General features: G+C 39.4%; 5 protein-coding genes across 6 annotated transcripts in view; 2 read left to right on the forward strand and 3 right to left on the reverse strand.

Moving 5' to 3' along the window:
- Positions 1 to 411: 411 nt before the first annotated feature.
- On the reverse strand, positions 412 to 7,303 carry LOC308395275 (serine/threonine-protein kinase pim-2-like). Its single transcript, XM_080880065.1, has 10 exons — positions 7,121 to 7,303; positions 6,247 to 6,489; positions 3,259 to 3,501; positions 2,990 to 3,124; positions 2,778 to 2,872; positions 2,589 to 2,636; positions 2,267 to 2,485; positions 1,983 to 2,163; positions 1,726 to 1,896; positions 412 to 1,636 (listed from the first exon to the last, which is right to left on the reverse strand). Exons 1-10 carry the CDS (start codon positions 7,179 to 7,181, stop codon positions 1,545 to 1,547), a joined length of 1,488 nt encoding a protein of 495 aa, XP_080736191.1. The 5' UTR covers positions 7,182 to 7,303; the 3' UTR covers positions 412 to 1,544.
- An 11,200-nt stretch (positions 7,304 to 18,503) lies between these two features.
- Positions 18,504 to 24,610, reverse strand: LOC308395307 (serine/threonine-protein kinase pim-2-like). The gene is made up of 9 exons (XM_080880099.1): positions 24,412 to 24,610; positions 21,392 to 21,634; positions 21,123 to 21,257; positions 20,911 to 21,005; positions 20,722 to 20,769; positions 20,400 to 20,618; positions 20,116 to 20,296; positions 19,859 to 20,029; positions 18,504 to 19,769 (listed from the first exon to the last, which is right to left on the reverse strand). The coding sequence occupies exons 2-9, from the start codon at positions 21,618 to 21,620 to the stop codon at positions 19,678 to 19,680; spliced, it is 1,170 nt and encodes a 389-aa protein (XP_080736225.1). The 5' UTR covers positions 21,621 to 21,634; positions 24,412 to 24,610; the 3' UTR covers positions 18,504 to 19,677.
- Positions 24,611 to 47,001: 22,391 nt separating this feature from the next.
- On the forward strand, positions 47,002 to 48,480 carry LOC308396020 (general transcription factor II-I repeat domain-containing protein 2B-like; the record flags this gene model as incomplete). Its single annotated transcript, XM_080881078.1, has 1 exon — positions 47,002 to 48,480. One exon carries the CDS (start codon positions 47,002 to 47,004, stop codon positions 48,478 to 48,480), a length of 1,479 nt encoding a protein of 492 aa, XP_080737204.1.
- Positions 48,481 to 63,328: 14,848 nt separating this feature from the next.
- On the forward strand, positions 63,329 to 69,345 carry cdk2ap2 (cyclin dependent kinase 2 associated protein 2). The gene is made up of 5 exons (XM_080879564.1): positions 63,329 to 63,407; positions 64,701 to 64,856; positions 65,136 to 65,227; positions 67,524 to 67,644; positions 69,107 to 69,345. Exons 2-5 carry the CDS (start codon positions 64,802 to 64,804, stop codon positions 69,172 to 69,174), a joined length of 336 nt encoding a protein of 111 aa, XP_080735690.1. The 5' UTR covers positions 63,329 to 63,407; positions 64,701 to 64,801; the 3' UTR covers positions 69,175 to 69,345.
- A 799-nt stretch (positions 69,346 to 70,144) lies between these two features.
- The window catches only part of aip (aryl hydrocarbon receptor interacting protein), a gene marked incomplete at its 3' end in the record, with an annotated part of 5,599 nt that continues 4,140 nt past the window's right edge, over positions 70,145 to 71,603 (reverse strand). Inside the window, exons 6-7 of one of the 2 annotated variants that reach the window (XM_080879562.1) lie at positions 71,123 to 71,352; positions 70,145 to 70,995 (exon numbers count right to left, since the gene is read on the reverse strand). In XM_080879562.1, the coding sequence (XP_080735688.1) occupies positions 70,990 to 70,995; positions 71,123 to 71,352 (236 nt within the window). Of the gene's footprint in view, positions 70,996 to 71,107; positions 71,353 to 71,603 lie in introns of those variants that run through there. The other variant, XM_080879561.1, reaches the window with a different exon arrangement.

Consider the following 71,603-nt stretch of genomic DNA (forward strand, 5'->3'; position numbering starts at 1 on the left):
CAGGAAGGAGGTTCTGCAGCATCCGGTCCCGAACCAGCAGACTGAGAGACAGCTTCTTCCACCAGGCCATCAGACTGCTGAACACGTCATAGACACCTCAGCTTCACTACTGGAACTTCAACATTATGCACTCCACACTGTATATAAATGCCACTTGTTTTGCACATATTCAACTCTGTATATTTTATTTTATATATTTTATTATTATTATTATTATTATTATTTTATTTTTTTTTACTATTTAATTTGTAAAAATGTGTACACACACACACACACACACACACACACACACACACACACACACACGTAGGAAAATATTTAGTATACACATCCAGAAATGCATACACTATTATATATTGTACATATATTTATTAGTTTCAGGTTGGCCATTCTTATATTTTGCTCGTTTGTGTTGTTGTGTTTGCACATCTCTGTTGCTTGTGGGGCTCGCACACAAGAATTTCACTCGCATGTGCTGTACCAGTGTGCCTGCACATGTGATGTGACAATAAAAGTGATTTGATTTGATTTGATTTTGACCTGCTCTCATTTACTGTTTTAGCGGTTTGGTGGTTGTAGAAATTTTGTGAGGTTTAACCTGAGATTCTGGCGTTTCGGGCAAAATAAATTTCTATTTAAAAATCGATTCAGGTTTTAATGAATCGATATCACGTTATCCAAGCCAGAATCGATTTTAATCGATAAATCGATCATCAAAACCCACCCCTATTAAGAAATATAAAATTTTCACTACTGAATGGACATTAATGATTCAATTCAACCTTAACTATAGCAACAAGTCACATCTGTTGTCTAGAGGCACTTTACATTGGAAGGCAGAGACCCTATACTATTAGAAAATGAATCCCACCAATCAGAGAGCCCACTATGAGCAAACAATCAGCAACAGTGGGAAGGAAAAACTGTTGCAACCTCTGTTAGATCCAGGAAATCTGTTGAGACGCATTAGAGGTTAGGGCAACAGATGCAAGTCTTCAGAGCAGTGACAGTGTGACTTTCGTTGTGCATACTTTAACCTGATTGAGTTTTCAGTTTTCTTACTTGTCAAAATGCATCATGAGTAAAAAACAATCCTTGACATGGTAATGAAAGAGTATTCTCAGCAAAGTTGAGTTAAACAAGTTTTAATGGAAGTTTAAGTTAAATCTTTTGATTTTTACTAATTTTGATTACATCAACGTATTTTATTACATTAACCTAATCAAATAAGGCCAATTTTGATGAAGCTCCTGACCCAGCCCAAGCTCTCTATGAAGACGAGGAAAAACTCCCCGGGGGGCCAGAATGATGGGAAGAAACCTCGGGAAAGCCAATTCAAAGAGAGATCCCCTTTCCTGGGATGGCTGGGGGGGTTACAGGAATTTCAGGATAGCAAAATTTAGAATTGGCCAAAAAAAAAACAAAAAACAACCTTTTCCTGTTAAAAAAAACCAAAAAAATGAAAGAAAGACAAAAATAGAAAGTTAGGTCACGTATCACACTTATATGATAATATATGAAATGTGTGTGTGTGAGAGATGGGTTTATCTGAGCCAGGGGTGACGCTGGAGGTCCCCCAGCGTTGGGCGCTTCTCCGGGACATCGGTTAAACACGCATCCAGGAAATTCCGGCAGTCTGGAAAGAAAGAAAGGAGAGAAAAGATGAAGATGATAGTTCCAGTGATCCAAGCCATCAGTGAATCTTGAAGTGTGATGTTTTCTTACGTGGGGACAGATGCTCGTTGAATTTCAGTTCGTTTTCAATGAACGTCATGATATTAAAGTCCCCCACATGAAGCGCTTCGTACAGCACCACTCCCATTTGCCACACCGTGGTGGGTCCAGGCCTGTATTTTTTGCCCCAGTAACATTCGGGAGGGCTGTGGATAGGTGTACCTAATAAACAGACACAATTACAATTTCTTCTAAAACAAAAGGCACAAATTGCTACATCTGTGAAGAGCAGGAGCTGAATATGTTACCATAGAAGAAGCAGAACTGCGATTGCTCCGTAGCAAAGCAGCTCAGGCCAAAGTCAATGATACGAACTCGAGGCACATCTGAGCCGGTCTCAATCAGAATGTTCTCACTCTTGATGTCCCGGTGAAAGATGTCTTTCTCTTCCAGGTCCTTTGCTGCATCAACCAGTTGCTTCAGAATGACCTGGAAAAGATGAAAAAGACAGTAATGAGTCAACAGGTTGATGCTTCTTTGATACTCTGTGCTTTGAGTGCTGTACAGTCTAAGGCTCTTCCAGTCAACTTACCTTGGCCTTTCCTTCTGGTAAACATCCTCCATTTTCTCTTATGTATTCAAACAGGTCCACCGCGGGGACAGGTCTCTCCTGCACCAGGATCAGCTCTGTGCCAAAGTCAAACCAGTCCAACAGAGACACAGGAGCCGACGTTCCCACTGATCCATCTGCTTCAGCTGCAAGCTTCAGCAAAATGGCCACTTCCACTGAGACTTCCTTCCCGTTTTCATCCTGATATATTACAACAAAGTGGATGATGAGGAACAGATGTTTCACAGGTGAACGCTGCACTCAGTCCAGGAATGTAAAAACAGTTCAAGTGTTGCACACTTACCGTCACTTTGATGGGGATTCTGTTCTTGGGAACGTGTTTGATGGCTACCTAAAAGACACAGAGCATTGGTGAGCATTTCCTCAGTATGACATCATTAAAGGTGTAAAACGGCACCTTTAATGCTCAGCTGACGATATTATCCGTTATCTGCATTACTGCCTGTCTTACTCCCACCATCTGAACACTTACTGGGAAATGATCTGTTATCCTGTAGCCAGCAAACACTGCTCCACAGCCGCCATTTCCTAGATGGTGCTCCTGCACATATCTGGCTTGGTATTCCCCTGAAAAGACCCAAATGTTGTTTTACTACAGCTGTGACACAAATTACTCTCTGCTGTACCCTAAATGTTCATTTTGCTCTTCACCTGAGTATAAAAGCCAAGCTGCTTGCTACTTACGTTGCTGGTCGGCTGCTGGATTTTGGACGACGTTTTTGGTTTTGTCCTTTTTCTTTTTCTTGGGTGACTCTTTGCTGTCTCCCGCAGACTTGTTTCTGCCATTTTTTGTGCACCCCTTTGTGTTTTGACTGCAGTCTGCAGATGTGGAAAACAGCAAAAGCACATCAGCGTATTAGATCATACACACAAATATCTCCCAAACACTAATATCTTAAACCGAGCAACCAGCTGTGCACTTAATCTACCCCTCACTCAACTAATTAGCCTACCTTTACCAGTGTCCACGGAGGAAGACGCTTGCTCCCTGTCTTCACTCGTAGGCTCAGCAAGTTTAATCTTCTTCGGTGCACTGGTTGTGGCCGCTCCATCTTGCTGGGCCTTACGCTTCACTGCTTTGACCTGGTGTGTATCTGAGCTGGTGGAAGGAGCAGCCTGCTCAGTGACCCTCCCTCTTTTTACGGGGGTCTTCTTTTCAGGACTGGCCTTTCTTTTAGCCATCCTGCTCTTAGAGTCTATAAACAACAACAACAACAACACAGTAGTGAAAAAGAGTGCTCGACATTTTAGGAAGTATTGGTTAAATTATAATAACAAGTTTATCCTTTTGATAAAAAACAGAGCAACACGACTCCATACTAGGTCTACTAAGACTTAGATCTTCATGACACTTGTTGATCTGTTTTTACTGCTGAGTCCAAGAATAAACTTGTCACATTATTTTACCAAAAGACAAAGTGCCCCATTAACCTTTCTTTGATTAGACGTGTTGTAATTATGTTGTTTTCAGTCAAACATACCCATATGGAAAAGAAATAGTACAAATTTATAAAAGACTTGCATAAGATGTGGCCTACTTCATGCAGTGAATCATATCAGGCTTATATGATTTACTCATGAAAGTGGCCACTTTCTCATTACTTTCATATATTGTTTTAGTAAGTATCCAAAACATACAAGTTTCACACAAGACAGATACAAACTTTATAAGATTTATATATATCTTTTCCATATGGGTAGGATTCAAATGTTTCATTTTATACACAGACTGTCAACATTTTTAGAAAAGTAGATTCTGTTATTTGAGGGATTTTACCCAGATTTGATGTATTTGTTTACTTACTTTGATCTCCTGGATCTTTCTTATCTCCTGAATTTGTATTTTTTCTCGTTTCCTTTTTCATGTTAATTTTTGAGACCTTGTAAAATGGAAAATGTCACCGTGATGAGGGAATACTTCTTCAAATGTGTGCGCTTGTCTTTCCTAAGCTGTTTAAGCGAGTTCCGTAAGTGAGCTTTCAAAATAAACTCAGGAGTAGGGATGGGTATCGTTTCGGTTTTATCCGATACCGGTGCCAAACCGGTACTTTTGAAACGGTGCCGGTGCTCAAACCGGTGCTTAAAGAATGGAGAGCACAAAATTGGTCCAAAAACCTCTCATGTTCAGCTGTTTTTTGTAAAAAGATAACAATGTTAGCCTTTTCTGCAGCTATGGGGCATATATGGCATCACTCTTGGCTGGAAGCAGTGCTTAATCAATGGAAAAAACACAAACTTTGTCCTAAACCTCTCATGTTTAACTGTTTTCCACTTTTTCTTTGGTCTTTTTAGCCTTTTTGGCCAGGGTGAAGCGAGTATCTGCCATCAAACAAGAGGACAGCTGCATGTAGCTATGATGATGTTTGCTAGTTCACCTTACCTGCATTAATGTAATAACGTGGTTAGCCTACTCAACGTAAATTACACACGAACAACATTAAGCTACTCACGCAGAGAAGAACGGCTGCTGCTGCATCATCATCCGTCATCATTTCTGCTACACTGGCAGGGCTAGGGGCCAGGACTCTCCTCTTCGTGTTTTTGGGGGATGTTGCATAACAGGCAACCCACCCGCAGTAGATGTGCTCGGTGTGAGGTCTCGCAGCAAGCTATCAAATACGGCGCATTTCTCGGCTTTAAAAAAACGCTATGCGTCGCTAGGTGTTTCGTCGGATTCGAGGTGTTACCTCCTTTGACAGTATCACAGTATCAGCTTAAAGCACTTGTTGCAGGCTGCTGAGTTTGCATATATTGCTGTGAAGTACAGCCAGACTTTTGACCGCTTCGCCTTGGACATTTTTAATCTGTAGCTCTGCTCTAAAAGAACGCACGTACCTGGACCCGCCTACTATCCTCGGAAACGTAAAATGATTGGCTAGACGTGTATCACAGCTCAGGAAAAAAAAGCACCGAAATAAAGCACCGAAATGTGCGCTGCTTTTCGGTCTGGTTACTACCGTTTATGTCAGAACCGGTGCCATCATGGCACCGGACACCGGTACCCATCCCTACTCAGGAGACTATGGCATCAGAACCTTGCCTTTCAGTGACATCACCGACTGCCAGTAAAAGTGCTCCTAAGTAGTTTAAAGAAAAACACTATGGCAGACAAAGCCATAATAATTCATATAATTTAATGAGAAGTCGATATACCTACCTATAAATTTTGTTTTTTAAATTGTGCATTTATTTTTTATATAGTGTAACTACTGGACCTTATTTCTCTTTTTAAATCTAGAGACAACCACGTTTTTGAGGTTGTATCACCTTTCCCATAGCTATTCATTTGTGTGAATAGCTATGGGTTAACTAGCTATTGGTGTTAATTTACTGATTAACTTATAAAACACATGCTCAACTTACTGAAAAAGTCCCACAGTGGCTTCCATCCTTATGTTGGTTTGTCCAGTTTACGGCAGAACACATCAAACCTGGGGCCCATGTCAGCCCTACTTGCGGCCGTATATTTAAGTGAAGAAATATAAAGCAATTTGGCACTTGAAGAGCCTTTTTTGTTAGCGGGGGATTTATTTATTTTTGAGTCCAATGTTAAAATGCGTTCTTAAAAAAGTTTAAAAAAAAAATTAATATGAAGGTCTAACCCAGGAGTCAGCAACCTTTCTGATGATAAGTGCCATCTAAAATTTCCTTAGAAGTCAACGTGCCATATGATTGCATTAGCAATAAATTTAATAACGCTCTATATCAACAGTTACACACTATATAGACCAACTTTATAGAATTATATTTGTTCGCAGATGTTGGCATAGAGCAGATCAGCTATTTTGAAACAAAAAATACACTTTTTTTTTCATCAGTAACAAGAACTCCATAACAGCAAATAAACTGTACAACAGAAAAATATCTCCCAAACACTAATATCTTAAACCGAGCAACCAGCTGTGCACTTAATCGACCCCTCACTCAACTAATTAGCCTACCTTTACCAGTGTCCACGGAGGAAGACGCTTGCTCCCTGTCTTCACTCGTAGGCTCAGCAAGTTTAATCTTCTTCGGTGCACTGGTTGTGCCCGCTCCATCTTGCTGGGCCTTACGCTTCACTGCTTTGACCTGGTGTGTATCTGAGCTGGTGGAAGGAGCAGCCTGCTCAGTGACCCTCCTTCTTTTTACGGGGGTCTTCTTTTCTGGACTGGCCTTTCTTTTAGCCATCCTGCTCTTAGAGTCTATAAACAACAACAACAACACAGTAGTGAAAAAGAGTGCTCGACATCAGGACCGGAAGGATTTTGATGCCATTTTAGGAAGTATTGGTTAAATTATAATAACAAGTTTATCCTTTTGATAAAAAACAGAGCAACACGACTCCATACTAGGTCTACTAAGACTTAGATCTTCATGACACTTGTTGATCTGTTTTTACTGCTGAGTCCAAGAATAAACTTGTCACATTATTTTACCAAAAGACAAAGTGCCCCATTAACCTTTCTTTGATTAGACGTGTTGTAATTATGTTGTTTTCAGTCAAACATACCCATATGGAAAAGAAATAGTACAAATTTATAAAAGACTTGCATAAGATGTGGCCTACTTCATGCAGTGAATCATATCAGGCTTATATGATTTACTCATGAAAGTGGCCACTTTCTCATTACTTTCATATATTGTTTTAGTAAGTATCCAAAACATACAAGTTTCACACAAGACAGATACAAACTTTATAAGATTTATATATATCTTTTCCATATGGGTAGGATTCAAATGTTTCATTTTATACACAGACTGTCAACATTTTTAGAAAAGTAGATTCTGTTATTTGAGGGATTTTACCCAGATTTGATGTATTTGTTTACTTACTTTGATCTCCTGGATCTTTCTTATCTCCTGAATTTGTATTTTTTCTCGTTTCCTTTTTCATGTTAATTTTTGAGACCGTTTAAAAGTGAAAATGTCACCGTGATGAGGGAATACTTCTTCAAATGTGTGCGCTTGTCTTTCCTAAGCTGTTTAAGCGAGTTCCGTAAGTGAGCTTTCAAAATAAACTCAGGAGACTATGGCAACAGAACCTTGCCTTTCAGTGACATCACCGACTGCCAGTAAAAGTGTTCCTAAGTAGTTTAAAGAAAAACACTATGGCAGACAAAGCCATAATAATTCATATAATTTAATGAGAAGTCGATATACCTACCTATAAATTTTGTTTTTTAAATTGTGCATTTATTTTTTTATATAGTGTAACTACTGGACCTTATTTCTCTTTTTAAATCTAGAGGCAACCACGTTTTTGAGGTTGTATCACCTTTCCATTTTCTATTAAAGTACATTAATTCATGTGTACTTTGTTTTCTAAAATAAAAACATCATAGTTACCCAATACCCCGTTGTTGTGTGAATAGCTATGGGTTAACTAGCTATTGGTGTTAATTTACTGATTAACTTATAAAACACATGCTCAACTTACTGAAAAAGTCCCACAGTGGCTTCCATCCCTATGTTGGTTTGTCCAGTTTACGGCAGAACACATCAAACCTGGGGCCCATGTCAGCCCTACTTGCAGCCGTATATTTAGTGAAGAAATATAAAGCAATTTGGCACTTGAAGAGCCTTTTTTGTTAGGGGGGGGATTTATTTATTTTTGAGTCCAATGTTAAAATGCGTTCTTAAAAAAGTTTTAAAAAAAAATTAATATGAAGGTCTAACCCAGGAGTCAGCAACCTTTCTGATGATAAGTGCCATCTAAAATTTCCTTAGAAGTCAACGTGCCATATGATTGCATTAGCAATAAATTTAATAACGCTCTATATCAACAGTTACACACTATATAGACCAACTTTATAGAATTATATTTGTTCGCAGATGTTGGCATAGAGTAGATCAGCTATTTTGAAACAAAAAATACACTTTTTTTTCATCAGTAACAAGAACTCCATAACAGCAAATAAACTGTACAACAGAAAATGTAAATGCTATTTATGGTCTCCTCAAAACAATGATAAGAAAAATAAACTGGGCCAATATGGCATGTTTGTTAGTACAGGGATGGACATAGAGCTGGGCGATATATCGAGTTTTTTTAAAAATATCGATATATTTTTATATTAGATATAAGATGTGACCATATCCTTTATATCGATATATACGTTATAATTATAGTTGTGGAGCCAGAAGTTTGCCTCTCTTTCGTCCACTTTTGTCTCTACGCAACGTTACTCGGCCTCGCCTCTCCTTCACTGAACACAACTCCCCCTCCTCCCCCATAGCTTCACCTGCAGGCAGCGACAAGATGAACACGGCAAATCTCCGTTAACGAGTTACTGCGCATCGCTCCGTGCGTGGGGCTGGACGGCGTCAACGTGCTAACGAGCTAACCACGCTAACGCCATGCAGCCCACAGGGGCTGCACAGCCTAAAATCCTTTCATTTTCTCAAAAGTTGACAGCGCGCCTTATGTATGAATTCTGGTTGTGCTTGATGACCGCGAACCGATTTTATGTGGAACACGGCGCTCAGCAATCTGTCAAAAAAAGTTTTAGTACGACTTTGGTAAGCTACGGAGCTGCACCGCTTGATGGATTGTCGGAGCATTACGGCTACCGAGGAGCCTCGCGTAGTAATATGCACTGTGCTTCAACGTAATATTACCGTATTGTGTGTGTATAAGGACCATAAATGGCACCTGAAGCGGATTTCAAACTCCAGGCTGTCAGTCACGCAGTAGAAGTTGGGAACAGAGCAGCTGTGAAATCTGCCCTTGTTATTATGCTCAGCGTCTTTTAGTTTACATTTTGACTGCACAATTGTGAGCTTTTTGTTATGGACAAAAACAACATACTTTTCTTTTATTTATGGAGCATTATTTTTAATAAATGCTCATAATTTATTTTTGAGTAGTTTTTTTCATGTACATCTATGCTTTATTTTAATAAAAGTGCCTGTGTGACATCTGAGACACAGCTTTGACTAAGAACTCTCTTTTTGTTCTTACTTTATGGCTTTAAAAAAATATCGAGATATAGATCTTATATCGCCATCCAGCTAAAAAATATCGAGATATGAATTTTGGGTCATATCGCCCAGCCCTAGATGGACATGTTAATGTGACCTTTGGTCTCCCACTCAGAGACACAGGTCTCCGAGTGTCCAGCATGCAGACGGCTACCTGAGGACACTCTTCGTGTGAGAGAAAATCTGCTCACACAGATATGTAGAGCCAAATACTGTCAATAAGGCCTCTGCAATGTTCTGAAGACAGTTAAACTTGTCAGGTAGTGATGTCCAGCAGGTGAAAATGCAAGCTCCATGAACAGGCACACCTATGGATTCCAGCTGTGTTCGTAGTTCTGCAAACTTTGACCCCCACAGAGTCAACCTTTTCAGTTCAGTCAGCTGCATTTCAATGTCATCTGTGTCCAGCCAGATTCCATACCCAAATCCACTTGCTCATTAAAGCTTTCTGGTTTGATCATAAAAGAAAACATTGGTCCATACACCTAAAAGCCCCGAAAACGCATTGTGAATTCTGCTCGAGTCTACGGATGTATCCGTGTATTTCCGCGGTGCTGATGCTGCGCTGAGCGGAGAGCTCCTGAAGCCTTTGAAGTGTCGGAATGTGGAAATTTCAACATCGCTTGAAAAAACTACCAGCTAGCAAAGTCCCTCTCACTGGTAGGCTACGTTATTTTTAGCCAACTACAAGTTGAATCTGGTACATGGGGTTGTTAGTTTAGATACCGTCATTAAGAAGCAGTACAACTAATGTGTCTACGCGAGTTAATTTGCGATGTGCTCCGCTGGCACGGCCATTAATTTTTTAATACACCTTCTCAGATTAATTCACTGGGTGTCGTGCCATCAGTTAACCCTTCGCGTGCCAGCTGCGTGGCAGGAGTGCCCAGGATTGCCGACCCCTGGTCTAACCCATGCGAAATACAGGGCTGCAAATTCCCCTCGTCATCTAAAACGATTGCCTATTATTGTCACAAGGGGGCGCTTTGATGCAGTCTTGCTGCGTTACGACCTTGCGTCTTGTGCTCAGGAAGCATTGGCTGTCTCTTCCTATGAGAGCTTCGCAATAATGGCGGTCAAGTGTTTTTTCAACAAAGTATGCAGTGCTGCAAACTAGATAATGAGACCAAATTGTTTTTTTTTTTTACATATCAATGCTAATAAGCTACTCTTTTATTAGGCCCCGAACTCTGACCACAAAGGGAATAACGTGTGTCGAGTTATTTGTGTTGGAGTTATTTGTCCCGGTGAGTCACTCGCTTTCGTTAGCTACCTGTTAAGTTTAGACAATGTATTTTTCCCGCCGATTAAGCTCAGAAACATTTGAAAAAAACTAAACAAAACACCAATACAATCGGGAACTGTGAGAATGTATTGTGTTGTTTTACTTATCTTGTTGTTCCTTACAGTAAGTACTAGGGGTGCAACGATACACAAAATTCACGGTTCGGTTCGGTTCGATACTTTGGTGTCACGGTTCGATATTTTTTCGATACAAAAAAAATGTTCATGCCTTTTTAATTTGTCATTTATTAAAATTATAAATATATATTTTAACTCAAAAGTACAGTTTTTAAATTTAACCCTAACCCTTGTGCGCGTTTTTTATTTTGACAGCGAATGCGCACCTGCGGACCACTTATGTGCAGCCCTGGTTATTTAGCTCGTCATATTGCAGCCACAGAAATTCTTTTGTCCATGAAACCATGAAGCTGCACTTTCTTTTTGCCTTGTAGTCTGATTTGTCATAACTTCTCTGTTTTGTGGTAAGCTTTTCTTTGGCTGTCACTTCTTCACCCTGACCTGTCTTATTTGGCTCAGAAGAAATGAAATATATATCCTCCTGCTTTTACACACGCACTCACATAAGCTCAGCGATTCTCTGCGCGATCAACCTCTCACATGTTTAAGCTTGCTGCGGGAGATTTCACTTGTCATGTTTGCATAGTGAGCTAACGATTAATAAGACGATGTCAGAGGAATTGGTGCACAAATTTTCATCACTCACAGATCAGTGCTGTCGCTCTCTATACACAGTTCGCGCGATTGCAAAGTGAAAGCAAAAAAACAAGCGCAAATTCAAACGCGATTTCAATATGTCACATATTGACAGTGGCTCACCGATGCCAATGACATAATTACCCAGCTACATTTCTGAAAGAATGCAAAAGCATTGACATATATTTTTCTTCCTACAATAGCCCGACGGGCAGGGAAGAGATAGATTTTGGTAGCCCGACTGAAAAGAATCGCTAGCCCCAGGACGTCAGGCTAGCGATATTGCAAGCCCTGTATCTGATTGAGGAATCACTCATCTTTGGAAAAGAGAGTTTATTACAGAGAAATGTCTCTTTCCAAAATAAAAGCTATACTATCCGCTTCTTCCGGGCTATATTCTCAGCAGCATAAGGAGAATCATGTGCTAACAGCTGTCTAAATGACTCGGCTAAAGTTAGTAGCATGCTTGTTGTTTTTGTCTTTGCACTAGGATGATGTCGGCGTAAATGTGCAGTCATATTCGTTGTGTTCCCACTAGTGATTTCAGGTTAATCTCGTTGAAATGACCTTAACGCCACAACACGGCAAATCTCCGTTAACGAGCTACCGCCGATCGCCCCGTGCATGGGGCTAGACGGCCAACACGTTAACGAGCTAACTGCGCTAACACACTAGCTCCCACCCATGTAATTGAGCATTGCACGGCACATCCAACATACTGTTTTACTTTAGTCCATGACTCGCTTACCTTCAGAGTCATACGTCACATGAAAACCAAAATAATTCCAAACGCCAGATCTGGAGAGCTTAACTTCTGTCTTGCTAGCTTGCCCTGCGCTCTTCCTTCTGACTATGCTGTCTGTGTTGAGCACTCAGTGGATCTGCGCTCGACAGTGCAGCCTAGGCGGAGTAGTCGAACGCAGATTCACTGAGCGCTCAACACAGACAGCATTGTCAGAAGGAAAGTTGATAAAATAAATTACAAATGTTGTATTGTTCGATACATATGCGTATCGAACGGTTCAATATCGATATGAATATCGTTGCACCCCTAGTAAGTACAATAAGTGTTTAATGTTCTAAGCTACAGATGGTACTGCCGATGCTAGGTGTGATGCTATAGCTGCTATGTGCGGTTACTCAGGACTCAGGGAGGGGCGGCCCTCTGCTGCTACCGGTTGGTGTGAGAGAAGGAAAACGGGATAAAGACATGCTGTGGAAGAGAGACAGAGATTAATAACAGGTACGATTCAATGCAGAGAGGTCTATTAACTAGGGTTTTGCGATAGAAACGATATACGATAGAGATTTTGACTATACCGCTCTATCACGATAGCGAATGTTGATGATGTCATCAAGCTGCGCCTGTTTTGGTCGAAAGCATCGCAGTGGCTACAACCATTATCATCTGCAAATTATGCTCACAGTCATAGCAAAGAGATGAAGCACTTTTGAAATATGGGGAAAGCCAAAAACTGCGCTTCCTCCACTTCCGTAACATTGATACATTAATGTTGAATTCTCTCGCAGCTGCTCTATTCCCATGTTGTTGCAGTATATTAATAACTAACCTCGTATTGTGGATGAATAATCTCAGTTGTTCTCCTGACTGAAGTTTGCCCCGTGTATAGCATCCTGCTATGCGATTGCATTTGTCCCTGACCACCAGAATCCCTCACGTTAACCTTTATTAACACTTAAGTTGGCTTTATTAAACATTAGATCTCTAGCTGGGAAAACATTTTTAATTAATGATTTAATCACTGAGCACAGCCTTGATTTTATGTTTTTAACTGAAACTTGGTTGGACCAAAGTAACAGTGGAGCTGTTCTCATCGAGACGACCCCTCCTAACTACAGTTTTATCAGTGAGGTCAGGGCGAGCAGGAGAGGAGGAGGGGTTGCTGTCTTATTTAATGAATCATTTCAATGTAAGCAGCTATCTCCTGGAAGTTTTCAGTCTTTTGAATATGTGGCTTTACAGCTGAAGGCCCCATCCAAAGTTGTGTTTCTTAATGTTTACAGGCCTCCCAAATACTGCACAGACTTTTTTAATGACCTCAGTGAACTGCTGTCTGTGATCTGTGTTGATTTTGACTGTGTAATTATTGCTGGGGATTTTAACATTCATGTGGACAACCCTCAGGACAAAGGGACTAAAGACCTGAGTAACACTCTGGGCAACTTTGGGCTGACTCAGCATGTAACAGAGGCCACACATAATAGAGGACACACTCTTGACCTACTGATCTCCAAAGGCCTGAGCATTTCAAAGGTTACTGTGTCTGATGTGGGCCTGTCTGATCATTACTGTGTTTTCTTTGAAAGTAAAATCTCAGCCCACACAAATATATCAACAACAGTGATCACAAAACGGTGTATAACTGAACACAGTAGTGCAATTTTTAACCAGGTCTTCCCATTAACACCTGACCTGTCCAGAGGGTCAGTCAATGAGCTCGTCAATAGCTTCAATGCTAACATGTTAAATGTAATGGACACTATTGCTCCCATTAAGGTGAAGGTTATCTCTGGAAGGAAAAAGTCTCCATGGAGAAACTCCACACTGGTGAAAAAAGAAAAAAGAGAGTGTAGGAAAGCTGAGCGCAGATGGAGAAAAACAAACCTCCAGGTTCATTATGACATTTATAAAGAGAAACTTCACAATTATAATTTACAACTGAGGAATGCAAGGAGGTCCTACTTCTCTGACATCATCACTAAAAACAGCCATAATGCTCGGGTCTTATTTTCTACAGTTGACAGGCTAACAAACCCCCCTGTGTCAGTGGCAGCTGAACTTCATTCGACCATGGCCTGCAATGACTTTGCCAAATTCTTCACTGAAAAAATCCAAAAAATTAGACAAGCAATTGGTACATCAACAGCAGATCCAGGATATGTACTGTGTCCACCAAAAAACTGTTTAAACACCATGAAACAGTTTCAACCTATTAACAGCAAAGACCTGGAGGACATCTTAGGTCAACTGAACTCCTCCTCCTGCTGTTTAGATGTCCTGCCAACAAGTTTTTTCAAAAAGGTCTCAAAGACTTTAGAGTCAGACCTGTTACAGATCGTCAACTTTTCTTTATTATCAGGTGTGTTTCCAGAATCACTAAAAACTGCTGTAATCAAACCTATACTGAAAAAGGACAATCTTGACAAGACACAAATGAACAACTACAGGCCGATCTCAAATCTCCCGTTTTTAAGTAAGATCATTGAAAAAGCAGTTTCTCAACAGCTCAGTTACTTCTTAAAACAGAATAATTGCTACGATGCCTTCCAGTCAGGTTTTAGACAGAACCACAGCACTGAAACCGCTCTGACCAAAGTGTTTAATGACATATGTCTGAATACAGACAGTGGAAAAATGTCAGTCCTAGTTTTACTGGATCTCAGTGCAGCATTTGATACAGTTGACCACAACATATTACTCAAACGACTGGAGAACTGGACAGGTCTTTCAGGAACTGTACTAAACTGGTTCAAAACATACGTAGAAAACAGGAAATACTTTGTATCAATAGGTAACTTCACATCTGAGCAGACAAGTATCACATGTGGAGTTCCCCAAGGTTCCATCTTGGGACCCCTTCTGTTTAACATCTACATGCTCCCACTGGCACAGATTATAAACAACAACAAAATAAACTATCACAGCTATGCAGATGACACACAAATATATATCACAATGTCACCAGGAGACCGAGGCCCTGTACAGGCTCTTGGTAAATGCATTGAGGAAATCAATGACTGGTTGTGCCACAATTTTCTCCAGCTAAACAAAAACAAAACTGAGGTAATAGTCTTTGGCGCCAAAGAAAAACGATTACAGGTCACCAGAGAACTTCAATCTATACATCTAAAAACCACAAACCAGGCGAGAAATTTGGGTGTAGTGATGGATGCAGACCTAAACTTAGAAAAACACATTAAGACAATAACAAAGTCAGCTTACTATCACCTCAAGAATATATCAAGGATAAAAGATCTGATGTCTCAACAGGACCTGGAAAAACTAGTCCATGCATTCATCTTTAGTAGGCTTGATTACTGTAACAGCATCTTTACAGGTCTACCTAAAAAATCAGTCAGACAACTACAGCTCATTCAGAACTCTGCTGCTCGAGTCCTCACTAAGACCAAAAAAGTGGACCACATCAGTCCAGCTCTGAGGTCCTTACACTGGCTGCCTGTCCGTCAGAGGATAGACTTTAAAGTTCTGATGCTGGCCTATAAAGCTCTGAATGGTTTAGGACCAAAATACATCAATGACCTCCTGACCCAGTATGAACCATCCAGATCCCTCAGGTCATCTGGATCCGGTCTTTTATCAGTTCCCAGAGTCAGAACCAGACACGGAGAAGCTGCATTCAGCTTTTATGCTCCTTATATCTGGAACAAACTCCCAGAAAGCCTCAGATCAGCTGAAACACTCAGTTTATTTAAATCCAGGTTGAAGACTCACCTGTTCTCAGCTGCATTTGAATAAAGCACCAAATCCACACTTTAAGCTTAAATTTCAAAACTTACATTTAACTACTGATTTTATCTACTGTTCTGATTTTATCTGTTTTGATTTTATATACTGTTGTTTGTTTGTTTGTTAATTAGTTAGTTAGTTTATTTGCTTGTTTTAATCAATTTTAAATCATGCTTTTTATTTGTTCTTGTTTCTAATGTCTCTGTAAAGCACTTTGAATCACCTTGTTGTTGAATTGTGCTATACAAATAAACTTGCCTTGCCTTGCCTTGCCTTTATCGAGTGGGGAAAAAAAGTTGGCGTTCATCCTCCAGCTTCACTGTGCTAATGTTATGCTAACATAGCTGTGTCGCTAGCAATCGCGTAGCACAACATTATATTCCAGGTAGTCCAACTTCAGTAACCATACAAACGCCACTGCTGTTTAGTTTTCTGTCTTCATTTATGTCGGAAGTGGTAGCAGAGCTGTACGTTTTAGTTAGTTTCAAAAATCTCTGTCAGAACATGGTATGTCATGTTTAGGTGGAAAGTAGCGAGCTAACTTCCTGCTAACTTCTAACTCCGTTAAATTTAATAACTTCTGTTTTCATGGATGCCTGGATGTTAAACTTAATTGTTACACCTGGTAAAGCAGCAACGATGATGATTTTATTAAAGATTAAAGAATTTAGACCGTTTTTAACTCTGTGTTCGTTTGACTTTGGGACCTGAAATGGACGGCATTTTGGACCCAGAGTATTCCGCGAAGCTCCTACTACGGCAGCCGTAATTCTCTGACAATCCATCAAGCAGTGCGGCTTACCAAAGTTGTACTAAAACATTTTTTTAACAGATCTCTGCACGCCCAAATCGGTTCGAGGTCAGTAAGCACAACCAGAATTCATACATAAGGCGCACTCTCGATTTTTGAGAAAATTAAAGGATTTTAAGTGTGCTTTATAGCGTGGAAAATACGTTGTGGAAAAGAATATATCACGATATATATCGTTACCACGCATGCTTCAAATTATATCACATTAACACATAGTGAGTGAGAAAGGTGACTAGAAAGGAAAAACTCAATGCATCATGGGAATCCCCAGCAGCCTATGTCTATTGCAGCATAACCAAGGGAGGATTCAGGGTCACCTGGTCCAGCCCTAACTATATGCTTTAGCAAAAAGGAAAGTTTTAAGCCTAATCTTAAAAGTAGAGATAGTGTCTGTCTCCCGAATCCAAACTGGAAGCTGGTTCCACAGAAGAGGGGCCTGAAAACTGAAGGCTCTGCCTCCCATTCTACTTTTAAATACTCTAAGAACAACAAGTAGGCCTGGAGTGCGAGAGCAAAGTGCTCTAATAGGGTGATATGGCACTACAAGGTCATTAAGATAAGATAAGGGCTGATTATTTAAGACCTTGAATGTGAGGAGCAGGATTTTGAATTCAATTCTAGATTTAACAGGGAGCCAATGCAGGGAAGCCAATACAGGAGAAATCTGCTCTCTTTCTAGTCCCTGTTAGGACTCTTGCTGCAGCATTTTGGATAACTGAAGGCTTTTCAGGGAGTTTCTAGGACTTCCTGATAGTAATGAATTACAGTAGTCCAGCCTAGAAGTAATAAATGCATGAACTAGTTCAGCGTCAATCTGAGACAGGATATTTCTAATTTTAGAGATGTTGCCCAAATGGAAGAAAGCAGTCCTACATATTTGTTTAATATGTGCATTGACGGACATGTCTTGCTCAGAGAGGGGCAGCCATCTGCTGTGAGCGGTTGTGGTTGAGGGGAAGAATTCTTTGAATTTGATATTTCGGTGTGTTTTGATTAGCTGTAACCTCCCCTGTGTTTCTATGACTAGTTGAGTGTTAGTCTCTTGTCTCTGTGTGTAATTAGTTCAGTTTCTGTTTTCAGTTTTTTGTCTCTTGTACTTTGCCTTTAGTTTTATTTTCAATTGCTCTATTATTTAGATTGAGCTCAGCTGTGTCTTCTTGCACTTATTCAATTTCAAGTCACTTTTATTAATGTAGCGCCAACATCACAACAACGTTTGCCTCCTATGCACTTTATATTGAAAGGTAAAGACCTGACAATAATGCAAAGGAAAGAAAGAAAAGCCCATGTCACAAACTGGAAATGAGAGTGCAGTTGGACCTAAGAGCAGACTCAATCACTTGAAATATTTACAAGATTTATTCATGAGAGGAATCAACTTAAACAGGAGCACGGTCATTAACAGAAACTCTGCACAGGTGACGTGGGAAACCAGGGGGCAGAGAAACAGTCGGGCATGTGGAACACAGGAAGAGCACAGGCTGGAACTTCTGCAACAGAGGAGAGAGGCGTGACTGGACTGGGAAACGAGTGAGAGAAGGCAGAGTGAGAGAGACAAGGCCAACTTTTACAGACAGGTAAGAGAGCGCAGACGGTCATTAGCATCACAGTGGATTCTTTTGTCACACATTAGGTGATCAGTCAAACAGCTCTATTAAATTTATGGAATTCACATTGAGTATAGATGGATATTAAGAAATATGGCTGGGTATCGTCACTGATTTCTAGAATCGATTCGATTCCGATTCACAAGGTCCCGAATCGATTCGATCCACGATTTGATTTGTTTCGATTCAATTTGAATCAGGGAAATTTTGCCTCAGACAGTCAGAAATATTATAATTCTGATCACTTATCAGTACATATCTATATTTTTATATCTATAAAAAGAAAGCTGACGCTTGCGAGACTTGGTCTGGGTTTTTATAGCAGATGACATTAAAAATATTGTGCAGTCAAAAACGAAGTGAAGCAGAGCAAAGTTACAGAGGTTTGATTAGAGACACAGCTAAGCGTACGTGCCGGCGGGTGAGAAAGCCACATCTCAGTGATTCTGATCCGTCGGGTCCGCGTTTTGTGTTTACATCTTTGTGCAGAATCCGTGTACCTGCTCTCATTTACTGTTTTAGCGGTTTGGTGGTTGTAGAAATTTTGTGAGGTTTAACCTGAGATTCTGGCGTTTCGGGCAAAATAAATTTCTATTTAAAAATCGATTCAGGTTTTAATGAATCGATATCACGTTATCCAAGCCAGAATCGATTTTAATCGATAAATCGATCATCAAAACCCACCCCTATTAAGAAATATAAAATTTTCACTACTGAATGGACATTAATGATTCAATTCAACCTTAACTATAGCAACAAGTCACATCTGTTGTCTAGAGGCACTTTACATTGGAAGGCAGAGACCCTATACTATTAGAAAATGAATCCCACCAATCAGAGAGCCCACTATGAGCAAACAATCAGCAACAGTGGGAAGGAAAAACTGTTGCAACCTCTGTTAGATCCAGGAAATCTGTTGAGACGCATTAGAGGTTAGGGCAACAGATGCAAGTCTTCAGAGCAGTGACAGTGTGACTTTCGTTGTGCATACTTTAACCTGATTGAGTTTTCAGTTTTCTTACTTGTCAAAATGCATCATGAGTAAAAAACAATCCTTGACATGGTAATGAAAGAGTATTCTCAGCAAAGTTGAGTTAAACAAGTTTTAATGGAAGTTTAAGTTAAATCTTTTGATTTTTACTAATTTTGATTACATCAACGTAATTTTATTACATTAACCTAATCAAATAAGGCCAATTTTGATGAAGCTCCTGACCCAGCCCAAGCTCTCTATGAAGACGAGGAAAAACTCCCCGGGGGGCCAGAATGATGGGAAGAAACCTCGGGAAAGCCAATTCAAAGAGAGATCCCCTTTCCTGGGATGGCTGGGGGGGTTACAGGAATTTCAGGATAGCAAAATTTAGAATTGGCCAAAAAAAACCAAAAAACAACCTTTTCCTGTTAAAAAAAACCAAAAAAATGAAAGAAAGACAAAAATAGAAAGTTAGGTCACGTATCACACTTATATGATAATATATGAAATGTGTGTGTGTGAGAGATGGGTTTATCTGAGCCAGGGGTGACGCTGGAGGTCCCCCAGCGTTGGGCGCTTCTCCGGGACATCGGTTAAACACGCATCCAGGAAATTCCGGCAGTCTGGAAAGAAAGAAAGGAGAGAAAAGATGAAGATGATAGTTCCAGTGATCCAAGCCATCAGTGAATCTTGAAGTGTGATGTTTTCTTACGTGGGGACAGATGCTCGTTGAATTTCAGTTCGTTTTCAATGAACGTCATGATATTAAAGTCCCCCACATGAAGCGCTTCGTACAGCACCACTCCCATTTGCCACACCGTGGTGGGTCCAGGCCTGTATTTTTTGCCCCAGTAACATTCGGGAGGGCTGTGGATAGGTGTACCTAATAAACAGACACAATTACAATTTCTTCTAAAACAAAAGGCACAAATTGCTACATCTGTGAAGAGCAGGAGCTGAATATGTTACCATAGAAGAAGCAGAACTGCGATTGCTCCGTAGCAAAGCAGCTCAGGCCAAAGTCAATGATACGAACTCGAGGCACATCTGAGCCGGTCTCAATCAGAATGTTCTCACTCTTGATGTCCCGGTGAAAGATGTCTTTCTCTTCCAGGTCCTTTGCTGCATCAACCAGTTGCTTCAGAATGACCTGGAAAAGATGAAAAAGACAGTAATGAGTCAACAGGTTGATGCTTCTCTGATACTCTGTGCTTTCAGTGCTGTACAGTCTAAGGCTCTTCCAGTCAACTTACCTTGGCCTTTCCTTCTGGTAAACATCCTCCATTTTCTCTTATGTATTCAAACAGGTCCACCGCGGGGACAGGTCTCTCCTGCACCAGGATCAGCTCTGTGCCAAAGTCAAACCAGTCCAACAGAGACACAGGAGCCGACGTTCCCACTGATCCATCTGCTTCAGCTGCAAGCTTCAGCAAAATGGCCACTTCCACTGAGACTTCCTTCCCGTTTTCATCCTGATATATTACAACAAAGTGGATGATGAGGAACAGATGTTTCACAGGTGAACGCTGCACTCAGTCCAGGAATGTAAAAACAGTTCAAGTGTTGCACACTTACCGTCACTTTGATGGGGATTCTGTTCTTGGGAACGTGTTTGATGGCTACCTAAAAGACACAGAGCATTGGTGAGCATTTCCTCAGTATGACATCATTAAAGGTGTAAAACGGCACCTTTAATGCTCAGCTGACGATATTATCCGTTATCTGCATTACTGCCTGTCTTACTCCCACCATCTGAACACTTACTGGGAAATGATCTGTTATCCTGTAGCCAGCAAACACTGCTCCACAGCCGCCATTTCCTAGATGGTGCTCCTGCACATATCTGGCTTGGTATTCCCCTGAAAAGACCCAAATGTTGTTTTACTACAGCTGTGACACAAATTACTCTCTGCTGTACCCTAAATGTTCATTTTGCTCTTCACCTGAGTATAAAAGCCAAGCTGCTTGCTACTTACGTTGCTGGTCGGCTGCTGGATTTTGGACGACGTTTTTGGTTTTGTCCTTTTTCTTTTTCTTGGGTGACTCTTTGCTGTCTCCCGCAGACTTGTTTCTGCCATTTTTTGTGCACCCCTTTGTGTTTTGACTGCAGTCTGCAGATGTGGAAAACAGCAAAAGCACATCAGCGTATTAGATCATACACACAAATATCTCCCAAACACTAATATCTTAAACCGAGCAACCAGCTGTGCACTTAATCTACCCCTCACTCAACTAATTAGCCTACCTTTACCAGTGTCCACGGAGGAAGACGCTTGCTCCCTGTCTCCACTCGTAGGCTCAGCAAGTTTAATCTTCTTCGGTGCACTGGTTGTGCCCGCTCCATCTTGCTGGGCCTTACGCTTCACTGCTTTGACCTGGTGTGTATCTGAGCTGGTGGAAGGAGCAGCCTGCTCAGTGACCCTCCTTCTTTTTACGGGGGTCTTCTTTTCAGGACTGGCCTTTCTTTTAGCCATCCTGCTCTTAGAGTCTATAAACAACAACAACAACAACAACAACACAGTAGTGAAAAAGAGTGCTCGACATCAGGACTGGAAGGATTTTGATGCCATTTTAGGAAGTATTGGTTAAATTATAATAACAAGTTTATCCTTTTGATAAAAAACAGAGCAACACGACTCCATACTAGGTCTACTAAGACTTAGATCTTCATGACACTTGTTGATCTGTTTTTACTGCTGAGTCCAAGAATAAACTTGTCACATTATTTTACCAAAAGACAAAGTGCCCCATTAACCTTTCTTTGATTAGACGTGTTGTAATTATGCTATTTTCAGTCAAACATACCCATATGGAAAAGAAATAGTACAAATTTATAAAAGACTTGCGTAAGATGTGGCCTACTTCATACAGTGAATCATATCAGGCTTATATGATTTACTCGTGAAAGTGGCCACTTTCTCATTACTTTCATATATTGTTTTAGTAAGTATCCAAAACATACAAGTTTCACACAAGACAGATACAAACTTTATAAGATTTATATATATCTTTTCCATATGGGTAGGATTCAAATGTTTCATTTTATACACAGACTGTCAACATTTTTAGAAAAGTAGATTCTGTTATTTGAGGGATTTTACCCAGATTTGATGTATTTGTTTACTTACTTTGATCTCCTGGATCTTTCTTATCTCCTGAATTTGTATTTTTTTCTCGTTTCCTTTTTCATGTTAATTTTTGAGACCTTGTAAAATGGAAAATGTCACCGTGATGAGGGAATACTTCTTCAAATGTGTGCGCTTGTCTTTCCTAAGCTGTTTAAGCGAGTTCCGTAAGTGAGCTTTCAAAATAAACTCAGGAGTAGGGATGGGTATCGTTTCGGTTTTATCCGATACCGGTGCCAAACCGGTACTTTTGAAACGGTGCCGGTGCTCAAACCGGTGCTTAAAGAATGGAGAGCACAAAATTGGTCCAAAAACCTCTCATGTTCAGCTGTTTTTTGTAAAAAGATAACAATGTTAGCCTTTTCTGCAGCTATGGGGCATATATGGCATCACTCTTGGCTGGAAGCAGTGCTTAATCAATGGAAAAAACACAAACTTTGTCCTAAACCTCTCATGTTTAACTGTTTTCCACTTTTTCTTTGGTCTTTTTAGCCTTTTTGGCCAGGGTGAAGCGAGTATCTGCCATCAAACAAGAGGACAGCTGCATGTAGCTATGATGATGTTTGCTAGTTCACCTTACCTGCATTAATGTAATAACGTGGTTAGCCTACTCAACGTAAATTACACACGAACAACATTAAGCTACTCACGCAGAGAAGAACGGCTGCTGCTGCATCATCATCCGTCATCATTTCTGCTACACTGGCAGGGCTAGGGGCCAGGACTCTCCTCTTCGTGTTTTTGGGGGATGTTGCATAACAGGCAACCCACCCGCAGTAGATGTGCTCGGTGTGAGGTCTCGCAGCAAGCTATCAAATACGGCGCATTTCTCGGCTTTAAAAAAACGCTATGCGTCGCTAGGTGTTTCGTCGGATTCGAGGTGTTACCTCCTTTGACAGTATCACAGTATCAGCTTAAAGCACTTGTTGCAGGCTGCTGAGTTTGCATATATTGCTGTGAAGTACAGCCAGACTTTTGACCGCTTCGCCTTGGACATTTTTAATCTGTAGCTCTGCTCTAAAAGAACGCACGTACCTGGACCCGCCTACTATCCTCGGAAACGTAAAATGATTGGCTAGACGTGTATCACAGCTCAGGAAAAAAAAGCACCGAAATAAAGCACCGAAATGTGCGCTGCTTTTCGGTCTGGTTACTACCGTTTATGTCAGAACCGGTGCCATCATGGCACCGGACACCGGTACCCATCCCTACTCAGGAGACTATGGCATCAGAACCTTGCCTTTCAGTGACATCACCGACTGCCAGTAAAAGTGCTCCTAAGTAGTTTAAAGAAAAACACTATGGCAGACAAAGCCATAATAATTCATATAATTTAATGAGAAGTCGATATACCTACCTATAAATTTTGTTTTTTAAATTGTGCATTTATTTTTTATATAGTGTAACTACTGGACCTTATTTCTCTTTTTAAATCTAGAGGCAACCACGTTTTTGAGGTTGTATCACCTTTCCCATAGCTATTCATTTGTGTGAATAGCTATGGGTTAACTAGCTATTGGTGTTAATTTACTGATTAACTTATAAAACACATGCTCAACTTACTGAAAAAGTCCCACAGTGGCTTCCATCCTTATGTTGGTTTGTCCAGTTTACGGCAGAACACATCAAACCTGGGGCCCATGTCAGCCCTACTTGCGGCCGTATATTTAAGTGAAGAAATATAAAGCAATTTGGCACTTGAAGAGCCTTTTTTGTTAGCGGGGGATTTATTTATTTTTGAGTCCAATGTTAAAATGCGTTCTTAAAAAAGTTTAAAAAAAAAATTAATATGAAGGTCTAACCCAGGAGTCAGCAACCTTTCTGATGATAAGTGCCATCTAAAATTTCCTTAGAAGTCAACGTGCCATATGATTGCATTAGCAATAAATTTAATAACGCTCTATATCAACAGTTACACACTATATAGACCAACTTTATAGAATTATATTTGTTCGCAGATGTTGGCATAGAGCAGATCAGCTATTTTGAAACAAAAAATACACTTTTTTTTCATCAGTAACAAGAACTCCATAACAGCAAATAAACTGTACAACAGAAAAATATCTCCCAAACACTAATATCTTAAACCGAGCAACCAGCTGTGCACTTAATCTACCCCTCACTCAACTAATTAGCCTACCTTTACCAGTGTCCACGGAGGAAGACGCTTGCTCCCTGTCTTCACTCGTAGGCTCAGCAAGTTTAATCTTCTTCGGTGCACTGGTTGTGCCCGCTCCATCTTGCTGGGCCTTACGCTTCACTGCTTTGACCTGGTGTGTATCTGAGCTGGTGGAAGGAGCAGCCTGCTCAGTGACCCTCCTTCTTTTTACGGGGGTCTTCTTTTCTGGACTGGCCTTTCTTTTAGCCATCCTGCTCTTAGAGTCTATAAACAACAACAACAACACAGTAGTGAAAAAGAGTGCTCGACATCAGGACCGGAAGGATTTTGATGCCATTTTAGGAAGTATTGGTTAAATTATAATAACAAGTTTATCCTTTTGATAAAAAACAGAGCAACACGACTCCATACTAGGTCTACTAAGACTTAGATCTTCATGACACTTGTTGATCTGTTTTTACTGCTGAGTCCAAGAATAAACTTGTCACATTATTTTACCAAAAGACAAAGTGCCCCATTAACCTTTCTTTGATTAGACGTGTTGTAATTATGCTATTTTCAGTCAAACATACCCATATGGAAAAGAAATAGTACAAATTTATAAAAGACTTGCATAAGATGTGGCCTACTTCATGCAGTGAATCATATCAGGCTTATATGATTTACTCATGAAAGTGGCCACTTTCTCATTACTTTCATATATTGTTTTAGTAAGTATCCAAAACATACAAGTTTCACACAAGACAGATACAAACTTTATAAGATTTATATATATCTTTTCCATATGGGTAGGATTCAAATGTTTCATTTTATACACAGACTGTCAACATTTTTAGAAAAGTAGATTCTGTTATTTGAGGGATTTTACCCAGATTTGATGTATTTGTTTACTTACTTTGATCTCCTGGATCTTTCTTATCTCCTGAATTTGTATTTTTTCTCGTTTCCTTTTTCATGTTAATTTTTGAGACCGTTTAAAAGTGAAAATGTCACCGTGATGAGGGAATACTTCTTCAAATGTGTGCGCTTGTCTTTCCTAAGCTGTTTAAGCGAGTTCCGTAAGTGAGCTTTCAAAATAAACTCAGGAGACTATGGCAACAGAACCTTGCCTTTCAGTGACATCACCGACTGCCAGTAAAAGTGTTCCTAAGTAGTTTAAAGAAAAACACTATGGCAGACAAAGCCATAATAATTCATATAATTTAATGAGAAGTCGATATACCTACCTATAAATTTTGTTTTTTAAATTGTGCATTTATTTTTTTATATAGTGTAACTACTGGACCTTATTTCTCTTTTTAAATCTAGAGGCAACCACGTTTTTGAGGTTGTATCACCTTTCCCATAGCTATTCATTTGTGTGAATAGCTATGGGTTAACTAGCTATTGGTGTTAATTTACTGATTAACTTATAAAACACATGCTCAACTTACTGAAAAAGTCCCACAGTGGCTTCCATCCTTATGTTGGTTTGTCCAGTTTACGGCAGAACACATCAAACCTGGGGCCCATGTCAGCCCTACTTGCGGCCGTATATTTAAGTGAAGAAATATAAAGCAATTTGGCACTTGAAGAGCCTTTTTTGTTAGCGGGGGATTTATTTATTTTTGAGTCCAATGTTAAAATGCGTTCTTAAAAAAGTTTAAAAAAAAATTAATATGAAGGTCTAACCCAGGAGTCAGCAACCTTTCTGATGATAAGTGCCATCTAAAATTTCCTTAGAAGTCAACGTGCCATATGATTGCATTAGCAATAAATTAAATAACGCTCTATATCAACAGTTACACACTATATAGACCAACTTTATAGAATTATATTTGTTCGCAGATGTTGGCATAGAGCAGATCAGCTATTTTGAAACAAAAAATACACTTTTTTTTCATCAGTAACAAGAACTCCATAACAGCAAATAAACTGTACAACAGAAAAATATCTCCCAAACACTAATATCTTAAACCGAGCAACCAGCTGTGCACTTAATCTACCCCTCACTCAACTAATTAGCCTACCTTTACCAGTGTCCACGGAGGAAGACGCTTGCTCCCTGTCTTCACTCGTAGGCTCAGCAAGTTTAATCTTCTTCGGTGCACTGGTTGTGCCCGCTCCATCTTGCTGGGCCTTACGCTTCACTGCTTTGACCTGGTGTGTATCTGAGCTGGTGGAAGGAGCAGCCTGCTCAGTGACCCTCCCTCTTTTTACGGGGGTCTTCTTTTCAGGACTGGCCTTTCTTTTAGCCATCCTGCTCTTAGAGTCTATAAACAACAACAACAACAACACAGTAGTGAAAAAGAGTGCTCGACATCAGGACCGGAAGGATTTTGATGCCATTTTAGGAAGTATTGGTTAAATTATAATAACAAGTTTATCCTTTTGATAAAAAACAGAGCAACACGACTCCATACTAGGTCTACTAAGACTTAGATCTTCATGACACTTGTTGATCTGTTTTTACTGCTGAGTCCAAGAATAAACTTGTCACATTATTTTACCAAAAGACAAAGTGCCCCATTAACCTTTCTTTGATTAGACGTGTTGTAATTATGTTGTTTTCAGTCAAACATACCCATATGGAAAAGAAATAGTACAAATTTATAAAAGACTTGCATAAGATGTGGCCTACTTCATGCAGTGAATCATATCAGGCTTATATGATTTACTCATGAAAGTGGCCACTTTCTCATTACTTTCATATATTGTTTTAGTAAGTATCCAAAACATACAAGTTTCACACAAGACAGATACAAACTTTATAAGATTTATATATATCTTTTCCATATGGGTAGGATTCAAATGTTTCATTTTATACACAGACTGTCAACATTTTTAGAAAAGTAGATTCTGTTATTTGAGGGATTTTACCCAGATTTGATGTATTTGTTTACTTACTTTGATCTCCTGGATCTTTCTTATCTCCTGAATTTGTATTTTTTCTCGTTTCCTTTTTCATGTTAATTTTTGAGACCGTTTAAAAGTGAAAATGTCACCGTGATGAGGGAATACTTCTTCAAATGTGTGCGCTTGTCTTTCCTAAGCTGTTTAAGCGAGTTCCGTAAGTGAGCTTTCAAAATAAACTCAGGAGACTATGGCAACAGAACCTTGCCTTTCAGTGACATCACCGACTGCCAGTAAAAGTGTTCCTAAGTAGTTTAAAGAAAAACACTATGGCAGACAAAGCCATAATAATTCATATAATTTAATGAGAAGTCGATATACCTACCTATAAATTTTGTCTTTTAAATTGTGCATTTATTTTTTATATAGTGTAACTACTGGACCTTATTTCTCTTTTTAAATCTAGAGACAACCACGTTTTTGAGGTTGTATCACCTTTCCCATAGCTATTCATTTGTGTGAATAGCTATGGGTTAACTAGCTATTGGTGTTAATTTACTGATTAACTTATAAAACACATGCTCAACTTACTGAAAAAGTCCCACAGTGGCTTCCATCCTTATGTTGGTTTGTCCAGTTTACGGCAGAACACATCAAACCTGGGGCCCATGTCAGCCCTACTTGCGGCCGTATATTTAAGTGAAGAAATATAAAGCAATTTGGCACTTGAAGAGCCTTTTTTGTTAGCGGGGGATTTATTTATTTTTGAGTCCAATGTTAAAATGCGTTCTTAAAAAAGTTTAAAAAAAAATTAATATGAAGGTCTAACCCAGGAGTCAGCAACCTTTCTGATGATAAGTGCCATCTAAAATTTCCTTAGAAGTCAACGTGCCATATGATTGCATTAGCAATAAATTTAATAACGCTCTATATCAACAGTTACACACTATATAGACCAACTTTATAGAATTATATTTGTTCGCAGATGTTGGCATAGAGCAGATCAGCTATTTTGAAACAAAAAATACACTTTTTTTTCATCAGTAACAAGAACTCCATAACAGCAAATGAACTGTACAACAGAAAAATATCTCCCAAACACTAATATCTTAAACCGAGCAACCAGCTGTGCACTTAATCTACCCCTCACTCAACTAATTAGCCTACCTTTACCAGTGTCCACGGAGGAAGACGCTTGCTCCCTGTCTCCACTCGTAGGCTCAGCAAGTTTAATCTTCTTCGGTGCACTGGTTGTGCCCGCTCCATCTTGCTGGGCCTTACGCTTCACTGCTTTGACCTGGTGTGTATCTGAGCTGGTGGAAGGAGCAGCCTGCTCAGTGACCCTCCCTCTTTTTACGGGGGTCTTCTTTTCAGGACTGGCCTTTCTTTTAGCCATCCTGCTCTTAGAGTCTATAAACAACAACAACAACACAGTAGTGAAAAAGAGTGCTCGACATTTTAGGAAGTATTGGTTAAATTATAATAACAAGTTTATCCTTTTGATAAAAAACAGAGCAACACGACTCCATACTAGGTCTACTAAGACTTAGATCTTCATGACACTTGTTGATCTGTTTTTACTGCTGAGTCCAAGAATAAACTTGTCACATTATTTTACCAAAAGACAAAGTGCCCCATTAACCTTTCTTTGATTAGACGTGTTGTAATTATGTTGTTTTCAGTCAAACATACCCATATGGAAAAGAAATAGTACAAATTTATAAAAGACTTGCATAAGATGTGGCCTACTTCATGCAGTGAATCATATCAGGCTTATATGATTTACTCATGAAAGTGGCCACTTTCTCATTACTTTCATATATTGTTTTAGTAAGTATCCAAAACATACAAGTTTCACACAAGACAGATACAAACTTTATAAGATTTATATATATCTTTTCCATATGGGTAGGATTCAAATGTTTCATTTTATACACAGACTGTCAACATTTTTAGAAAAGTAGATTCTGTTATTTGAGGGATTTTACCCAGATTTGATGTATTTGTTTACTTACTTTGATCTCCTGGATCTTTCTTATCTCCTGAATTTGTATTTTTTCTCGTTTCCTTTTTCATGTTAATTTTTGAGACCGTTTAAAAGTGAAAATGTCACCGTGATGAGGGAATACTTCTTCAAATGTGTGCGCTTGTCTTTCCTAAGCTGTTTAAGCGAGTTCCGTAAGTGAGCTTTCAAAATAAACTCAGGAGACTATGGCAACAGAACCTTGCCTTTCAGTGACATCACCGACTGCCAGTAAAAGTGTTCCTAAGTAGTTTAAAGAAAAACACTATGGCAGACAAAGCCATAATAATTCATATAATTTAATGAGAAGTCGATATACCTACCTATAAATTTTGTCTTTTAAATTGTGCATTTATTTTTTATATAGTGTAACTACTGGACCTTATTTCTCTTTTTAAATCTAGAGGCAACCACGTTTTTGAGGTTGTATCACCTTTCCCATAGCTATTCATTTGTGTGAATAGCTATGGGTTAACTAGCTATTGGTGTTAATTTACTGATTAACTTATAAAACACATGCTCAACTTACTGAAAAAGTCCCACAGTGGCTTCCATCCTTATGTTGGTTTGTCCAGTTTACGGCAGAACACATCAAACCTGGGGCCCATGTCAGCCCTACTTGCGGCCGTATATTTAAGTGAAGAAATATAAAGCAATTTGGCACTTGAAGAGCCTTTTTTGTTAGCGGGGGATTTATTTATTTTTGAGTCCAATGTTAAAATGCGTTCTTAAAAAAGTTTAAAAAAAAATTAATATGAAGGTCTAACCCAGGAGTCAGCAACCTTTCTGATGATAAGTGCCATCTAAAATTTCCTTAGAAGTCAACGTGCCATATGATTGCATTAGCAATAAATTTAATAACGCTCTATATCAACAGTTACACACTATATAGACCAACTTTATAGAATTATATTTGTTCGCAGATGTTGGCATAGAGCAGATCAGCTATTTTGAAACAAAAAATACACTTTTTTTTCATCAGTAACAAGAACTCCATAACAGCAAATAAACTGTACAACAGAAATGTAAATGCTATTTATGGTCTCCTCAAAACAATGATAAGAAAAATAAACTGGGCCAATATGGCATGTTTGTTAATACAGGGATGGACATAGAGCTGGGCGATATATCGAGTTTTTTAAAAAATATCGATATATTTTTATATTAGATATAAGATGTGACCATATCCTTTATATCGATATATACGTTATAATTATAGTTGTGGAGCCAGAAGTTTGCCTCTCTTTCGTCCACTTTTGTCTCTACGCAACGTTACTCGGCCTCGCCTATCCTTCACTGAACACAACTCCCCCTCCTCCCCCATAGCTTCACCTGCAGGCAGCGACAAGATGAACACGGCAAATCTCCGTTAACGAGTTACTGCGCATCGCTCCGTGCGTGGGGCTGGACGGCGTCAACGTGCTAACGAGCTAACCACGCTAACGCCATGCAGCCCACAGGGGCTGCACAGCCTAAAATCCTTTCATTTTCTCAAAAGTTGACAGCGCGCCTTATGTATGAATTCTGGTTGTGCCTGATGACCGCGAACCGATTTTATGTGGAACACGGCGTTCAGCAATCTGTCAAAAAATGTTTTAGTACGACTTTGGTAAGCTACGGAGCTGCACCGCTTGATAGATTGTCGGAGCATTACGGCTACCGAGGAGCCTCGCGTAGTAATACGCACTGTGCTTCAACGTAATATTACCGTATTGTGTGTATAAGGACCATAAATGGCACCTGAAGCGGATTTCAAACTCCAGGCTGTCAGTCACGCAGTAGAAGTTGGGAACAGAGCAGCTGTGAAATCTGCCCTTGTTATTATGCTCAGCGTCTTTTAGTTTACATTTTGACTGCACAATTGTGAGCTTTTTGTTATGGACAAAAACAACATACTTTTCTTTTATTTATGGAGCATTATTTTTAATAAATGCTCATAATTTATTTTTGAGTAGTTTTTTTCATGTACATCTATGCTTTATTTTAATAAAAGTGCCTGTGTGACATCTGAGACACAGCTTTGACTAAGAACTCTCTTTTTGTTCTTACTTTATGGCTTTAAAAAAATATCGAGATATATATCTTATATCGCCATCCAGCTAAAAAATATCGAGATATGAATTTTGGGTCATATCGCCCAGCCCTAGATGGACATGTTAATGTGACCTTTGGTCTCCCACTCAGAGACACAGGTCTCCGAGTGTCCAGCATGCAGACGGCTACCTGAGGACACTCTTCGTGTGAGAGAAAATCTGCTCACGCAGATATGTAGAGCCAAATACTGTCAATAAGGCCTCTGCAATGTTCTGAAGACAGTTAAACTTGTCAGGTAGTGATGTCCAGCAGGTGAAAATGCAAGCTCCATGAACACGCACAGCTGTGGATTCCAGCTGTTTTATTTGTGTTTTGACTTTGACCTAATACTTCATCCATTCATTCGTTCATTCATTCGTTGTGTGAATCTCTAATATAAGTGAATAGCAGGGTCAGGGTTTTTCTGTTATCCTTGTATACAGATCCACTGCAGTTTGATGCGCTGCTCACTCAGAGATAAGATTATACATGTTCAGTCATTACGCTGACACCAGGAGCATAATGGCTGTCATTACGCTTTTTCTTATTTTAGGGGATAAAACCCCCTATAACTACAGATAACAGCAACCAATATGTAAATTATTCAAATGCATTTGATTAATAAGGGTTGTATTATTCCTTTTAAGTTCTGGAAATTAAATACGTTTTGTGGTTAAAGTTTGCTAAGTGTTATCAGTTGCTATGAATTTGTATAAATAGCTTAAACTAATATTGTCTAATCATAAACGATTGGTGTTGTATATAATACAGCTTTAAAAAACTTGAAGGATTTAGCTTTGTGATTATTTTTGTTTTTTCAAAGCCGGTGGCGTAACTGGACATTTTACTTTCTGACTCAGTCTTATTCAAGGAAGCATGAAGCCTGAGTCATCAGTAAAAAGTATAGTATAATTGTGAGGTTCTGCTCCTGTGGAACTAGCTCCCAGTTTAGATTTGGAGACACATGCTGTCTCTACTTTTAAGATCAAACAAAACTTTCCTTTTTGATTAAACCTCAGGTGACTCTGAACCATCCCTTAAGCTTTGCAGGCTCAGAGTGCAGGATGCACAGAGGTTCTCCTCCACTATGTAACTCTCAGTGCTGTCATCTCCTCAACCAGTTACAAGCAGATACCTCCCCTGCCCATATCCTGGTTCTGTCAGAGATTTCTTCCTGTTAAAAAGGAGTTCTTTCTATCCGTTGTTGCCAGTCACTTGCTCACAGGGGATTATCTGGTTGTTTGATCAGTTATGAATCTGCATTTGTGTTTGTAATAAATAATCTATTCCATATTTATTGATAGTAATTTAGTATTTATTCAGTAAAGTTAATTGTTGTTGTTATTACAGTGATTCATTTTTATTTATTTATACAAATACAATTAAACATTTTAAAATATATTCTTTTTAAGTCAAGTTAAACCTTACCTTTGATCTTTGTATTCATTTATTTATTTTTAATATTGATTCCATCTATTAATTTTGCGCACTCAGCCAATAGGCATCAGTATAAATAACAAAAATATCTTAAGAAGTTTCTTATGCTTCCACAAAGTGTCACAAAAATATCACCAAATTTTAATTTGCTCTTATATTTATCAGTGAAAACTACAGAAAAAATTCCATTCATCAATTTGTAGCACAATGCGAGTAAGAATGCAAACATACTTTTGGATCTGAGACGGGCTCAAACCTAATGGAGGTCATTAAACATGTAAATCAACAAAAAGTACAATTACATCACAGACCACAAAATATAAGGAGCCACCAACACACTGTAGAAAAGTTTGATTCTCTTCGTCCTCTCAAAAACATAAACAAAAACAAAACCCAGATGCACCAGGCCGTCCACTTGTTTAAATGACAAAAGTAACACTTTAAAAAAAAAATTACACTGAGCACACTAGATCTAAAGATGAGACCTGTTGCCATCCTTGTGTAATTTGGCATACTTGAACCTTTTTCCATCTCCGGTCTTCACAGCCACCCTTCCATTTAGGCCAATTCTGATGAGGCATCAGTGAACAGATCAGCTGAAGGGCCAGATGAATCTCTCAGGTTCGGTGTTAGCTCTGTTGTATTTTTACCTGTTTCTTAAAGACATGTAGTGTTCTTTTCTTCCATTTCCTTGAACTTCCTCAATTCTGTTCATTGTGAGATGGACAGAATCAACTATCTGAGACATGCTGAGATATGTTAGCATTAGGTTAATTTTCAGTTTGGTGAGCTACTTGGGAATTACTTAAATACGATTATACCTTTTAAACTGTGTTACCGTTGACATTTTTCATAGATTCAACCAAAAACAAGGAAACAAATGTGTTTTCATGACAGGATGTTACTAACAAAATGCCAAAGATACAATTTAAAAATGGGTCTTCACTAAGTTGTCTGAGTGTAGACAAAACGCTGGTTCATCCCTTGAATTAGCTGCCTTTGAATTACTCATTGACTTATGAGTGACCTAAAATAAACATTTCACTGAAAATGAGTGAAAAGTCACCCAATGTCAAAAGAAAAACAAAAGAAAGCCAAGAGAACTATTAGTTAACAAAGCAGTCTGTGCCCTGATGCACTGGATTATAACATTAGTGAGAGGTGCTGGTTACTCCCATATCATCAGTGGTTTGGTATCTGATAGTCTGGTGTTATATTTTGCACCGCAGTGAGAAAAGGTAATTAAAACTGACAATGGATCAGCTGTCCCACTAGCGAGTAGATTCACAGTACACTTCCATTTTTTTAACCAACCAGAATAGGTCAAGGTCGGCTGTGCAGCAGGCAGGAATTGGACCTAAAACGTCAGACTTGGGAAACAAGAGGTAAACTTAGAAGCAGCTTTATTGCTTAGCCTTTACCAAAGCACAAAATAATAACAGCTCAACTAATTCTCATTCACACAATGAAGAGGGAACCAACCATGAGGGAGAACAAAAAGAGCAGATTGAGACTAAGACAATATGTCCACATAGGATGATGAGGAAAATACTAAAGGTGAGCAGATCCATCCAGATATTGACAGTATTAATACCAATGCTGGAAATGGTATCAGAGTGAGAGTATCTTGATAGGATTGATCCTTTGTTTCTGTCTTCTAAGTTCAGCAGCATGTAGCCCACTGAATGTCTTCAATTAGTTGTTTTTAGGAAATAAATAGATACACCTCAGACATGCACTCTGAAAAATATCTGAACCTTTTTGTGTTGACTATCATATCTATTTTATTTATATCCCATAGGACATTTAAACAACAGAAGTTGACCCAGAGTGCTTTAGAAACAGGCACATATACATTTCATGTTTAAAAAAACAAACAAACAAACAAAAAAACAGTTTCAAATACATGAAAAGCTGAATGGTGTGTTTTGTTGTGCTAACTAATTATTGTGGAAATTAAAAATCACAGTGACTTAGTGGTTGTTAAAATTTAGAATTCAATGCAAATTCATGATGCTTCATCTCATAAATAATTACACACTGCTCTTTGATACATAAGCTGCTTATTAAAAGTTAAATGTATCAGTTTTGGTATTGGCAATACTAGCCATTTATTTTATTTTGGCATTGGATTAATACCAAAATTTAAAGTATCGCACACCACCACTAAATATAAAGCACAAGAGACAAGAGGCCACCAGATGAAAACAACTACCAGTGAGACCAAGCCTCAGACATACTAACTTGACACAGACTCAAAACACAGAGGCAAGACTGAACGAACAGAATGGGAATACATCAAAAACCATCAAGGAGCTAGAGGCACAGATACAGGTAATTGTTGTGAGTGAAGTTGCCCCCCCACCCTCTACAAATCAAACAAATTTGATGTCAAATGTTTGTGCAACATATATGGATATATGGACGTGTAGCCTAAGATCTATATTATTAAATGGTAAATATGTGACGGTCAGTATTCGGGTTGTTACTCTAAAAAAAAAAAGAAAAAAAAAAGTAATTTAATAGTTACGCGGTAGGTTACTCAATTACTTTCTGGACAAAGTAATTTGTTACATTACTTTCTTGTTACTCAACAAAGTGACCTGAGACACATTGTCACATAATCATCAGGTAACAATAAAAACGTGAGGCTGCAGGAAGTCCTGGACTCAGATAAATGCAGGAAAACCAAATGGGCTGTTTCAACACATAATTATTACTATGTACAGGTAAACATTCAAACATGTAAAAATCAAAACATTTAAGCATTAAATATAAATGAAATATGGATTTACTTTAAAGTTGTGTTAGCAGTGTAATACAGCCATTTCTCTACTGGGCACAGTTCGCACTTTACCATCACGCTCTTGTCCTTTCTGCAATAAAAATAAAAGTAATCTGCACATCTCCACTCCAGCATTTTCCTCTTCCACCACACAAACTGAAATCAGTAAATGACTGTAGCACAACTGCACAGGAAGCAAAAAAACTTTTGTGTGAAATTTTAAAAAAAATTCTGTCCAGCTTGCAGATAACTTTCGAACCTTTGTCACACAAATTACAACATATCTAGCCGTAATGTGATTACTGAACTAACAGTAATGCATTACATTATAGCATTACAGTAACACTAATGACAATGAGAGTGCATCAGAGACCATGTGAAAGAGTAATGTAAAAGTAATGTAACGAGCAGTGTAACAAATTTTATTCTCCTGCAAGTATTTTAGTAACAAAATGCATTACTTTTAAAAATGGTAATAATTAATGTATGGTAAATGGCCTGTACCCAGTCATCCACCCATTCACACACTGGTGGAGGCAGCTACAGTTGTAGGCACAGCTGCCCTGGGGCAGACTGACAGAAGCGAGGCTGCCATATCGCGCCATCGGCCCTTCTGGCCAACACCAGTAGGCGGTAGGTGAAGCGTCTTGCCCAAGGACACAACGACCGAGACTGTCCGAGCCGGGGCTCGAACCGACAACCTTCTGATTACAAGGCGAACTCCCAACTCTTGAGCCACGATCGCCCCATGTATACTGCATTTCTTATTTTAAATAAACAACACTAATTCTGATCACTTGGTAAGCAAAACAATTTTATTTCCATTTGTTTGCCATGCAATCCTGTGGTTTGAACAGAGGGAATTCCAGGTATTCTTTGTGCTTGATAGCCAAAAACACACAAATGACATCGTTAAGTGATGACATTTGACTAGTGTAGTCTGCCATTGTTGCTGTTACCCATGGCACTATGGACTTACCAGGAAAGTGAAGACATACACACGTAATGATGTGGTTTAGTGTTTCCAAACCGATTCTTAGGTTTTTACAAGCCCAGTACATGATTCTAGAAAAAGAGTAAGAGCTTGTAATCCATCAAAGGTCACTTTAAACCACGGTGTCAGCAGAGAGTCATTTGCAGAACATGAATGTTGGAGGAGTTGCGTATTAATGGAAGGACGATGGGACAGAAGCACACTCTGCACTCAGCATGAGTCATCCTTCATCTGACCTGTGGTACATTTGGTCGTTATGAAAATGCCACGACTGAGATTTTCATCTGTGCAATGATGGAAAAAACTAATGGGTCAAAAATTATTCTGGAAGACTTTACGTAGCATACTAATACAACTAATTTTCTGCATTTTATTCTTTTGGCATTTTACCCTGCACTACAGTGCCTACTCTTACTGCCTTTTGCCACCTGCGACTCCACTTAACTGGTGCAGTGAAGAGTCCACATTTCCTCAATTATGTCCCATCTGTTAAACCAGCAAACAGTGGTGTATTTTGAATTATGAAATTCACTTGAACAATGCCTACATGTGTTAGCATTTGGCTTGTTTCTGAAGCCATGTTTTGTATTTTTTAGGTCTCTACCTACCAATATGCCACTTTATGACTACTAATTACCTGCACAACATTTAAATGCAGCTGAATTCAGATTTGCACACTCTGGTAGTTTTCAGTGCTGATTTTCTATTTTGTGTTTTTTGTGAGATTACAGGTCACTGCCTATTTTGACTAGCATTCATTAGTAGACTGCTGATAAAAGCAGGGTTTCACGATCAAACCATTGAAAGGCAAGATAAACTAAAATATAGGCACTGGCTATAATTACAGGAATGATTGAAGATCAGCAATAACAAAAGTTTCTATTGTTATATAACTGATATAAAGTATTCCAAAACATTTTCAGTGGCTATTTAAATACACTGAAGCCATGCACGGAATAGGTTATATGCAGCTTTTACCAGTGTGTCATCAGGCAGGCTGCAAATTCAACATTTCTAATAAAATGGTTCATATTCACTTACTATCGGTGTTACTCTTTCGACATGTGTTACAAATTGAACTGTCAGTTTTAGCTTTTTTTGTACTGCAAATTCTTAGCTGAGATAAGATATATTTATTGCAAAAGTTTTTGTGTTAAAGCTGAAAAAACAAACAAACGAACAAAATGCCTTACATAAGTAAGATGAACTGAAACTCAATGGCCACTTTGGTAAATACACCTGTTTAGCTGCTCGTTATCAGAAATCTCTAATCAGCCAATCACATTGCATCAACCCAGTGTGTTTATGGATGTAGAGATGGTCGAGAAGACCTGCTGTAGTTCAAACTGAACAGAAAAGGGAAGAAAGGTGATTTAATCGACTGTGAATGTGCTGTAGGTGTTGGTGCTGGGTATTTTAGAGTCTTTCAGAAATTGTTAACCTACTGGGATTTTCTACTAGACCTTCTTCCGGTCTTGCAGAGAATGGTCTGAAAAGAGAAAATATCCAGTGAGCTGTAGCTCCCTCGGTCAAAATCTCTTGCTGATTCTAGACGTCAGAGGAGAATGGCCACACTGCTTTGATCTGATGGCAACATTAACTCAAATAACCACTTTTTAAAGCCAAGCTATGCAGAAAAAGATCACTCACTGCAGAACTCACAAGAGACGCTACTGTTGGAAATCAATGCAGCTTCATGCTACAGTTCATACAGCCTCACCAAAATTGGACAATAGAAAACTGGAAAAATGTTTCCTCGTCTGATGAGTCTCAAGTTTTGCTGTCATTTGGATGGCAGGTTCAGAATTTGGTATAAACAACATGAAAACTTGGATCCAACCTGAGCTTTTCCATATTTTCTTCTCCTCATTGGCCTACTGATAATCTAGAATGAAATTTAAAATCTTTCTCCTCACATGCAATGTCTTGACGATTTACAGATTTTATTGTATTAATAACCCCAAACAGAGCACTTCGCTCTCAGACTGCTGGCTTACCTGTGGTTTAGGGCTGTTCGATATAACGATATATATCGGATGACGATATAAAAACGTCTATCGTTTCATTTTATGCTATCGCTTGTTTCATGGTGTCACAAAATAAACTGTTTACAGCATTTTTTCATCCTTTTGATGGTCACTGTAATGGCTATATTAATTTCTTCTTTCTCTCTTTCTCTTATATGTAATATAACCACACTACAGACGGACAAGCGCCTGTTTTTATGCGTTGTCGTTAGCAACAACAACGGTAACACAATCGCGTGTCCGCTTGTTTATGTTTCACATAAACCTTTCACAATAAAGCTCAAGATCCCGTTGAGACTTTTCAAAATAAACTGAATCACGTGAAAGAGCAGATTATTTACGGCTGAGAATTTAAAAAAGAGCCGCCAGGTGCTAAAAAAAAAAACCTTAGACTGAAACGTTAGAACAAGCTTTTCCCCGCAGCACGCCGTGTAATAAATACTCACAAAGAAAACGGCGGCCGTTACAACTTATGTCTAAAAATGTATTGTTTCATGCATCGGTTAAAACACTCGACTCCAGATACATGACGCACAGCTGGAAACACTTCCCGCAAGACGAGCTGCCTGAGATTCACATAATTTACAAAAAATGTTACATTTTTGTGATTTATATCGTTATCGGGATGATAGAATTCTTATATCGGGATATGAGATTTAGATTTTGTTCATATCGCACAGCCCTACTGTGGTTCCTAAAAATCCTAAAATTGAATTTAGTTGAATTCCTTGATGTAGTCACCTGCTGGTGGTGTAATAGTGTAGGGGATATTTGTATTGGCTCACTTGGACCACTTAGCATCAATTGATAAAAGGAATTCAACATTTTTCATATCACAAGCTTTGTGTGCAAGAGAAATGGCAACCAGCAGAGAGAGTGTCAGGAAAGTGACCTTGAAAATTGTTTTTCTCTACATTAACATTCTGCAGGGATCAGAAGCATTTCTGAAAGTAGTATTCCAGTTTACCTTGTTGTTGACATAGACAGTGCTTCTGTACTCATGTCAAACTTGTCAGTCAAATTCATTTGACTCTTCTGGGATCCAGCAGGATATTCATGTATTACAACTATCAGTTCAACGCATCCACGTTCATGCTGACTACTCCTAGCTGCAGTTTCAATTTTCTCAACTGAAAAGCTGAAGAAACTCGAACTTCCCTTTATAAATGTTAATTTTTGGTCTTTTTGTTCACTTTCTCTCAGAGTACAGTGACATTTTTCTTTGTCCTTTTACGGCCCACTATTGATGATTGGTACTAGAGCACTCAGCCTCACGACAGCTGTCTCAAACACAAATCACGGTTAAATAAAAGAATTGTGCTGTAGGCGTCTTTTTCCCTGAACTTGTATATTGTTGCTCTAGCTGTTGTGCAATTGCTGGCTGATAATATGCAGCTTAGAAATTATTTCTTTCTTCACATATATATCAAATACTCCTCTCACCCCTGCAGGCAGTCTATCCTTCAAGTTTCACTGCTACCAGAGGCCTGGTACCAGTCAAAAGTTTGGACACACCTTCTCATTTAATAGTTTTTCTTTATTTTTACTACTTTCTGCATTGTAGATACATACTGACATCAAATATATGAAGTAAGATATTTGGAATTAGGCAGCAAAGAAAACATGATAAATAACTCTAAATATGTTTAATATTTTAGATTCCTCAAAGTATCCACCCTTTGCTTTGTTGACAGCACTACAAACCCTTGGCCGTCTCTCAGTGAGCTTCATGATGTAGTCACCTGAAATGGTTTTCACGGGTGAGAATTGTCAGAGTTCATTGGTGGAATTTTCTGCCTTCTCAATGGGGTCGAGACCATCAGTTGTGTTGTGTAGAAGTCAGGTTGGTACACAGCTGACAGCCCTTAGCCTATCAGCTAAGTAAAGAGATATGACAGTGCATCATTATTTTAAGAATTGAAGGTCAGTCAGTCTGGAAAATTGCTAAAACGTTGTCCCCAAGTACAGTTGTAAAAACCATTAAGTGCTATGATGAAACTGGCCCACATAAGGACCGCCCCAGGAAAGGAAGACCAAGAGTCACATCTGCTGCTGAGGATAAATTCATCCGAGTCACAAGTTAACAGCACCTTAGATTAGAGGTCAAATAAATGCCTCACAGATTTCCAGTAGGAGACACATCAACTGTTCAGAGGACTGTGTGAATCAGGCCTTTATGGTCAAATAGCTGCTAAGAAACCACTACTAAGGAAAAGCAACAAGCAGAAGAGGTTAGTTTGGGCCAAAAAACACAAGGAATGGACATTAGACCAGTGGGAATCTGTGCTTTGGTCTGATGAGTCCAAATTTGAGATCTTTTTATTTATTTGACCTCTGGATACAGACACAAAATGCAGTTCTTCATGGGTCATGAGACACGCATGTGTTTCCAAACAGCGAGTGAGGAGCACAAATGTATTTTCCGCTGTGTTGCCAACAGCAAAGTGCTGAAAGCTGCAGGTCTTTGAGTGGTCCGGAAGGAGACTGGTTCAAATGTGAGTCATCCCCATAGATGCCCGCATTTCAAAGGGCAGCTTTGGAGCAGGAACAAGGATGTTTACACCCTGGTATAAAATAAAAAATTCTGTCTTTACTCTTGTGTGACAAATACACAAAGCATGATATTTTTTAATTCAAATGTTTAAGCTGTAATAAGGTTTATTTGTCATTGTTAGGGGCACAGCTGTTTTGATTTTAAGGTGGACGAAGACATAGGTGTCTGACATGTCTGTTTGCTGTGTGTCAGGTTACCTAATTTCGATCACGAAACTGTTCCGCTTTGGTGAGGGTCAGTGTCTGCATTATGGGCGCAGGGCATCCAGGCCCATTCAAAAATTGTCACCATGACCCCTCAGATGAATTCTCCTGTCAGACTTTAACAACTATGAGAAAAATTAAGTCATGTAGTTTGGTAATGAAAAAGTCATTGCTCCCTTCAATGCATTCTCCTTGGATCTCACAAATCTCCGCCCGTGTGTTACTGTCCAGTGCCTCAAGACTCCTCACATCACCAGTCCGCATATTATTCCCTGTTGCCAGTTTGCAAATAAATCTTTTAAGCCAGCCTTATTATGACAAGGTTATAATGTGGGTGTATTTTGGAGCATTTTAACATTATTATCTAACAAGTGGAGTGATATAGCTTTCTTAGTGGTAAAGCTAGGTATCTAAGATGATTACATACCAGCTTTACTGAGTTGAATTCTGTTAGATTTGTATTGTTGATTGTCATTTATGCTTAGAAATATTTACTTATATATGCTTAGAGTTTTGTAATTAGTTGTAGATTGGTAGAGGTTTTGATCCTTGATAGTCTGCAAACTTTGTGTGTATTAGACAGCACTTTGGGAGCATGAGAGGTCATACCGTGTCTTATTATTTTATGGTAGGATTAACGTAGTTGCGTCTGTTCTAGTCTAAGTGCTCTTTGTTTAGATGAACTGCTGGACTTCCTCACCGTGTTATCTAGGATGAACCATCTAGGGTGAGGGGGAGGCTACCCTCTTCCTGACCAAGGATGTTTGACCCTTTGATCAGCAGACCACACACACACACACACACACACACACACACACACACACACACACACACACACACAGGCAAGGTACTCTTTGTGTATGTAGACGTCATATGTTAATGAACTTATGCATATTCATGTAACCTCAATAAAAGGACAGTGATACGGGAGAACGGACGAGACCAACTGGAGTCAAGCGGTTGTCCGGTTCTCTCCCGTGCACGAGTAACATGAAGAACTTTGCCTATTTGTGTCTTGCTTAGCAGTGTAATTATATTGTCTTAACGTTCCAGCGAATAGGTTCAAGCCAACAAACCTAACAAATTCTACTATATGTATATCTACTATGCTTGTTAAACTGTAATCAGTGGCATCAGCGTTGGTCCATATTGAGACTGTGTGAACTCCTGGGATCTGTAGATTCATTATCATTCTGTTCCAGGTGAATGTTCCTGGATAAATGTACCCATCAGGTCAAGTAAAAAATTTTCTGTCATAATGTGAATGAATAACTGTGTGGTTATAGCAACGCATCAAGGCTGTGAAAAAGAACTACTCTTTTATTGAATAAACCTTGTACATTTTAGTTAGTGATTTTTTTTCTTTTCTATTTGGACCAATTTTTAAGGGTTATTTCTATGTAAAAGGTTTTTTTTAGTGTGAACATGCTTTCAGCCTGGAAAAGACAACAGCAAAAACCAAGAAAATTATGTACTAATCTATTTGTGTCTCTGCTGCATTCACATGGCCTCTGGTCAGTCTTCGCAGGATCTTTCGAACATATTTAGGTAGAAAAGAAAGTGCTAGTGTCAGATCCTATTTGGGCCGGGTGAGGGTCAGTGTCCGCATTATGGGCCCAGGGCATCCAGGCCCATTCAAAAATGTCACCGTCAGCTGAACTCTCCTGCCAGGCTTTAACAACCATAAAAAAAAAAAAAAATTAAGTCATACAGTTTGGTAATGAATCCTACTCGGGCCAGCAGCTGTGGTGACAACATCTCAAAATCATGCACTTTTACATGATAAAAGTATCATATCATAATATCAGTGGTACATCATCTTCTTCCCTGGATGGTTTGCAGTGAAGTCCATGTTGGCAGTCTGGTTTCTTTGTACTGTTATAATTGGGATCTTCATTGGATCATGGTGTATGGTGGTTTCACAGGCTTTTTCTTTTTTTGCTCTAAGCATGTCACCCTACCACTACACTCACTGGACACTTTATTTGGTGTACCTGTTCATCTATTTGTTAACACTAATATCTAATGAGCCAATCACATTGCAGCAAGTCCATGCATTTAGGCATGTAGAAACAGCAATGACAACCATCTGAAGTTCAAACTGAGCAACAAAAGGAGGGGAAAACATTTAAGTGACTTTGAATGTGGCATGTTTTGCTCATGTTAGATGGGCTGGTCTGCGTGTCCCAGAAACTACTGATCTACTGTGTCTGTGAAGGTTCTCAGTCATCCAGGTCATCGTAGTCAAAGGAGCTTGCAAAGAAAAGCATCTGGACTTCTTTAAGTTACTTGAAGACGTTTCACCTCTCATCCGAGAAGCTTCTTCAGTTCTAAGGTCAAATGGTGGAGAGTCCCAGATATAAACCTAGTGGGAGAAACCCCCCACAGAGGGACAAAAGGACCCCCTGATGATCCTCTAATCGCCTGAGCCATTGAGGTTGCCGTTCTCTTCAATGTGCACAGTGCAGTCCAGGAAAGGCAAACAGTTGTCCTTTGTGTCTTCCCTGGTGAACTTGATGTTTTTTCCACAGCGTTAATGTGCGCAGTGAAGGATTCCACTTCTTGTGTCTTGATTTTGACCCAGGTGTCGTCTACATATCTGTACCAGTGGCTGGGTACTCTTCCTTTGAAAGAGCCAAGAGCCTTCCTTTCCACTTCCTCCATGTAAAGGTTGGCTACAATAGGTGACACGGGGGAGCCCTCAACATCGAAGTTTACCGGAAGCCCACACACACGGACCAGTACCTCCTCTTTGACTCCCATCACCCTCTGGAACACAAATGTTCCCTCTAAGCCTGAAGGAAAAAAGAAGGAACACATACACATGTAAAGGAAGCACTCAAAACGTGCGGCTATCCTAAATGGGCGTTCTTAAAGTCAGCAAAGAGGCACAGAAAAGACCAGACACCAGCGAGGGAGGATAAGAAAGACAGACGCAACAACATTGTCATCCCCTATGTAGCCGGTGTATCAGAGTTTTCTCCCAGCATGACATCCCGGTGCATTTCAGACCCAGCAACACGCTCAGACAAAAACTGGTTCACCCGAAAGACAAAACACCAAAACACAGACTTAACAATGTGGTGTATGCTGTACAGTGCAGCGAGGAATGCCCAGACCTCTACATTGGAGAGATCAAACAGCCACTTCACAAGCGCATGGCACAACACAGAAGAGCCACCTCCACAGGACAAGACTCAGCAGTCCATCTGCATCTTAAGGATAAAGGTCACTCTTTCGAGGATGCCAATGTTCACATTTTGGACAGAGAGGACAGATGGTTTGAAAGAGGAGTGAAAGAAGCCATCTATGTCCACTGTGAGCGACCATCTTTGAACAGAGGCGGGGGTTTACGACACCAACTCTCTGCCATCTATAATCCAGTTTTGAGATCCCTTCCCAGACGCCTTAACGCCCACTCACATCCTGGGCCATCTGATCTCAGGAATTCGCATGATAAGGTGGGGCCAGGTTTCACAATGAACTCACCCGAAACTCTGGCTGATTGGGACCCACACCCAGTTTCACACCTTGGCCCAGGCGATTAGAGGATCATCAGGGGGTCCTTTTGTCCCTCTGTGGGGGGATACTCCCACTAGGTTTATATCTGGGACTCTCCACCATTTGACCTTAGAACTGAAGAAGCTTCTCGGATGAGAGGTGAAACGTCTTCAAGTAACTTAAAGTCCAGACGCTTTTCTTTGAAAGCTCCTTTGACTACTGATCTACTGGGAAATAGCCATATCTGGGGTTTACAGAGAATGGTGTAAAAAAGACAAAATATCTAATGAGCTCCAGTTTTCTGGGTGAAGTTGCCTTGTTGATGCCAGGGATCAAAGGAGACTGCTTCAAGCTGACTGGAACGCAACAGCAAATAACCAATGGACACATCAAACTTTTAAGCAGCTGGAATACAGCAGCAGAAGAGCACACCAGATGCCACTTCTACCATCTCAGAAAAAGAAAATGAGTATGAGGTTAGCATGGGCTCACAAAACTAGATGACAGAAGATTGTAACAATTCAGCAATTGATTGAGTAATGCTACTGACCGTGTCCATTCCTTTATGAGCACTGTGTACCCACCATCCAGCATGATAACACATGTCACGAAGCTCAAATATCTCAAACTGGTTTCTTGAACATGACAGTGAGTTCACTGTACTCAAGTGGCCAAAATCTGAGGAATGTTTCCAGTACCTTGTTGAATCTGGAGACACTGAAATCTGCAGGCTGATATTTTAAGAACCTTAGGTGCCTATTAAAAGGTTTTTAGAAATTTATTTTTTCACAATATATGACTTCTGTACATAAGTTCAAATAATTCTTCAAATGAAATCAAAAAGATTTTATTTTCCAGTCCAAAATAAGTTAACAGATGAATTTGTTCATGAATTCACGATTGCTCTGGAGTGAGGCTTGCTCTTATCTTTGAGATGATGTTCCCAGCTGCTGATAACCATGATAAAGCTGCTCTCTGTCACAACTTCAGTCATTTGAGAGGTGCATGAGCCTCTTTTCAGGACAAACTCATCTATACGCCTTTGATTAATACTATTAAAACACAAAACTGAATTATAAGAGGCCGTTACTAATCACAAATTTGGTTATATATCAGTTTCTCAGATGGTGTAGATTTCAATGCCAATTAAAATCTTTTAACTGATTATGTATATCATTAATTATTGACATTGTCTAACCCACAGATTAACTACCCAACGTAAGGTGGAATAGGTTTCAGAATAAACGCTAATATTAATGTGAGAGAAAAATAGGAGAAAGTGAAGCTACTTCAGTCTAATGGTTCACTGTTGCATTTCACTCATTAGCTAACAAAACTGAAACAGTGTTTGCTTAGCAAGTATCAACCTGAGAAGTTTTTTTTGTTGTCTGTGAAATGCTTTCACATTTTTTGAAACCTCAGTTTCCATTTTCTTTCATCCTCCTCTGTTACATTTGGCTACATTCTTCTTTGTTAGTATTGAGTGAAGTCTTGGCAGATGATATAGATCAGGGGTCACCAACACTGTGCCCGCGGGCACCAGGTCGCCCGCAAGGACCACATGAGTCGCCCGCGGGCCTGTTCTAAAAATAGCTCACCTTAACAACTTACCAGTAAGCTGCATCTATTTTTATTTTTTCTTGCTATTTTTTTTTAATCACAATTGCATTGGCGTTAATTTGTTAGAGATAATATATATAAAAAAAGTTTATTATTAAATATTAGATCATGATCTAATATTTAGTGCTAGCTGGTCTCCACGGAAACAGTTGCCGTGAAGACCAGCAAAGGCAAAGGTGAGGAGATGAAGAAAACATGGCGGAAAAAAGGAAGAAAACATAATTTTCACAGTGAATGGGAGGAAGAGTTCTTTTTTACCTCTGTGAAAGATTCATGCGTGTGTCTCATTTGCGGGGCAACTGTGGCAACGGCAAAGCGGCACAACGTGGAGAGACATTTCCGAACGTGTCACACAAGCTACCATGCTAACTACCCAAAGGGCAGCACACTGTGAGCGGAAAAGGCCCGCGAATTAAAGGCAGGTTTGAGCAAACAGCAGTCTTTTTTCACGAGACCGGTGAAAAACTCTCAAAAAGCAACCGAAGCCTCATTTAGAGCTACACATTTCATGATTAAGAAAAAGAAGGCATTTTTAGACGGGGAGTATTTCAAAGAAGCAATGATGATAATTGCAAAAACTGTGCTTAAAGACGAGAAATATGGAAACGATGTAATCTCCACTCTCTCTGATGTCCAGCTGGGGGCAACTACAATTGTTAGAAGAGTGTCGGCTATGTCCGGGAACTTGGCCGATCAGTTGGATCAGGATCTGGCAAAGTGCAGTTGGTTTAGCATCCAGTGTGACGAGTCCGTCGACAGCAGCAGTACAGCACAGCTGATGGTCTTTATCCGGATGGTATTTGATGGTTTCTCCACAAAAGAAGAACTTCTGACACTACTGCCGCTAAAGACAACAACGAAGGGAGTTGACATCTATAACGCGGTGAAGGAGTTTTTCGCGAAGAAAAAGGTACCGTTGGAAAAGCTGGTATCAGTGACTACCGACGGGGCTCCTGCTATGATCGGCCGACATACGGGATTCATCGCTCACTGTAAAGGTGACACAGAGTTCCCAAACTTCATGCATTACCACTGCATCATTCACCAGCAGGCGTTATGCGCAAAGGTGATCGGCTTTGAGCACGTCATGACTCCCGTCGTGAAGATCATAAACAGCATCCGCTTCAGAGCTAAACAGCACAGAACATTCAAGGTGCTATTGGAGGAGCTGTCAGCTGAATATGGTGACCTGCTACTACATACGGAAATCCGATGGCTCAGCAGGGGACGGATTTTGCTTCGTTTTTTGTCACTTTTGGGTGAAATCAAGGAGTTCATGCAATCCAAAGGGGAAGACACATCTCTGCTGGAGGACACTGAGTGGACACTTGACCTTGCGTTTTTAACAGACATTACTGGGAAACTGAACCATTTGAACTGTGAGCTGCAAGGCAAAGGTAAGACTGTTGCTGACATGATTAGTGCTTTAAATGGATTTAAAGCCCAGATGAACATTTTCTCTGTGCATTTACAGAGAAAAAAGGTGCTGCACTTTCCCTCTGTGCAGATGGTGCTGAAAGACAATGCTTCTGCATCTGAGACTTTTGACAAAGTTGCAGAAAAGTACACTCAAGTCATAAACCGACTTGGTCAAGAGTTTGAGAACAGGTTTTGTGACCTTGATCAGCTTGAGCCATGTGTCTCATTTGTTTCCAATCCTTTCATGAATGTGGACACAACATGCATTGCTGAGCAACTAAGTTCAATGTTCAGCTTGGATGCTGGACAGGTGGAAATCGAAATTGTAACATTGCAAAATGACGTCCACCTCAAAGCCTATCTGGGTGCACCAAACTTTTGGTGCCTTGTTGACACAGAAAAGTACAGTGGTGTGTGCACAGCAGCTATGAAGGTTGCCAGCCTGTTTGGTTCAACCTATCTTTGTGAATCAGCCTTTTCTGACATGAACTTCATCAAGAACAAACACAGAACACGCCTCTCCGATGCACATCTGCAAGACTCACTCAGAGTTGCAGTGTCAAGTTATACCCCAGATTACAACACACTGGTGAACAGCATGCAATGCCAGGTTTCCCACTAACAGACAAAGAAAGCCATATTAGATGTTCTCAGTGGCAACATTACAGTGTCATGTCAAAGTTGAATTTAATTATTGAAAAACAAATGTGTTTGTTAAGTGTAACATGTGACAATTTGCTTTAAAATGCTGCCAATTTGGTGAAAAGTTCTGTAAAATTTGAAAGTTGATTTTTTTGTATGTTACATACATACAAAAATAATGTATGTAACAGTGCATGATTTGTTAAAATTTGTTAGTGGTAAGTGAAAATGTTGTAGAAGTGATCACTTCAAAATGTAAATACTTGCAGAGATATATAGAAATAAAGCGTTGCATATTGATATTTATGTTTCCTACCTTGTTTCCTAATTGCATTCTTTATAATTATGGTGAAAAATAATTAACATAATTAGTGTCCGTACATAGATGAATATCATTAATTATTAATGATAACACATAATTAAGTTAAACTGAGGAAATTTGTTATTTGAGAAGTGTGTGTCAAACTGGTAGCCCTTCACATTAATCGGTACCCAAGAAGTAGCTCTCACTTTCAAAAAGGTTGGTGACCCCTGATATAGATGATACTGCCCCCATGGCTTCCTGTAATGTACTGCAGTTACAAAAACACATTTACTAGTATTAGTATATAACAATAAAATTCAGCGTCAACAAATTTTTGTAGTTGACGTCATCAATTATGCCGACACATTGTTGCAGCCCTAAAGATGAACAACCATATTTGCATATACAGCAATTGATTTTTTTTTTTCCATTTTGTTCATTATTTTTTGCCTCCTGCCATTTCTCACCTCCTGAAAGCACAAAATAGTGAACCACAGAATTCTGACAAACAACCAGGAATCATCAGTATTCCAAATAAGCAGGACTGAGCCAAGCAGTCATGTAATGAAGCTGTTCTATCCTCCTGACTACCAGGAAAAAAAAATGTTGTCCAATCAAAAAATTTTTTAAATCCCCCAATGTTTGTAAAGTAATTAGCAGACTTAAATAATTTTTTGGGAAAAAAAAGTTTACATTTTTTAGATATCACATGTCCACTGCAGAGGACATTGGAAGGCCGAACGTGTAAAAATGAACTTTGATGGCAAACATTTGCTTCAACTCTTCACCAAGGAGAAGTTTGAACTCAAGGAACTGTAGTGGTTTCTTCCCCCAAAACTGCAAGTCACTGCTATACTGAAGCCACGAGTTGGTGATTGCCAGATCAAAAAAGTAGAAAACTGCACATACTGTCAATTTCTGAGTGTGAGAGACCATCCTGTAGAAACTCAACATTCAATATGGTCCACGTCACCTATATTGGTAGTGTACTCAGCAATTGCCAGTGGACTTGGCACATGGACAAACCTTTTGTTTTTCTTAAACCATCTTGTGCGTCTGTCCTGAGGTTGATTGCCATAGGCAGAGGATGCCATGACAACCAACCATCTTGTGCGTCTGTCCTGAGGTTGATTGCCATAGGCAGAGGATGCCATGACAACTGTCCAACCACTTAATGACAGCAAGTTCAGGTCTGAGTACCATCCCTGATGCTCCTCCTTTCTTCTTCAAGGGCTTATTCCCTATGATCTTCTTCATCAGACAACTCAAGATCTGAGTTTCCCTCATCAAACTGCAATAAATTTCTTTCTGCTTCTAAAAAGGACTCCTTTTCTGGTCATTTAAAAAAAACAGAACAAAATGGAAGAAATGACTACAAATGTCCACTACGGAGGACATTTTTTTTTTAAACACTTCAATACTATACTAAAATGAAGTTAGAATTAAGCATACTATGTTTTAATGTGTTATTAAGAGACTTATTTAAAATATGCTAACATTTATAGCTAAAAATTCCCCAATAAGAAGTTTTATGCACTTACTTTTCTTCTTCCCATAAAATGTGCTTGCAGCGATGGCTGCCATGTTCCTTAATGAAAAAACTAAAGTTCCCAAAGCTCCACCCCTTCACATTTGGTATCATTGGAAAGCCCTAAATGTCCTCTGTAGATACCAAAAGGAGGTAATTCTGTAGTATGCAGTGCATGGGAGATATTCAGGTTTAGAAAGGTGCTCTACAGAGGACAAATTTGCATTGCTGGTAGTCAGGCTATATGGATATTGCTTTTCTTCAGAATATGTCTACTGCCCATAAACATGTAGTGAAATCAGAAGCATATGTATTTTTTTCATTTTTAGCTTTTTTCTTTTTGTTTTCTTCCACATGAAGAACTAAAGATAATACATGTTGCTGTTGTTGAAACCAGCTGTTATTGTCTAATGATAATTCAGTTTTATTCGCTTTAAAAAAAAGTATTTTTACAAAAAGTTGACAGGTGTGTTTATAGCTACTATTCTGATCAGTGTTGCCAACTTAGCGACTTTGTTGCTATATTTAGCGAGTTTTCAGACCCCCTTGGTGACTTTTTTTTTCTAAAAAAGCGACTAGCGACAAATCTGGCCACTTTTTCTGATGTTATTGGAGACTTATTTATGCTGCTGTGGGCACCTCACCCGTGCCAAAGCCCCCAGCTGCTATCAGGGCAGGAGATGTGCACACCTGTGCGTCCAAACTGCAAATGAATCACGCACGAGCAAAGTCAGTTCTTTTACTCTTATGCTGTTTTGTGGATCACAAGGTTTAAAACTACTTATACACACACACACACACACACACACACACACACACACACACACCCTATTTCAGGTCACTCTTTCCGGTCCAAGCCGGATAAAGGAGCAAGGTTGGTATTGTGACATGGAAAAAAAAAACAATTGCTAAAAGAAATTTTATTTGTAATTCTAAATAAATTCTAAATGCATTTAGGACGTTTGTTACTCACTTTATGTCTCTTCCACGATGTTATTTCTCTCTCCAACAACGTAGGTAACAATGACATTAGCATGACCAATTATGCAAATTAGGCAAGGACGTCGTTTAGCGACTTCTAGGACAGCCAGTAGCGATTTTTCTTACTGAGGTGTTGGCAACACTGATTCTGATATCCTGTGTGGTAAAAAATAAGCTGTTGTCCTCCATGGATTGTAAGATTTGAAAAGATAAACACAGCTTCCAAATTTTAAAAATGAAGCCAGCACAGTTCAGTGCAGGGTTGCTTGCTGTGCTTTCAAAAAGTAGTTTGACTGCATCAAAGTCTCCCCCGCGCAGACATCTGTTTTATATTCTGTTCCAAATATTACTAAATAGAACAGATGCTCATTTTTTTCATTACGAGTTTAGAGCAGGGCTGGACTGGGACAAAAAAAAAATCAGCCCGGGCATTTTGACTAGAGACCGGCCCACCAGGCATTATAGGAAAAGCCATAAAGCCTTTGAATGAAAACAAATGCTGTTGTGACAGTGATGTACACTATCTTGTTGGTATATGTATGATTTCTATACATTTTACATCAGATAAAAACTTTGGTTGTAAGATTCAGATAATTATTTAATAAAAGCGAGACATTTTAAATGAGAATAAGAAAAAAGTATTTCTTTGTGCCCCCCTTTCCCTGTTAATGCCCTACCTGGCCCCCCTGGAAAAACTTTGCTAGACCCACCCCTGCACAGTTACCAGCTGTCAGCTACATAGAAAAGGATCCTGGTGTCATTTGTCTCTCAGAAACAGTTCATAACTTCCCTTCAACTCATTCATGTCACCTAAAAGGTAAACCTGTTTCTCCATCACCTCTTCAGCTCTGATGATTCAGTAAGGACATCTCCTGGTTTCATCTTCATGTTTCCCTCAATATCCATCCATTCCCTTCCGCTTTTCCTCATCAGAGGAATTTGTTAATTTGTTATATACCTGTTAGAATTGTAGAAGCATGTGTAAATTAGCAGCAAAACAAGTGCAATTAGTTTGTAAAAGCTGCACTGTTGATAAAATATGAAGCAAAATAGAAATGGCCTCGACCATAACAAGGAAGTTCGAGTTCTATCAGGCAAGCAAGGTAACAACTTGGCAGGCTGCTAATGAAAACTAATGTGAAAGTGGTCACAAGTGGATCAGGCAGAACAGACGATGTAACCCTGTTTCACCTTCAAGTGGGCAGTGGGAGTAGCAGGATGTGCACTGCAGCATGAAAAACACCCTGATGAAACATTAACAATTACTTTCTTTGATAATGTCAAGTAAACATGCAAAGCGCTGATAAGAATGGCATTACCAAGCGAAGCTCTTTATCTACAAGCAGATCTTATCTATAACTATAACAGAATTTTTCTATAACTAAGTTTACACTGTTTAAACAAGGATCCAAAGCCTGCACTGCAGCTTATTGTTAGAAGAAAAACTCAGAAAAAAGGTTTAAAAAAATGTTCTGCTGGCATTTAATTTGAAGATAAGAGAAGCGTTTTGCAAACACTTTGAATCCCCAGGGGTTAAATATCTCATACCGTCTTTCTGCTCAAACAAAGTTTTTGTCACCTCCATAAAAAATAATCTGTGTGTGTGTGTGTGTGTGTGTGTGTGTGTGTGTGTGTGTGTGTGTGTCTTTGAACAACTGTACAAATCCCGTGTCCTGTTATTTTTCTCTCAGCCTTTCTCAGTAAAAATATGTTTTCATGTTCAGCTGGTGTTTTCAAAAGTGGCTTAATGCTTCTAGCACTTTTTGTTTTATGCAAATCCTTGCTAGTTGCCAGAAGCTTTTTCCTCTGTTCCCTAACTCATACAATTGCATCTTATAACTTTGAGAGCATTCAAACTCAGAAGGGTTAAATTATATTGATTTTGTACCTAAGACAAAAAGTAAATTTATAAATTTAAACATTTATGTTCTTCGATCAGTCCCTTCTTGTTTTAAACAATTCAGGGAGAGAAGAGTAAAAACACACACATAGTATACAGAATTAAATAGGGAAAAGTTTTTTTTTTTGCTGTTGTTTGTTTTTGACTATATTTCTTGAAAATCAAATATTCAGTATAAGCACCAACCTTAGGAGCTCAAACAAAATCAAATTCAAAAATCAGCCTTATTCAGTCCTTCTTAAGGCTGCCTTCAAAAGTCCCTGCTGACTCGTGTTAAAATGCACCAATTTAAAGAAATAAACCTTTCATCTAAAGATGGTCGCTAAAAGTGTAGACAGCGATTGCTATTTCCGCTTTTATTTGACCTCCATGAGACTGATGAGAAAAATCTGGTCTTGGCACATAAGTGCTACAGTACCTGTTCACCTGTGCACAAAAATAATGAAAGCAAGTGAATTTAACTAGAAAGCAACAGTCCATTCTATGTTGTTAGCATCTTAAATTCATCAGAAAAGCTGAACCCTTCAAAGAGCGCAAAATGTGGTTGAAAGACTTCTGAGGCTTTCAGCATCTCCATGGCGACAACCTGTGTGAGACTAAGCATGTGAAGCTGGAAACGGGCAGAAACCACACAGATGTGTCATGCATAGAGCTCACAGCATATACTGGCTGCTAATAGTTTTAATTTCCTCTTGAACACATTTTCTTTGAGGGGAGCACATTTTCTCGTAACTGTCTAAAAATCTGAATTTTAAATCGTTTTTTAAAATATCTACAGCACATCAGCAGTAACGAGCATTCTGACTGGTTTACCAGCATTAGAAGCCCAGCTCCATGCATTAAAAAAAAGACTTACTTCTTACTAGCAACAGTGCCGCACTTATGGACACTCTCGAATCCTGCTAAGGCATTTTGGCAGTTGGTTTTTTTGTTTGTTTTTTGTTTTTTGCTAAATGGAAAAGTGCATTCCCGCTGACCATTTTTAAGCACAGCAAGAGATATCAGTACACAAAGACGTGCTGTTTGAACAGTGATATTTCCAGTGTTGGGACTAACGCGTTATTAAGTACATTATTAAATACAGTCCAGCCCTGTGTGCAGCTCATCTGCAGTCTGGTGTTACCTACATCTTCCTATTCGGAAGGCTGAATTTCCGAGTTCTGAGTACAATCAAAATCACCACGACTGCAGTTTTTGTGTTGGATGTAAAAAGCGCACATGACGCTGTGACGTAGGCTAGAATCATGGCAGCAGTCAATGACGGTCCAGGTGTGGGATTTCTCTCGTGGAAATATGCACATTATTTTTCCTTTCTATTGGTAGGTGGCACAGTGCACTTGTGGCAAGTAAGCAAGCTAGAAGACTGGCAAAGTTATGTAAGCAGCACATTAACAAGAGAATTCTGAGTAAAACCAAAGTTACTTTCCCTAGTAACTAGTTACTTTGAAAGTAACGAGTAACTTGAAGTAACTGAGTTACTTTTGATGGAACTAGTAATGTAACTAAGTTTCTAATTTAAAGTAACTTACCCAACACTGGATATTTCTGATGGCTGCACATGCCACTGTGAGACTAATGGAGGTAATGGAGCACTTTGCATGTACCTGCTTATTCTTACGCAGCCAACAAAAAGCATATGCATACAGCACCACTTCACACACAAAATCTAAAAATGTTTTCAGCTTGCTAGAATAATAATTTAATGGAATTCATAGCCAAAGAAAGCTCACTTTCCTGTGCAATGCTTTAAGGCTCTACTATTTAGAACACAGTTTGTCACCTCCAGATTGAATTATATGATACAGACAAAGATAAAGTCTGTTCAAGCAGCTAGGGGTTTTTTGTTATCTGGGGTGTTTTTTGGGTGAGATTCACCCTTTATTCAGTGTTTGATGTGAGAATATAATCTTTCAAGCGCAGGTTCTATAAGTGCTTTAGTCGTTTGAAAAAGACATGCTCGACTGGAGTTGGGGGAGATGCAGTTTATGTTAGATGAAAGGCACAGCTGATGAGATGGGGTGAGAATACAACCCTTCTCATCACAAAGGTCAAATGAAAGCACATCAAAATGCCTTATTTTTCCATCGCTATTAAAGTAAACATTTGGCAAGTGATGATAAAGCAGTCGACTCTGTACTGAACAAAAATGCATAAATACACACAATGTACAATGTGCAATGTACTGTTTTAAAATAAGGAGGATTTAAAATGTATAACGTGCTGGCAGAAAATTGCCAGGACATTTTCTGTGTTTTATGGATTTTATTTTTTTACTTTTTTCTTCTTAAAACCAGGTTTAAGCCCTGATCTTGCACATTTTCAAATTACCTGTATATCATTCTGTTTTAGGTTCACTCCATATTTTTCCCCTGGCCATCCACACTGCACCTGCGTGGCTCTATACTGAAGCTGTAACGTTTCTTTCAAAGCCTCTCCCGGAAGTGGCTTAAGCACATTAGCTTAAGTACTGCACACTACTTAATTACAATTTAGAGGCACTTCTGTTTTTTCATTTTGAGAAACTTTAGACTTGAAGATTTGCCAGCGGTATTTTTCTTTGCTTGTTTTTAGCAACAGAAAAATACACAAACAAGTTATGAAATCTGAACCGTAATATTTGATATTTATTTATTTATTTATTTTTAAAGTCTGTTGACTAATCATCTGCTGAAAGATATTTCAGAGTTTTCAGTGTATCCAGGAAATCCAGATAAGGGATATCCAGCTCAAAACTTCCTGTGTCATGTGTTGTTGTTTTTTTAATATGCAACAATTTTTAAAAAGCTAATAAAAGGCTGCGCTTTCATCTGATAATGGCTATGGGATTTCATTTTGGCAAATGCAATCATTCTTTTGCTCTCCAGACAGGCTGTTTATCTGAATGCAATGAAAGCCTGCTAGGACTCTGGCTCTGAATGAAAACCAGGAAGTTTGCAGTACCATAAATCTCTGTATATAATTGTGATGGATGCATGCAACCACACAACTGAGATACTTAGTTACCTGACCTCCGCTCCAGTCCTTCCTGGTTTGGCTGAAAGAGGAGGATGAGGGTGGAGCTGGTTTAAATGCAGAAGCCAATAAAGTGGACTGGACCATCTATTGTGATCATGCAGGGGGAATGGGGTTCTTCTTGAATGATGGTTAGCTGTTATCTCTTTAGTTTTCACCTTTGGTGTATATAATGGTTTATTCATTTGCTATATAACTGGAGCTGTTTCTCATTTGGGCAGGTCAGTTTGTTGAGTTATGTTTTTGTTAAATGACTTTTGAGTGGCGGTCTGTTAAGTTAACCTCTTTTATGGGCCCACTTGGTTCTTAAAAACTTTATTTTTTGTTATTTTGGATTTTTGTAATCATCTTGTCCTTTTTGGGGGTATAATAAAACCCATTTTTTTGAAGATTACATTTGTGCCTGTGTGTTCCTGGCTGCTTGGATCATGACAATTGGTGGCAGCAGTGGGATACAGCCAGTTTAAAAAAAAATACACACACACACAAAAAAGGCACAGTTGTTTTTTTGGGGGGGGGTTTTTTTTTTTTGAGATTTAAGATTAGTTTATTTAATAACCATTTCCACAACAACCAACATTCAGAATTAGCATCATCACAATATTTCATATCAGGATACAATGATAGAATCTGAGACACAAAGGCTATATACACTACACAATTAAAAACCAAATGATGAACCAGATAACTAGTGAATAAGATAATTAGCTAATCAAATTATTCAAAAGACACGTTTGATGCATTACAACAGAATAGAAAATTATTTTCACAAGGCACATTTATTGAACAACAATGGGACTGTCTTGCATGCAAATGACTATTTGCATGAGATAAAAGTTTCAGGGTTTTTTTTTCTTTCTCCCCACTCCTTATCAAACCATGCAGAGAGGAGCAAGGAGTGTGAGAGTAGTCCGAGGAGATGTACCAAGCCAGCAAATGGGCTCAGAAGGACAAGTCGATGCAGAACAGGAGGAGAATGGAGCTTCTGGAGGGGCAGACAGCACTGAGGGCCAAGGTAGGGAGCCAACGATATCGGATCTGATCTCTCTTCTCCGTTCACATATGGGCCAGCAGGAGGCCAGAGAGGCTAAACAGAAGGAGGAAAGTGCAAAGCAAGAACAACGTTTTAAAGCACTTCAACACCAGTTTCAGTTGTTACAGGTAGAAGCACAAGCCCGCACTTCTCCAGTGCCTGAAGGTCAGGCAGCTGAATCACCTGATCCAGAATCTCTAGATGATGACATTCTTCCTCAAGCTGGTCTTGGTATATCAGTTACTGGTTCATCAGGTCAGTCCCATTTTCTGGAGCCTAAGTTACAAAAACTCACCAACGAGGATGATATTGAACATTTTTTGATTACCTTCGAACGCATTGCAATGGCCTGTCGGTGGCAGAGACATGATTGGGTTTTTCACCTTGTACCGCTGCTTACGGGCAAAGCAAGAGGTGCATATGTACATATTGATGTTGATGATTTTTTGAATTATGACAAGGTTAAGGCAGCTATTCTTTATAAATATGATATCAATCCTGAGACCTATAGGCAGAGATTTCGATCTCTTGATGTAAACCCTGCAGAAAGCCCTAAAGAGTTGTATGCACGGCTGAAGGAGCTTTATGTAAAATGGGTCCACCCTGAAGATAAAACCGTTCAGGACATTGGGGAAATCATCATCCTTGAGCAATATTTACGAATGCTATCTCCTGAGTTGCAGGTGTGGGTAAAAGAGCATAATCCACCCTCTGCTGCAGAGGCTGCAAAGCTGGCGTTAGTATCTTGCCCAAGGATATTTGGCATCCTGGAGGCAGCCTGGGATCAAACCACCGACCTTCTGATTAGTGGGTGACCTGCTCTGCCACCTGAGCTACAGCCACAGTACAATGTTGCTGTTGAGGGGTTTCTGCTGCTCCTGCTGCTGATAGTGCTGGAGGGCAGGGCTGTGTTGATCTGAGACTCTAGACATTAAAAAGTCCATAGGAGAGACGGTAGCTGATTAAACAAGTATCATGAGATATTAACAAAATGCAAAGATTGGTGACAGCGCTTGGAACCATAAGGACACAAAAAACTGTGAGAAATAATTTAGGCTCTGTCTGTGAATCAGTCTGTGTCTCTGAGTTAACTTGTGTTTCTCCTACAGCTCCGGACCGCAACAAATGCGCGTGCTCTTTGTGAGCTCGTTCCCGGCTCGTAACCAGCGCGTTCTGCCGTCGAGGGCGATCATTGGTTAATAGTGATCATGTGACTGATGCAAGCCAGATCCTTTTATTTAGCAAAACTGTGATTAATAGTTAAATATTATTGTTGAGGGGCACAGACAGGACTTCGCACGCACACATTAAAAAAATAATAATAATAATTTAAAAAAAAAAAGTTGCCTCAACAAAAGGGCACTTTGGGCACCCATCAGGAAAGGGGCGGGTGCTCAAGCCGCCCCCCCCCCCTCTGCACGTGCCTGTCAGAGAGGAAGTGTCATTAAAATGCATGAAATAGCAAGTTAAAGACCCAACGTATAAGACAGAACTCAGATCATTGGTGGCCAATTAATATTTCCTGGGACTGTTGTGGAGGGCAACTCCGATAAGCTTACAAAGAGATAAATTTAACACTGAGCTGAATGAACTTCAGCTTATTGGTGCAGCCTTTCACTACAGTTCGATGTTCACATGTGGCCACTTGGGAAAATCTTTTGCCTGCCTTAGAATTAGATGATCCCCTCTGAGCAGTAGAAAGGTAGCGATATTAAGGAGGAAGAACCCTCATTAGACAGGAAGAGACTTCTGACACAGGCATCAATCCAAAGTGACCAATAGGGAAAAATTGATAAATATGACTGACATTGCTGTCATCAAGCTGCCCAAACTTCTGTTTTGACAGAGCTGGTCATACTTGTTGATGATCAATTAATCAAGTGAATTTGATTATCGGCACCTAGCTGCTACTTATGCACTTACTACCTATGGAAAGAAGTAAACGTGTACTTAGTTTTTAACAGGACTGGATAAAGTATTTTAGACACTTTCTTTTTCATATTCCTGTATATGTAGCCTTAAGAGTTTGCATCCAGATATACTGCAATCTAGACAGCATTTTTTACTCGTGTTGCGTGTTTCAGCAAAACACCTATGATTTGAAAAATATGTCACAGAGGCGCTGCTCAGAAGCTGAACAGTACTGCTTATCAAGCAAGAATGGAAAAACAATTCTCTTTCTTTTCAAAAGAACAGTAAATGATCCTTTCAGTTCTGAAAGGGTTACAGCGTTGTTAAAAGAAGATGAGATGCAGCGCAATGCAACACAATGCTCCCGGCCTTCTGGAAATGTGTTGGTGCCATTAAATTAAAAAATCTGTTCAAAAAATGTTCAAGATGGGCTTTACGTCTACCAACAACTGCTCACACTGCCAAACCAATTCACCGGACAATTATATCCACGCTCTTTGGTTCTGTCCACCAGTTCAGAAGTTTTGGCGCGAGATATGTGAAGACTTATCAAAGTGTCTGAAATGTAACATTCCAACTTCCCCCTTTGTGTGTTTGTTGGGCAGTTTAGATAATGTCACTTCAAAAAAGAATATCGCCCATATGGTTTTCACTGCCCTATGCATAGCCAAGAAAACAGTCCTCATGAACTGGAAAAATAAAAATAATCTTAATTCTAACCAATATAGAAATTATCTATTAGATTACATTAGTCTTGATACAGAAACTGCTCTCCACATGAGATCGATTGCTCTGGGCTCCTTTGATCAGCTCCATCACCTAGTGGGGGTGGGGGGTCATAGTTTGGTCCATCAGGGTGTACACCTCACCCCTGGCGTCGTTGCCCACCTCTCAATTTTAAATACACGTAGACATTGAGGGCTAGCAGGAGGGACTATGCACTTACCTGCTGCTCTCTGGCAGGTAGCTCCATGCCCTCCTGGGTTTTAAATGCACCTTAGAACACACATGCATCCACACTACAATGAGCGGGTGGAGGGAGGTTTGGAGTCTTCTCTCACCCCCGTTCTCTGCGACCTGCTGGAGCGGGGGGGCTAGGAGGAGGAGTTGGCCGTCCGACTGCGGTCTGGAGTGTGGGGCCTCCCTGCTGCTGCGGAGTCGGGGCGGTCTGCCTCCCCCCACCGCAGGGAAAAGGGTAACACCACCTGGGTCTGGGTGCAGTTCCCCCTCCAGGGGCAAGGGTACCTAGACCCGGTTCGTAGAGTACGCTTGGGGAGTGTGATCGTGTGTACAGCGTCTCTTTATGTCTGTCTCCACGTTGGTTGAGTGTGGAGTGAGTGCATATGAGAGCATGAGGGTGGGAATGGATGTTTGTGTCTGTGTGTGCCTGTATGTCTGTGTCTATATGTCAGGTTGGGTATCAGACGCCACCTTTCTGGGGACATCTCAGGCCCTCCAAGGTTTGGAGGCCTATCTCCCCCCACCACCACTTCCCCTGCCAGTGGCGGACTCCCTCAGGTGTCGGTGCGTTGGTGGTGGTGATCACACCCACAAACTACACCCTTTTTGGCTCCTACCTCAAAGCACACTGTGTTCTGTTGATCTTATGTGCTGCACAATAATGTTTAATATTTAGTATTTACTGTCATATTCCCATATATCATTGTGATGCTGTTTATTCTATTACTCTTGTTCTCTTCTGCTTGTTTTCTTTTTTCTTTCTCAACAGGTGATCGATAGATGCATTTTTTTTCTTTTTTTTCTCTGCCCGTTCTGTTGGTTTTTGTCTTTTGCCCTTCTCCCCCGTCCCTCTTCTCAGCTGTTTCTCTTTCCCTCTTTCTTTCTCCCCTTCTTTCCCCCAGTCAAGTCTGTCCCGTATTCAGCAAGTGAAAATAAAATAAACAATAAAAGGTGAATCAAATGGACCATTACGGCAAGGCTGGGATGGTCAGTTTGGTAAAGTAAATCCGTTGGGCATCTTTCTTTGCCTTTAGACAACAATTCTGATGGCAAAAGAGCCAAACGGGACAGGCAAAAAATAAATAAATAAATAAAAATAAATTAAAAAATCTCTTTCTAAAAGCAAGAAAATACAAGGTTTCAAGTATTTGCAAGTATTTGCAATGTTGTCTTGGTACTTTGTGTTTTCAGATACATTGAATATGTTACTAATTAGCAAATAATTATTGTGTTTTCTATTTACAATTTACACAATGTGCAATCTTTTGTAATGATACTTTAATAATGTCTGTCATTGCAGATAGTAAAGCCTTGCTGCAAATGAGCAAAAATCATTTTCACACTGCAAACAAGTGCATTGTCAAAACAGCAATTAAGATGATAGGTGATTTATTTGGAGCAGGTTAAAGTGATCTCTTTTCCATCCATAAATACATCTCCCACCTGTACCAAAATATAATGATGCAGAAGTGCAAATGGGTCTTTTTGTGCTACAGTGTTTGATTCCAGTACTTCAAAGGGTCATAATGTTACAGCAGGGGCATGATGACATTGCATCTCCACAAAATCATAGTTGTCTGTTCACTCTTTTGGAGCAGATGAGGCTAAATCTGTATGCTAAACTAGAATAGTTCCACCACCTCAGGTAATGTAAATTAAATAAATAACCTGTTGAATTATTATACCTCTTCTAAGGTCCTTGTAGTTTACCTTAGTATTTTGACTTTATACTCCAGCTCCCGTATTTAAGAGGGAATATTTCTCTTTTTTTTTATTCCACCGAGTTTATCTGAGAACTATTACAGCATATTAGGACTTAACATCATCAACATGAAAACTTAACATCATACAGTTATCATAAGCTCAGCTCAGTGTATTTAAACTCAAATGTTGGTACTTTACTACAGCGGTCCCCAACCCCCGGGCCTCGGACCGGTAGCGGTCCATGAGTCGTTTGGTACCGGGCCGCGAGAGTTGAGGCTCAGGTGTGAAATGTATAGTTTTCAGGGTTTTTATCAATTTTCAGCGTTATTTTGTTATCGTTTTTATCGTTTACTTGGTTTTCCTTGGTCTTTTCACGTGTGCTATGAATAAATGTTCTTTTTTTCGGTACCGGTACTAGTTTTATTTTGTTGTATTTATCCGCGACACCTTAAAGACCGGTCCATGAAAATATTGTCGGGCATAAACCGGTCCGTGGCGCAAAAAAAAGGTTGGGGACCGCTGCTTTACTACAGGAAATGTGAGATGAGAGATGAGATAGCCTTTATTTGTCAGTTGCAGGTCTTTTTCCCGAAGATGACCGACCTTGCCGACTGTACATGCAATACACAAACATCACATTGGGGAGACAGGTCAGGCTAGGTAGCGAGGAAAAAAAACATCGAAATGTGTAACATGTAAACATGCTGTAGTACTGCAAAAAGGACATCTTTTGTGATCCTATTCTTCTTCTTTGGCTGCTCCATTTAAGGGGTCACTGCAGCGCCTCAACTGCCTCCATCTCACCCTGTCCCTTGCATTCTTCTCTTTCACATCAACCCTCTGATCTTTCCCTTTCTCTCCTTCTACATCCCTTGTCCAGTATATCCATTATCCCTCTGCACATGTCCAGACCTTCTCAGCCTTGACTATCTATCTATCTATCTATCTATCTATCTATCTATCTATCTATCTATCTATCTATCTATCTATCTATCTATCTATCTATCTATCTATCTATCTATCTATCTATCTATCTATCTATCTATCTATGCCCTTGCATGAATTGTAATTACCTATGTAATAAAGTATTAATGGGAACAATTTTTTATCATGAGTAAAGCATTCAATCAAGTTACGCAAATATATATTTAAATTTAAAATGTGGGAGTGAAAACAGAAAAATGAAGGTACATCAAGGGGTAAAATGTTCCCATTTCATATTAACTATTCAGACATGTTTCAAAGTCTAAAAGTTCTTCTAGACTTTATAATTATTATGTAAATGGGAAAGAATTTCTCTCCTAAATATCGTAATGTATTTATCTATAACTATATCTGCCATTTGTTTCAGCGTTCGTATTTTCATTTTCCCTACGTATGACGCGGGTTTGGCGCGGTAGTAGTTTCTGGTGACGAAACATTTAGGACATATGTCACATGTAAACCGACCAATCAAATCGCTGTAAAGATTAAAAAAGAAAAAGAAAAAACAGCCCCCTCGTCTGCGCAGACTCAGTCACTGAGGAAGAGTCAGAGCTCGCGTCCCACAGAGGATTTCACGTCTCCCTAAAAAGGTACAAAATTGCCACTTTTTTGTATCGTTTCAGGTGTCATCGGTGGTCACAAGTTTAGTTTAACGCTATTAATAGTCGCTGTCTGTATTAGAATGTAAACGGTAAGCCTGTTTGGTTGGGGTTTACTTATGTTTTTGTGGTAACCGGCAAAAGCAAGCTAATCCGGCTAACGTTACCAAGTAGTAGTTAGCTTGGCAGCTTTATGTAAATGCTAACGTCAGCTTTTGTTTCATTGAGCACCTCTGGGCTCCCCTCGTGCGACTTTGAGTGACCACATTCACACTCACCCAGCCTATGAAAAGCTTCATTAGAGGCGGCTTAAAACACAAAACAAGTACAGTTCACAGGTTGACACATTCAGTGTAGTCTGATATTAAGCTATGGTTCTCTGCAGTCAGAGTACCATTGACAGATTAGGGAACTTGTATTGTAATTACGATGTTTTTGCTGCAAATTGTTAAATTAGAGTCCAGCGGACTCTTAGATGACCTGTGAAAGCTCATTTGGTTGAACACGAGCATGGGTATGTTTTTAATGGCACTTGTTGTTTTGTGACTGAATGGGAAGATTTAATGTACTTTCCCATACAGTGCAAGTTACTATCATGGGTCAGCTAAAATCATTGAAATCCACCTGGTCCCCTGTGAATGAGTTAACTTTTTTTTTAAATTTTTCACAATAACTTTGCTATAATTAATGGGGCAGTATAAGGTTTAATATTTATATATATATAGAGGACATGGGGATGGGTAGAAATGTTATGCTTTATGTACAAAACAAGTGCTCTGCGAATGTCTGATCAGAAGTAAATGTGACTACAGCAGTAATGATCATGTAATACAGCATAATGATCTTTTCTGAATTCAAGCCTGTTAATTTTTGCCATAAAGTTCAAATGTTAAAGTTGAACCTAAGAAAAGGCGTCATTTTAGCACAGAGTATAAAATGTCCGCAGTGAGGACCTTGGTTTCCTGTCGGTTTTCTCATCTCTCTGCTGCAAAAGCAACCTGAATGAGAAACGTTTCCACTGACAGGTCATAAATTTTGTTGTGTAATGTGTGACCTAAGGCAAACGTGCTCCGTTTTTTTTACATAAAAAATGCTTGTGTTGCTCCCAAACACATCCAGGCTGACAAGTCTTGCTACTGCTGTTAAAGAAAGGTCAATTGTGCTCATTTCCTCTCCGACTTTTGTTGATGGTGATTCCTGATTATTCTGATTCACAGCTTCCTTTGCTTCCTTCTATTCATGGATTGAATTGCATTTGTGTTTCTGTGTATCTTTATGCATTAGCTCTTAGGAGCTCATCATCACCTGTAAAGCTGTATAAGTATCGGGTTGACGGGACTGAAGGAAGCGGCACGTCGTACGGGGAGCTGCCTGCTGAAATCGCCATGAGTTACAAACCCATTGCTCCTGCACCATCTGGCTCCAACCACACTCCACCAGGTACTTTAGGACCAGCTTTAATGTTGTGCAGTGCCGTTATTAGCATGTTGTCAGTTTCCTGTGGTGTGTATGTATAAAACAGTTCACACTGTGACTATGTTCAACAGTCCCATTGCCTTCATAAACCAGTGCTGCCCCACACAATATTTTATCAGTCATTAACAATACAGCATAATAGTATTATTAAACTATTTTTTAAGATTTTACATTTGAAACAAAATTGCTTGTGTTTTAGGTTCAGCCTTTAATGTGTTCTATCTCTTCTCTCCTTCTGGCCAGGGTCTTCTGTGCCCTCTCCCTCTCTTCCATCGTCGTCCAACTTCAGGCCAGCCTTCAGTGACTTTGGCCCGCCCTCCATGGGCTTTGTTCAGGTACAACAACAATTTAATTGCTCTGATACTTGAATACAGACTGCTTTAGTAAAGAGTTGTCATGTTTTTACTGAAGCATAGGTCACCAAACATGGATTTTCAACCACTCTGATTATGTCAATACTGGACCTTAACTGAGTAAATAAATTTAAAAAAAAAAACAACTTGTGTATTCACATACTTTTCACACTCATGTCCCAGCCTGGGGTTTGATTAAATTCACCTCTTTACTGTTACTGAATTATTTCTGAAAGGCGTGATAAAATCTGCTTTATTTGAAGCTGCACAGAAGTTTGTTTTTGTTCCCATACATCCAGCAAAAAGTGAAGCATTAGGAGTTAAACAGTTAAGTTTAAGTAAGTTAAGTTAAAGCATTACAACATACAAGAAGATACTATAGAAATGTCTATCAGTAAAGTCACCCTCTAAGGTAGTAGAAAAAAATGTGCCTTTCTGCACTACTTATTAGTGCTATATTGATTAAGTACAGTAAATATTGTTGGCAGTGGAAGGCGGTCACGGTTTGACTGAAGCATGTTTCATTAGCATAAATTGAAACCACTGAAGGGAACTTGATTTCAAAAGAGTTCTGAGAGGACATGGGAGCAGTTACATTATTGTTAGATGAGACAGTGAATACTTGAACACTACAATACTACATCATTGCAGTATTATAATTATTTCATCATTGTTACACAATGTTCCCTCTAAGCTGCGCGCGTGCGCAATTGCGCACAGCTGGCACAGTCTCTGTGCAGAAAAAATCTGCATTGCGCACAAAAAAAATCCTTACCTGAATTGAAATTAAAGTAAATACGTTAACAATTCTGTTTTATAGTGTTAGTCAGTGAGTGACTGGCTGCTCCCCTATGGGATTAGAACGATGCCACCTTATCCCATAGTCCAGCCAATGATGCGATTCACATTCGTATATACGCAGCTAATCAACGTCGTTGACAAGCTATGACAGCGTCCTTCTGTGCCGACACTGGTGTTTTAGCCAGCAAAGCGGCGTGGCTGATGTGGAGTGAAGCCACATTAATGACAACGTGTACAACCATTGGAGATGTGAGCAGGACAGACGGGAAAAAGTCTGGACTTTATACCACTTTTTAAATTGTGTTGATAGGTCATGTGAAACCAGAGTTGTGATAAAAAAAGAAATATACAATGTTTGGTTTTCTTTCTTCCTTCCTGAAACAGTAAAAACAGCGTTTTATAAGGAAAACGCTCGAACGCAATCTCCGCCTGTTAGCAAAGACAAAACCAAAACACCCCCACTCTTTCCTATTGGTCGAAAAATGTACCATGTCGAGCAATCAAAACATGGCATTTAGTTGTAAAGAAACGGGAGGAAGTTTTAGAAGTTACGGCGGTTTTGAGATGTGAGTGATTTGGGACATTTAGCGCAAATCTTGTGTAGTTAGTGTGTAGTGTATTCAATAGTTTTGTTGTGTGTGTCAGAACTAAATGTTACAGGTGTTACAGGAGTGATGCATCTCCTGTTGTCAGGCCTGCAGGTATCAGGCTTTTGATGTTCTCCTTTATCATAGTGGACAGAAATTATTTTCTTGGTGGCACAAATAATTTGTGTGGCATCAGATTTGATGCAGAACACCTGATTGTTCTGTAAATAGTGTGAAATGTTTGTTTAAAAAAAACCTTTTAGGTAAACAGCTGCAAAAAACTTTGTTGTTTGCAAAACTCAGTTACTTTTTTGAAGAAGTAACTATATAATTAATTGCCCAGCATTGGTCTTTATATACTGTATTTTGCAGACAGAGAGTTACAGGACTCTCTCCCAGACCTCAGACTCATAATACAAGTCAGAGCTTTATAAAAAAAATAAAGTTGTGTTTTCAAAATTGGAGTTCAAGTTATTTGTACTTCCAATAGTGTTAACATACTACACAGGTCATGAACAAGATTTCTTTTAAATTTTCATTGTAAGTGGGCTAAAGCAGTTAATTAAAAGTAGTCTAACATAAATGTAAATGCTGTAATTTGATTATTTTAATAAACCATGTAACTTGGATGGATTCGATGCTGGCGTGATCACAGTGCACAAGTCTGCTGTTGCTCACAGTGGTCCAAGGGTCCGCTCAGGGAGTTTGTGTGTTCGCTCAGACACATGAAAAATTACAGGGAACATTGTTGTTACATCTGCTGTAAAAAGCAAACATATTTTTCATGTCATTCTACAAAAAAAGAAAAAAAATCTACATTTTTTCATTCATGTCTGGTGTGTATGTGGAACTGTGACATGACTAACGTTTTTTACTACTTTCCCAAACAGCCTGTGAAAGTGTCCCAAGGGTCCACCTACAGTGAGCTCCTGTCTGTCATTGAGGAGATGAGCCGTGAGATCAGGCCCACGTATGCAGGGAGCAAGAGCGCTATGGAGAGGCTAAAGAGAGGTATGTTTTAGTAGTCAAAAGTGCATGTCAGTAGGATTCAGATCATTGTTGTTGTTGTTTCGGTGTTTGGGGGGTGGGGTGAAGTTTTTTGTTTTTTTTAATGCATCTATTATGCAAATGGAATCAGAGGAAGACTGGTGAACTGTTCACTTGCCTTAGCTCTTTGGTGAATGTGGATTTCACACAGCTTATTCTGAAAATGCTTATTTACTAGCTGCAGTAACAGTGCTCTGTTATTATCCTTTTATATAAAGAAAATTGTCTCTGACTCCAGCTGAAGACTTAAAGCCCAATAAACACATTTATAAGAAATTTGCCAGGTAAAGCCCCCCATGACAGCTGGAAGTTATCACAGTCAGTTATCCACTAAGACACATTTGTCAAAGTGTGGGGCACAGTGAAGAATTTAGTGAAACTGAGTTGCATACATGCATTTAAAAGATAAGGTTTGTCACATGACTGTGCAGTCCTGTGAAACTATAAGTACACTCTATTATTTGGTAGCTTGTGTACATTTAGCAGCAATAACTAAAAATAAGTTCTCATTTTCTGTATGGCTGAGTTTCATATCTTTGGAGTAATGATCCCACTCTTCTTTACAAAGCTGCTTCAGTTCATTGAAGTTTGCAGGGATTTGTTCTGTACCTCCACCACTCTGATAGTTCAAGACAGATGTTTGTGCTGATATGCTGTGTTTGATTTGTGTTGTGCTGTGCATTACCCAGAATATCTCCACTTTAGTCTTGTGTGTCCAAAATGCATCATTCCAGAAGTCTTGTGTATCCACAGTATCTACACCTCCTTTGGTCTTATTGTAGAACAGGATCAGTTGTGCTTTTTTTCCCTTCTCTGGTATTTTCATCCACCATTTTGTTGAGTCCAGATTTGTGCATCACAAACCAAGAAGATCTTTAGGCCATACTCGACGGGCTTGTTTGGATTATATTGTAAAAATCTGAACCTTCCCGTGAATGGCACAAGCGTTTGTCTACAGTGACACAATCACTGGGGATAAACTGTGTGTTAGTTCTTGTTGTGTAAAATAACCTAAGTGGTTGCACTCTTTGTGGTCCACAAAAATATATTCCTGACACTCACACTTTGTAAGAATATAGGGTAATTCCATAGGAAACAAATGCAGGAAGTTTGGGGTAAAAACACAAAAACTAGAATTTTATTAAAAGTATAAAAGGAAAGTTAAAATTTTAAATGGCATGATAGCCAAAAAGTGTTTTTGAGGTATAGCTGGAATATGAAATGACAGCAACTTTTCACTAATTAGGTAAGAAAACAACATTAGCGGGTCTTCTTTGAAATACTTTTATGGGTTAAATCAACTCAGTTTTCTTGGTTAATGAGAGACCTCTAACTTGGCAGTAATGACTGTTGCGTTTGTTGTATTTGAGGTTTTTTTAAATTTCTTTATTTTTTTGTAAACTTGCCTTGTGTTTGTGTCATACAGGTATAATCCATGCCCGTGCACTGGTCAGGGAGTGTCTTGCAGAGACGGAGAGAAGCGCCCGCACATAACCTTTTGGACAAATCCCTCCACCTGGCACTGTTTTTCCTGTGACACCTGCCCACATCGTGATCCCCATTCGATGTTTTATAACCTTTTTTTTTTTTTTTTGTTATTATAAATTAAATCCTTCCTCTTTCCACTGGCTTTTTAGAGGTGCATTATGCCCCCTTGTATCTGTTCACAGCATTTCCCCCTCGCCCATTTTGGTAAAGACAAACTTTCTGCAACTCGTTGGGCGTACGCAAACAGAAAATTTTATATCTATTTTAAAAATGTGGGGAATTTCAGCACATTTTTAGGTCAAGCTGGGGATATCAAAGTGGATGGGAATGTTTATATTTGTTCAACAATGGGATTTGACCAAGAAAGTTGACTTTTTTAAAAGATGTCCCCACTGCACCAGTGCTCCTGTGTCGATTTTGAACATCCAGTTTTCAACCCATGAGCATTTTCTGTTATTCTGTACATCTTGAATATCCTCCTGTTCCTTTCACCCTTGTTTTGTTTTCCATATTTTGTAAACACACATCGGATGTTTCTCATTCCCAAGAACTCTGTATATCTCATGTCAGTTTGTTAGTATGGAAATTTTGTAAACCAGATTTTTGAGATTCGGTATGTATAAATAAAAAAAAAAAAATCACAAAAAAACTGTAAAATGCTTTTTAGGTTTTTAAGATGTTACAGTAGGTTTTATCAAACAAATGTGACTCAACATCTTTGAATGGAGTGTTTTTTGTTTTTATAAAAGTAGTTGAAATGTTTATTGACCTTGGAAATAGTGTTTTGACAACATACTTGGCAGATTTATTTCTTTATTTTTAGGAAATTAAACTCAACGGCCTTAATCTAGAAAACGTTTAAAGAGCAAGGACAGTTTGTTTTTTTTCACTCAAGACTTCTGATTGATAGAAAACATCCAAATTTTTTTTTTAAATAAATCCAGCTCTATAGGCCGTATTTAACAAAACACAAAGCTGAGGATAAACACAGATTTATTTACAGTTCCACAATCACAACCTCAATAACATGTCACTGCAGGCAAGCTTGGGCTAAATGACGCACTGCTTCACATGAACAGTAGAGTAGCTCTTTCTAAGCAAGTGAATGAGATACTGTGAGTTTGCGCAGAGTACATCTTGACATAAAAATAAAGGTAGTATTTCGTTAGCTTCATAGCATAAGTGCCTAAGTCATTGACTTAGTCAAATGACTTAGGCAATTATGCTATGAAGCTAACGATTTAGTACATACGTGAAATAAGTACACAGTAGAAAGCAAAGACAATGAAAGTGTTTTATAAGATTTTCGCAGAGGTTACGTTTCATGGCCCACGTATCATGTAGTCATGGTGATTCTGCTGTGACCATAATAGAAAGGGGGTGCGAGGCAAAGATGAGATACATGATTGTCCAAAAAAACAAGATTTTCTGATCATTTTGATCATGGTAATGGGCTCCCAAATTGCAGATAAGTTGATCATTAAAAGGAAAACGCTCCCTTTAAGAAGGTAAATGGAAAAAAAAACAAACCTTCCTTTAAATTAATATTACAGACTGAATTAATGGCTGTGCCTTACATTACAGTCCTCTAAAAAAACTGGGTTTTCACTTTAAATTCCAGCTACAACAAACATTTTCAAATCAAAATCTTAATTTAACATTTAGAGGACTAAAGCTGCAATGCAAGTTTTGTTTGCGCATCGACCCGTGGCTGGGTGTTTGGCTTGGATGGAATAAAAGTGAAACGCCGAGCGCACCGACTGTTTCTCTCCTCCATCTTGAAATTAACAGGCATCCTCTCGAGTCCAACTCATCGAGACTTCAACCCTGCAAGAAGGAAGGAGTATAACACGCTTCATTAAAGCACAATACGACTTACTTACAAAACAAGCTCCTCACTTGCGGGCCTGTGAATATGATCAGTGCAATTAGGAAAAACTCAAACTGCACTGACTGTAGTGGCAGTAGCTGGTGGCGTGTTGTAGTTGAACAGGTCCTTGTAGCGACCCTTTTCCTCCTTCTGTTTGGAGCGGATCCTCTCCTCCATGGTTTTCAGCTCCTTGGCCACAGACGGTCCCAGAGAAGGATCCAGTTCCAAGAGCTTCGCGAAGTCGGCTCGCGCCTCCGTCTCGTTCCACACAGCAGCGTGGGCTTTAGCGCGCTTGTAAAGGGCCTTTACGTTGTCTGTTAGGAGGAGGAAGAACAGCTATTCAAACTACAGCATTGGTGACACAGGGCAGGGATAGCTCAGTAGGTAAAGTGGTTGCCCATGATTGGAAGGTCAGGGGTCGAATCCACTGAACGGCTACCCTGAGGTACCCCTGAGCAAGGTACTGTAGCCACCCACTGCTCCTCGGGCGCTGCACTGGTGGCTGCCCACTGCTTCACTGGGTGAATGGGTTAAATGCAGAGGAGTAATTTCTCTACAGAGACTA

The sequence above is a fragment of the Rhamphochromis sp. 'chilingali' genome, assembly GCF_963969265.1.
Source record: "Rhamphochromis sp. 'chilingali' genome assembly, chromosome: 4".
Taxonomy (NCBI): Eukaryota; Metazoa; Chordata; class Actinopteri; order Cichliformes; family Cichlidae; genus Rhamphochromis; species Rhamphochromis sp. 'chilingali'.

Excerpts from the sequence above, each read along its gene's own strand:
- LOC308395275 (XM_080880065.1), bottom strand. The coding sequence starts at position 7,181 with ATGAAAAAGGAAACGAGAAAAAATACAAATTCAGGAGATAAGAAAGAT. Across the intron at positions 2,486-2,588 it reads GAATCCCCATCAAAGTGACG|GATGAAAACGGGAAGGAAGT; the intron begins GTAAGTGTGCAA and ends GTAATATATCAG. Across the intron at positions 1,897-1,982 it reads GCAGTTCTGCTTCTTCTATG|GTACACCTATCCACAGCCCT; the intron begins GTAACATATTCA and ends TCTGTTTATTAG.
- LOC308395307 (XM_080880099.1), bottom strand. The coding sequence starts at position 21,620 with ATGGCTAAAAGAAAGGCCAGTCCTGAAAAGAAGACCCCCGTAAAAAGA. Across the intron at positions 20,297-20,399 it reads TACCAGAAGGAAAGGCCAAG|GTCATTCTGAAGCAACTGGT; the intron begins GTAAGTTGACTG and ends CATCTTTTCCAG. Across the intron at positions 20,030-20,115 it reads GCAGTTCTGCTTCTTCTATG|GTACACCTATCCACAGCCCT; the intron begins GTAACATATTCA and ends TCTGTTTATTAG.
- cdk2ap2 (XM_080879564.1), top strand. The coding sequence starts at position 64,802 with ATGAGTTACAAACCCATTGCTCCTGCACCATCTGGCTCCAACCACACT. Across the intron at positions 65,228-67,523 it reads CCTCCATGGGCTTTGTTCAG|CCTGTGAAAGTGTCCCAAGG; the intron begins GTACAACAACAA and ends TTTCCCAAACAG. Across the intron at positions 67,645-69,106 it reads TATGGAGAGGCTAAAGAGAG|GTATAATCCATGCCCGTGCA; the intron begins GTATGTTTTAGT and ends TGTGTCATACAG.